This window comes from Cynocephalus volans, chromosome 4 (genome assembly GCF_027409185.1).
Source record: "Cynocephalus volans isolate mCynVol1 chromosome 4, mCynVol1.pri, whole genome shotgun sequence".
Classification (NCBI taxonomy): Eukaryota; Metazoa; Chordata; class Mammalia; order Dermoptera; family Cynocephalidae; genus Cynocephalus; species Cynocephalus volans.
Window position 1 is genome coordinate 105,897,148 of NC_084463.1, and position 72,089 is coordinate 105,969,236.

The 72,089-nt window shown below is 35.0% G+C and overlaps 3 protein-coding genes across 3 annotated transcripts; 1 reads left to right on the top strand and 2 right to left on the bottom strand.

Annotated features, from left to right (window-relative positions):
• The first annotated feature begins 8,508 nt into the window (after positions 1-8,508).
• LOC134376365 (putative olfactory receptor 56B2) lies at positions 8,509-9,468 on the top strand. Its single transcript, XM_063094946.1, has one exon. The coding sequence runs from the start codon at positions 8,509-8,511 to the stop codon at positions 9,466-9,468; it is 960 nt and encodes a 319-aa protein (XP_062951016.1).
• A 29,622-nt stretch (positions 9,469-39,090) lies between these two features.
• LOC134375756 (olfactory receptor 52N5) lies at positions 39,091-40,044 on the bottom strand. Its single transcript, XM_063094442.1, has one exon. It carries the CDS (start codon positions 40,042-40,044, stop codon positions 39,091-39,093), a length of 954 nt encoding a protein of 317 aa, XP_062950512.1.
• A 27,318-nt stretch (positions 40,045-67,362) lies between these two features.
• On the bottom strand, positions 67,363-67,914 carry LOC134376889 (olfactory receptor 52N1-like). The gene has a single exon (XM_063095463.1). The coding sequence runs from the start codon at positions 67,912-67,914 to the stop codon at positions 67,363-67,365; it is 552 nt and encodes a 183-aa protein (XP_062951533.1).
• Positions 67,915-72,089: the final 4,175 nt, after the last annotated feature.

Here is a 72,089-nt window from a genome sequence, read left to right on the forward strand (position 1 = left end):
GTTAACACTATATTACTTGGTATCAGCATGGGTCTTTAACTGAGAACCAAATTCCTTATGCTCCAATAAATCCAGTTTTAGAAATTAAAACAACAAGTATAAAGAGGAAACAGGATAATCATAAACAGGACATTTAATCTCATTAATAAATGGGAGTTATATTCTTTGGAATACAGCATAAGTCATTTCCGAGATACATTTCCTATCCTCAGTGTACGGGCGTCCATGTTTCCCCCAATTTCTCTACTTGCTTCCACTGCAAGGACATGTAGAGTTGAGAGCTGACTGCTCAAATACATTGAGAAAAAGAAACGAGTAATGATTCTATTTATCTCAACAGTTTGTGATATTTTGGTATATACTGGTCAAATTTTTTACCAAAAATCCATTTTGAAATCTTAGTTATTTTCACAATTATCAATTACATAATTATATATGCATGCCTTTAAATATATATATATATCCCCATATGGATAAAATTTCAAAGCTTTGCTTTTTTAATGATAAAATTTGGGAGAAATTTCTAAAATATTACATATATAAACATAAATTATAACTTTCCAAGCCTGACAGAAAAAAACTTCATGACACTTTGGTATACACAAAAACACCTCTATTATCAGCCTATATTACTTTATTTGTTTATAACGTAAATTACAGAGCTTTTGTTTGCTTTAAACTTACTAGTGTAAACCCACATGTGTTGTTAAATAGGAAACTTAGTTTCAGCTAATAAGTTGATTAATTTGGGTGTATATCCCATTTTCAAATTTCCATTCTGTACTCATACAGTGAGAAAAATAATTTCAGTGTTTTCTATTATTTTGCTTGATGCAAACTATGTCAAACATGGAGATGAAATAATTTGGTACAATCAGCTTTAATTGCACAATGTCATGCATTACACCTGTCCCTCAAAAGTTATCTTCATTCACCATTTACTTTCTTTAGTTTCAACTTTAATTAACAATGGAGTTTCTTCCCATATTTTAAGGTATGTTTTTAGTATGATTGTTTTTTGTTTCACAAAAATTCTTTGTACATCCATTGTGTATGGTTTTCTTTGTACATCTTTTTACTTTGTACATATGTGTGTGTATATATGTAGTCAGTGTGAAATATGATCAATCTGTAGTGTAGTACATAAAATTGACTTTTGCTGGCTAATTATGACGTAGACATTTTAGTGTTGTTCTGTCTTATGATTCCTATCTGGTTTCAAAGAAATAATATTTAGACATTAGACTAAAAATTCTTGAAGTCTACTGAAAATGTCACTTATTCATTTATTAATGTGTTTATTCACTTACTCAAACACATTTATTAACATATAATATATGCAGAGCGTTTTGCAAAATATTGCGATTTAAGTATAAATATAGTATGTCCAAATATTAAGTGTTGTATTATATTGTGGGTCATTCCAAAATATAAATATAATTTTATACATTGTTATATCATAATGTTAAAATAAGAAAAGAGATTAATTTCATCAACAAATAAATTCCCTAACTGCAAGCCTGTCACTTTTCTAATTCCATCATATGAAGAGGATTTAGAGTGTGGCCTTCCAACATCTGCAAGAGACAGTCAAATAATCCTGAAGAAGATGATATTTGAATTTAAATTTGGTGGGGTTGGATGTGAGGGAACAGAATAAAACAGAAGATAACAAAATCACAAAGCTAGAAATATCAGTGTGAAGTGAGTAGTAAATGGCAAACAGCAACAGAAGAGAACTCTGGTCTGGCAGAATCCCGATCATGCTTCGGATCTAAGAACATTTGTCTTTCTATGAAAATTTTTCTGATCTCCTCCAATATTGTGCTTAGTTCTCATTTCTATCAACTCCTATATGACCAAGATTTTGTGATGACACAAATTGAGGTCTTTAAAGAGCACTCTTATAAACAGGCTCATATTATGTTGCTTTGTTATTTCCAGAAATTGCCTTTTGCAGTATGTATTCTATCATCTTTCAGTGTGAATACATATAGACAAAACAGGGTAGTAGATAGGAACACAGAATAAGGAAAGACTTTATAGCCGATTCATCCACTATCCTAAATAATATTTAACTATCCTCAGTAATGTCTGGAAGTTTATTCTGGGAAGAGCATTTAACAAATACTGTAAATACACATAGATCAGGTTTGTCAAAGGCCAAGTGTGAGGCATCCTGAAAAATGAGGATTGAATCCAATATTCATGCTGAAATGTGAGATTCCCAGTATCCTTCTTTTGCTCAACTCCTAGAACATTGGCAACCTGTCATACATGCCTCCAGCGTGTAGATTGATGGCATCTTTTCTAAAATAATTGAAAGTCCTGGAGGAAAGACCTATGAACTCTGATAAATAAGAATATCTGCAATGAGGGAAAGAGGTCCCTACAATCTCACTCTCAGTGAATCCTTCCAGTTGATCCTCAGAGTTGACTCACAGTTTCAAATCAGCTCTTTAAAGTTTCTTATTAAGTCTGAATTAGTACCCAAAGATTAAAAGGCATTTGAGAAATAGTTACAAAGTAAAAGATAAGAAACAATTTCTGGTAATGGGTATGCTGCAAGTATGAATCTGTCCCTCACATCATGCCATGAGGGGAGACAGTCAGCTTTGTAACTCAAGAATATTCATAATAATTTTTAAAAAGTTATGAAAAATATGTCATTAAATCTTGTAGTTATTGAAATATACACATAAAGCAGAATAAATAAATTTATCTAAATATACATCCATTAACTTGGCTCATTGTTATAAGTCTAATAGTTATAATTATACCATTATATGGGTTAAGATGAATGCATCTACCAGGTCTACATTAATATTGCCTCTTCTGTAGATTCCATAATATAAACCCACAATATTTTTAATATATTCTGCATCATTATCTTATATCTTTAATATTTGAAATACTGAAAGGAGAAAAAATAACTGGTACACATTTGAGAAGAATAGATTAGAATCATATTTTTCTGTTTTTATAAAAAAATAAATTTTCTATTTAAAATAACTATCTTAGATATAGGACTCACCAAATTCATTGGTTTATGTTTTACTGTGTTTTCTTTCTTTTCTTTTCACTTCTTTTGTATTGTTTATAGTTTGGTTGTTTCAGGGTCTCTAAAAACAAAAATATTTCAAAACAAGGAAAAGTTACTCAAAACCATAATCAACTGGATACATACAGCACCAGGATAACCAAAGCATGTTACTCTCTTGTATAGTTGCGTGGATATAGACAGTTCATTAGCACTTTTGAACATTGGTTTCTTCACTACGCAGTGGATACACTAACTTACCTCATACATTTTAATGAAAATATATGCATACCTCAGAGATAGTGCAGATATGGTTCCAGAACATGGCAATATGGTGAATATATTTTTATTATTATTAACATAATCATTATTACAAATCATGATGTTTCTTTATGCCTTTACATGACCTGACCCTCCCCAAACTCCTTCCTTCCTTCCCTACATCTCTGATATCATTAGGTTTGTTCTCTCCTGAAAGTTCAATGAACAGTTGTGTCCTTCCTTCCTTCCTTCCTTCCTTCCTCACCAAGTTGTAAGTAAGAACATGTGGTATTTCTCTTTGGGTACTTCCTAGAAATTTCCTAGAAATTCACTTAATGCAATTTTCTCCAGACTCATCCATGTTGCTGCAAATGGCAGAATTTCATTCTTTTTTAAGTCTGAGTAGTATTTCATTGTGTATAAATACCATATTTTCTATATCCAGTCATCCATTGATAGACAATTAGGTTGGTTCCATATTTTGGCTATTGTAAATAGAGCTGCAATGAACATAGGAGTGCAGGTATCCCTTTGACATGATGATTTTCATTCCTTTGGATATATACCCAGTGGTGGCATTGCTGGATCATAGGGTAGCTCTATCTGCAGTTGTTTGAGAAACCTCCATGCTGTTTTCCGTAATGACTATGCTAACTTACAGTCCCACCACCAGTGTAGAAGAGTTCCCCCTTCCCCACATCATAGCCAGCACTTGTTATTCTCAGTCATTTTAATAATGGCCAGTCCAACTCAGGTGAGATGATATCTCAGTGTGGTTTTGATTTGCATTTCCCTGATTACTTGTGATACTGAGCATTTTTTCATGTACCTATTGGCCATTTGTATGTCTTCCTTTGAAAAGTGTCTATTCATCTCCTTTGCTCATTTTTAATTGGATTATTTATTTACTTTATAGTTGTTTGAGTTCTTTGTATATTGTGCATATTAATCCCTTGTCAGATATATAGTTTGCATATAATTTCTCCCATACTGTAGGCTGTCTTTCTGCTCTGTTGATTGTTTCCCTTGCTGTGCAGAAGGTTTTTAGTTTGATATAATACCATTTATTTATTGTCTCTTTTGTTGCTTGTGCTTTTGGGGTCTTATTCATAGTCTTTGCCCAGTCCTGTTATCTGGAGTGTTTCCCCTATGTTTTCCTTTATTAATTTTATGATTTCAGGTCTTATATTTAAGTCTTTACTTTTTATTTTCTTCTTTTTTTAAATTGGTTATGAATATTCAGGAGATACAGAGCTGATTGTCACCTCTTGTGCCAAAGATGTGAAGGCCAGATTTATACTTCCACTTCTATTTAACATAGTACTGTAGGTACTAGCCAGAGAAATAAGACAAGAGAAAGAAGTAAAGGGAATTCAGACTGGAAAAGATGAAGTCAAACTGTCTCTATTTGCAGATGACATGATACTATATATGGAAAAACCTAAGGACTCTCTCAAAATACTCCTAGAGCTGGATAATAACTTCAGTCACATTGCAGGATATAAAATAAATGTCCCAAATCAGTTGCATTTATATAGCTAACTGATGAACTAACAGAAAAAGAAATAAAGAAAATAAGCCCATTTACAATTGTCATGAAAAAAATAAAATACCTAGGGATCAATTTAAACAAGGAGGTGAAAGACCTCTACAATGAGAAGTACAAAGCACTTCTGAAAGAAATTAAGGAAGACACAAAAAGATGGAAAGATATTCCACACTCTTGGATTGGAAGAATTAACATTGTGAAAATGTCCGTCCTACCCAAAGTGATCTACAGATGCAATGCAATCCCTATCAAAATACCAATGACATTCTTCACAGAAATGGAAAAAAAATCTTAACTTTCATATGGAACAACAAAAGACCTCGAATACCCAAAGCAATCCTGAGCAAAAAAACAATAATAATAATAAATAAAGCTGGAGGCATAAAACTACCATACTTCAAATTACTCTACAAAAGTATAGGAACAAAAACGGCATGGTACTGGCATAAAAATAGACACTCAGACAAGTGGAGCATAATTGAGAACCCCGAAATCACCCCTCAGGCTTACAGCCTTCTGATATTGGACAAGGGCAACAAAAATCTCCATTGGGGAAAAGGCTGCCTCTTATATTTAAGTCTTTAATCCATTTTGAGTTGATTTTGGTATATGGTGAGAGGTGCAGGTCCAGTTTAATTTTTCTGCATACGTATGTCCAATTTTCCCAGAAACATTTATTGAAGAGGCAGTTTTTTATCCAATGTATGTTCTTGCTGCCTTTGTAAAAGATCAGTTGGCTGTAAGTATGTGGGTTGATTTCTGGGTTTTCTATCCTGTTCTATCATCCAAGTATATGTTTTTAGGCCAGTACCATGCCGTTAGGGTTAGCTATTGTAACCAAAACGGCATGGTACTGGCATAAAATAAGGCAAATATAGCAATAAAATGGGTCACATGAATTTTTTGATTACCCAGTATGTAGAAAACTTATGTATACATTATGCTGTAGTTTATTGAGTTTGTTACCATTATGTCTAAAAAACAATGTACCTAACTTTACTATAAAAGGCTTTATTGCTACTCATGACCATCTGAGCCTTGTGAGTCATGATCTTTTTGCTGATGGAGGGTCTTGCCTCAGTGTTGATGGCTGCTGACTGATAAGGGTGGTGGTTGATGAAGTTAGAGGTGGCTGTGGAAACTTCTTAAAATAAGACAACAATAAAGTCTGCCTCTTCCTTTCCCAAAAGATCTCTTTGTAGCATGTGATGCTGTTTGATGGATTTTACCCACACTGGAACTTCTTTCAAAATTGGCAACAATTCTTTCAAACACTGCTGCAGCTTTATAGATGAAGGTATGTAGTATTCTAAATTTTATTGTCATTTCTACAGTGTTCACAGCATATTTGTTAAGAATAGATTCTATCTCAAGTCTATGCTCATCCATAAGAAGCAAGTCCTAATTTGTGATTTTTATCGTGAGATTATATCAGTTCGGTTACACCTTTAGTTTCCACTTTCAGTTCTACTTCTCTTCCTATTTCCACAGCATCGAAAATAATTTTATCCACTGAAATCTTCAATCCCTTGAAATCATTAGTGAGGGCTAGAATCAACTTCTTTCATACTCCTGCTAGCATTAGCATTTTTATCTCCTCCCATGAGTCATGCCTATTCTTAATAACATCTAAAATGTTGGATCCTTTTCAAAAAGTTTTCAATTAACTTTGCTAAGATCCATAAGGGAGATCACTCTGTATGGCAGCTATATACCCTTTGGAGTATATTCCTTAAATATGATCAAAGCCCAAATTAATCCTTGATCCATGAGCTGTAGGATATTGTGTTAGCAAGCATGAAAATAACATTAACCTCCTTGAACATCTCCATCAGAGATCGAAGACGACTAAATGCATTGTCAGTAAGTGGTAATATTTTGAAAGAAATCACTTTTTTTTTTTATGAGCAGTAGGTCTTAACAGATGACTTAAAATATTCAGTAAACCATACTGTAATCAGACGTAACGTCATCCAGGCTTTATGTTCCATTTATACAGCACAGGCAGAGTAGATTCGGTGTAATTGTGAATGGTCCTAGGATTTTCAGAAAGGTAAATGAGGATTGGCTTCAAAGTAAATTCAACAGATGCATTAGCCCCTAGCAAGAATGTCAGTATGTCCAATGAAGCTTTAAAGCCAGGGATTGACTTCTCTGTAGCTATGAAACTATTCGATTGCAACTTCCTCCAATATGAGGCTGTTTCTTCTACTCTGAACATCTGTTGATTGGTGCAGCCACCTACATCAAAGATCTGAGCTAGATCTTCTGGATCCTTTGATGCAGCTTCTACAGTAGCACTTGCTGTTTCACCTTGCGCTTTTATGTTCTGGAGATGGATTTTTCCCTTAAACATAATGAGCCAGCTCTGTTAGGTTCAACCTTTTCTTTTGCAGATTTCTCACCTCTCTCACCTTTCATGGAACTAAAGAGAGTTCAGACCTTGCTCTGGATCAGGCTGGCTTCAGGGAAAGTTCGGGGTGGTTTGATCTTCTAAGCGGAGCACTAAAATTTTCTTTCTTTTTTTTTTTTTTCATTGCTTTCTTATTCGTGTGTTCACTGGAGTGGCACTTTTAATTTCCTTAATGAACTTTTACTTTGTACTCACAACTTGGCCAAGTGGTGCAAGTGGCCTATCTTGGATTTTTACACACCTTCCTCACTACATTTAATTATTTCTATCTTTTGATTTAAAGTGAAAGACAGGTGACACTTCACTTGAACACTTACAGGCTGTCGTAAGGTAATTAATTGGCCTAATTTCAACTTCATTGTGTCTCAGGGATTAAGGAGACCAAAGGTGAGAGAGAGAAAGAGAGGCTGGTCAGTGGAGCATCAGAACACACACAACATTTATTAAGTTCACTTTCTTACATGGGTGTGGTCCACAAAACTTTTAACAGTAACATCAAATATCACTGATCAGAAATTACTATATCATATGTAATAATAAGGAAAATGTTTAAAATATTGGCATAATTACTAAAATGTGACACAGAGATGTGAAAAGAGCACAGGCTGTTTGAAAACTGTCTTGATAGACTTGGTCAATCCAAAGTTGCTGCCAAACTTCAATTTGGAAAGTGCAACATCTGTGAAGAGCAATAAAGCCAAGTACAGTAAAGCGAGGTACATCTGAAATTCAGAATCCTGAAGCCCCTGAGTAAAAAGTAGTCAATTTTGGTAGATTCTAAAACCTGATCTCTTACCTTAACAGTTGTCATTTATAAAAACCACTTCTCTGAGTCTATGCAATAGAAATTTAAAGTAACCAACTCTTTAGCAAAACCAAAGATAGGAAAAAGTCTGTTATATCACAAAGCTTTCATCTTGTCCTGATTCTTTAACTCACTACATGTAAGACGGTGAACAAGGTCTTTATTCCTCCAATGTGCCGTTCATAAGTTATGATACAAAGGGATAAAACGGTCTGTATTATAGAGTTTTAGGATTACTTACTGAATTAACAAATAGAATATGCCACCAATCACAGATCCCATTTCACAATAAATATCCAATATATGTAAGTAGCAGAAAAAGAATAATGAAGACACTGAATTATCCCTTAATTTTATGGCCCCGGATAAGTTAGTTTCCAGGACTGTCACAAAGGTGATTGAAAATAGCAACGTTGAATATTTTTTCTTCACAGTGAAGGATGTTCCCGGATCTCAGAGATTCCAACAGCTCTAAGTTCCAGGTCTCTGAGTTCATCCTCCTGGGATTCCCAGGCATTCACGGCTGGCAGCACTGGCTGTCCCTGCCCCTGGCTCTGCTCTACCTCTTAGCTCTCAGTGCAAACGTCCTCATCCTGATCACCATCAACCAAGAGACAATGCTACACCAGCCCATGTACCACTTCCTGGGCATCCTGGCTGTGGTGGACATGGGCCTGGCCACCACCATCGTGCCTAAGATTTTGGCTATCTTATGGTTCAATGCTAAGGCCATCAGTCTCCCTGAATGCTTTGCTCAGATGTATGCCATACATTGTTTCGTGGCCATGGAGTCAGGCATCTTTGTCTGCATGGCTATAAATAGATACGTAGCAATTTGCCGACCACTACACTATACCTCGATGATTACTGAATCTTTTGTGATCAAAGCAACTGTGTTCATGGTACTCAGAAATGGTCTTTGTCCCATATCAGTGCCTGTGTTGGCTGCTCAGAGACACTACTGCTCCCGGAATCAAATCGAGCACTGTCTGTGCTCTAACCTTGGAGTCACCAGCCTATCCTGTGATGACAGGACAATTAACAGTGTTAACCAGCTATTTCTGGGTTGGACACTCATGGGAGGTGACCTTGTGCTGATTATTTTATCATATGCTTTGATACTTCACTCTGTGCTGAAGCTGAGCTCAGTAGAAGCTGCATCCAAAGCCTTAAGTACCTGCACGTCACACCTCATCCTAATCCTTTTCTTCTACACAGCTGTCATTGTCATTTCTATCACTTATGGTGCAGGAATGAGAGTTCCCCTCATTCCTGTTCTACTCAATGTGCTACACAATGTTATTCCTCCTGCCCTCAACCCCATGGTTTATGCACTCAAGAACAAGGAGCTCAGGCAAAGCTTATTCAAGGTGCTTAGGCTGGGCACCAAGGGACACTAAAGCAGAGACAAGGTTGCTATTGTTAATTCCACATGCATTTGCCTGTTATATTCTCCAATTATTGTAAATGTCAAGAGAACTAAGAAACAGAGACTGTCATCATTTATTGTAGGATAAAAAATCAGTAGCAACAATTTAAACTTCAGAACAACAAGGTGGAACTAATATTTGAAATCCTGTGAGGTGGAGCAAGAAACCTAAATCATGAAGTGTATCATAGTGATTATCACTGCCTCAAGAAATTCTACAGAAAAAAAAGTAGAATATACCTTTTAATTTCTTACCTCGTTGCCTTCTCTACAACTTTCAGTCATTGTTGAAAGAGGTGGTCAGAGGGAGAGTCTATATTCTCTTCCTTTTAATTTGATAGTTTCATTCCTTTACATTTGATGTAATTTTGGTATGGTAGGACTTACTTCTGCCATTTTGCTATTTGCTTTCTAATGTGTCCTTTTCTATTTTTTTACTTGATGAAGTACTTAGAGATTTTTTTATAAAGGTATGCAAATGACCAACAGATTCATGAAAAGATACTCAACCTCATTAGTCATTTGTCAATAGGCAAATTCAAATCAAAACCTTAGTATGATATCACAATTTTCCATAAAACTCTTTCTAAAAAGGAAGTTGTAAATTTTGGAAAAGATGTAGATACATGGAAATCCTTTTACCCTGCTGTTGTAAATGTAAAATGGTGTGGCATCTATAGAAAAATTTGGCAATTACGGAAAAAGTTAAACAAAATTACCATATTGAAACAGGAGTTGCTCAGTTTCCCTGGACGAGGGTTTTAGGACATGTGTCTGAATTTCCATTCGCTCCCTGAGACCTCAAGCCTCCACCTCACAGCTCTCCCCTGGAGGAAATTTACTGTTTTCTGTTAGACTTATTTTTTGCACCAACACTGGGAAAATGATACCACAAGCGGCTGGCTTATGCAAACCCAGTGGCTGAGCATGCTCAATAGAGAGCATAGAACATTCTTGAATATGCCTGGTGCCTGTGAAAGGGTCTGACCAATGTACATGCTCCAGGACGAGACTGACAGAACATGTGCAAGACTAAATGTTACATAACTGGGAACCACCCCATTTATTGAATATTCATTAGACAGAGAAAGTATAAAATCCAATCTCCAGCAGAAGGCTGGGTTATTGCTCACTTTCCTGGAGGCAAGCCACACTTCACTGGCTGAGGTGTGTACGTTTTACTTTGTATCTAACTTTTTTAAGCAAGCACTTGCACATCCTTTTGAGTCAGCCTGAACTTTGTACTGATCTTTAAGTATATTTTTCTTTTTTTAATTGGTTATGAATATTCATGAGATACAAAGCTGTTTCTTACCCCTCGTGCCCATGATATAAGGGACAGATTCATACTGGCTGTATACCCATCACCACAAATTACATTTGTACCCCGTGAGTATGTTTTTCTTACTTTTGTGTTAGACTTCATGTCTGTACTGAACTTAATTTTGTGTTAAACATGGTGAGGGCCCTGCTCACTCTCGGGAGCTATGCTGCACTCTCTCTGTGGAACCTGTATTTCTTATCTGTTATATTAAACTTGTTCTCACTTTTCACTGGGACTCCGCCCTTGAATTTATTCCTGTGGTACAGTCTAGAACCTGGTAAGAAGACTGGGTGGGTTGACTGGTAAGAATGACTGTTGGGCCCCCAGACTGTACCTCTGACATCAATATGACTCAGCAATTCAAGACCTAGGTATACACTCAAATAATTGAAAAGAGGTGAGTTTTAAAACAAAAACTTATGGATAAATATTTATCGTGAATGATTAGCCAAAAAGTTGAAACATTATTAGCGGAAAAGTAGAAACAATCTATACATACATCAGTTGCAGAAAATATATCTATAAAAGGCATCATTTTCTGTCACAAACAGAAATGAAGTACTGGTGGATGCTGCAACATATAATTGAAGGAGTCAGACACAAAAGCTTGTCTGTTGTATGATTTTATTCATATTAGTTTACAGAATACGTAAGTCCATAGACACAGAAAGCAAATTAGTTGTTCCTGGGGCAGGGATTACAGGACAATAAGGAGAGACTGATTAATGATTATGGAGTTTCCTTTGGAGGTGATGGAAATGTTTTGGACTTAAATACTGATGAAGGTTGTGCAGCACTGTGAATGTACCTACAGGGATAAGCCAGGCACAGCAAGACAAATATGGCATGACCTCAGGTATATGTGAAATCTAAAAACGTTGATCTCATAGAAGTAGAGAGCAGAATAGTGGACACCAGAGGTTGGGAAGGATAGGGAGGATGTTGATCAGTGGGTACAAAATTATAGTTAGATAGGACAAATTAGTTCTAGTGCTCCATTGCACAGTAAGGTGACTAGACTTAACAGTAGAATATTGCATCTTGGGCCGAGCCCGTGGTGCACTCGGGAGAGTGCGGCCCTGGGAGCGCAGCGACGCTCCGGCCGCGGGTAAGGATCCTATATAGGAATGGCCGGTGCACTCACTGGCTGAGTGCCAGTCACGAAAAAGACAAAAAAAAAAAAAAAAAAAAAAAAAAAAAAAAAAAAAAAGAATATTGCATCTTTCCAAATGGCTTGAAGAGAAGATTTTGAGTGTTCTCACCACAAAGAAATGATAAATATCTCAGGTGATGGATATGCTAATTACCCTGACTTGATCTGTACACAATGAATACATGTGCTAGAAAATCACAGTGTACCCCGTAACAATGTACAATTATTATCCATCAATTAAAAGTGATAAATAAATAAATAATAAAATGATTAGAAGGGTTTGTTTTATGGCATGTAATTTCCAATTCAATAAAATAAAGTGAAAAAAACTGTACTAAAAGTGTTCTCTAATGTATATTAATTGCATCATTTCTTGTAAAATAAAAGTACTTAGATGTCAAAGAACATGATCATGGTTAAGAAAAATCTGGTAAATATGTAATGCAGTTTTCTTTGAGTATAAAAATACTAAATAATCATTTTAAAATATGTTAACATATGAACTGACAATGAAAGAACTTGTTTTAATATGATGTTATAAAAACTTTGTCTAAACATATATAGCAATAGTATATTGAAAATATATCATTAGTTACCACAGCATTACAGAGTTTAAGGGTTCTATTTGTCTTTTTCCAAATTTATTTTTATGTTTCCAATTAACAAAAGTATACAGGTAATACTTTATTATCTAATTAAAGGAATATAAACTTAGAATCATTCATTCTGTTTTATTATTGTGATTATCAATATCACCTTATATATCAACATTAAGACATCTAATTTTTCCTAATTTAATACTTATGTATATTAAGCCTGAACTTCTGATGAATTTCTGCCATGCTGTACTATCCACCATCAACCTTATCTAAAATTCAATTTCTTGAAAACCGAGACCTGTGTTATCTGATGGTTTCTTCATAGTTACTAGCCTGACTTGGGTATTACTAAATACCCATTTATGTTACTTAAGTGGAGATATGAAAACAAATGAATAAAGGAACAAATCACTACATTTGTGAGTGATTGAAACACTCTGTACTTTGGACTTGTGTCCTACAGTGCCTTACAGAGGGAAAAAAAAAACTCTGCAATAAGTTTTAGAAACATAACTTTCAGCAAACATAAAATAAATAAAAAATAGCTTCTGTTCAATCTCAATCCCCCCAAATATACATATTCACACAATATCATGTTTACACATACATCCATATGCAATAATTCTCATCATACATGTGGTAGGAATGAAAAGTTTCCTTTTTTTTTTTTTAAGATTATCTTGATTACTACACAGAATTTATGTCTTCAAAGCTCCAAAATAACTTCTTAGTATGTGTAGCTCACATTTCCTTTAAGTTTCAGTCCAATAGTACAAATATATTACGGGGTTTAGTGATTGAGGGACATAGATGTACTTATAGGACTGTGATGTTTTTTGACCAAGACCCTGACCACCTGGACCAGATTGCATTCAGCTCCCTGTTTTGACACCCAGAAATTAATTGGATGAAAATGAAAAAATAAAATAAATAAATAAAACAGAAGAGGGAGAGGGATAGTGACAGAATTTGTTTGTTGTTACAAGTAGAGAAATTGGACAGAGGCTTTGTTAAATTGTGCAGAGACTTTGAATATAAAAAAATTATTATATTCTTAGAAATACCAGTTCAATTCCATCCCCCTAGTTTGAAGGTAGAGTGTTGTAATAGACTCTTTTTTCTTGGGAAATGTTTACTTCCTCATTTCTTAGATTTCAATCCAGTGTAATTTTTCACAGTCATTATAAATATGTATGTTTTCCGTAACCAAACAGTCATCATTGGTGGTGGTGAAATTCAGGTTTGAATGACCCTCAATACAAGTAGAAATAGCTAAAAATAGTTTCTGATCATCATCAAAACACTATTTCTTCTTACTTGCCCTCCCCTTACTCCTCAAATTGAGAGTCTCTCTCTCTTTTTTTTTTTTAATTCATTTCCAGAGAGACTAAGTCATGACTGGGTTTCATTCGTTTTAGCAAACCTACTTACATGAGCCTACAGTCATATTAAGAGAAGAAACTAGATTGTAAGGATTGAGGATGGTCAAGTGAGGAAACGATCTTTTGGGGAGTGAGAATAGACAACAGATGATATTAAAGTTCTCCTTAATAAGTGGTGATATTCATGTGTTAATGCTACTTCTTCAATATACTTGCTCATATCAAGATAAACTAAGATATTAAGATACAATGTTTTTAAACTATTTAAATTTTGTTCTGGAAAAGGTTGTATTTACCTTGTTGTTAACATTGTATTATTAGTAGCAGCTTGACTCTTAAACTGAGAGTCTGTTAAATGTTTTGAAAATGAAAACTGAACACCTCCTGCAACATTAAAGCCAGTTTTTGTAACTAAAATTATAAACACAAACAGGGACATAGAGAAGATATTTATCTCATATTTAGGAAATGAGTTTTTTTGGAATAGAACACAGGTCATCTCACAGTTATACATTTTTTTTCTTTCTTCTTTTTCTTTGCTTTATAATTACAGATTTTTTCTTATTTATTTGTTTGTTTGTTTGTTTGTTTCTATTTTAACTTCTCAGTATACAGTGTAGTTGATTTTCATGTCCCTTTACCCATTCCTTTTTACCCCCTCAGTCCCCCCTCCCCTTGCATCTACATCATATCCGTTCACTTGTCTTAACAAGTTCAAGGAATTGTGATTGTTGCGTCTTCTTCTCCCCACTGCCATTTATTTGTTTCTATATTTGTTTATTTGTTTACTTTTAGCTCCCACAAATAAAGGAGAACATGTGGTATTTCTCTTTTTGTTCTCTATTGATGACCACCTCTACCTTCCCTAGTTTCTCTACTTGCCTCTTATTCATGGACACATAGAGTTAGGAGCTTCAACTGTGTTAAGAGGAAGGAACGAGTAATGATCTTATTTCCTCTACAGTTTGTGACAACTTGGCATAAACTAGTCAAATATTTATCAAAAATACACTTCAAAGTCTAGCTTATATCCACAGTAATCAATTATGTATGTTTGTGTGTGTTCAGGTAAATATATATACGAGTATAAGAATTGTTAGCTTTGTTTCTTTAATGATAAATTCAAAAAAGAAATGTGCAATATATATGTATACAAGCATTAAGTACTAATTTGCAAGACTTACAGAAAAAAGCCTTGATGAGAATTTTTATACTCAAAGGAACACATTCTTACATTGTCTACTCATACATTTTTGTACAGGATGTAAAAGTACAAGCCTTGTCTTAGCCTGACAATTATTAATGTTAAGTGTATAGCAGCAATGCTTAATAAGCAATTTAGGATTGTCTAATAAGCTGTGACTAAATGGATTCCCCATTTTAAAATTTTTTCCTGTGTTTTAAATAAAGTGAGAAAGGCAATTTCAGAATTTTCATCATCAAGCTTGTGAAAAATTGTCATATCTGGAAATGGTGCAATTTGGTACAATCAGTTTTAATTGCACTTTTTAAAGCATTTCATCTATTGCTTCTCAAAAGTAATCTTGATTCAACATTTAGTTTATTTGCTTTTTACTCTGATAATATTTTTTCTGAAATTTGGGGGCATGTTTGTATTGTTTTGTTTCCAAAAATGCTTTATGCATACTTTGTGTATGGTTTTCTTTGCACATCTCTTCATTGTATGTATATGGACCTATATATATGTAAACATACCCATGTAAACATATATATACACACATATATACAAATATATGCAAAATCATTGTAAAATTTGAGCAATATTTAGTAGACTTTAAATAATTTATCTTTGTTGACCAAACCAATTTATTTGTTTTGCCTGCCAGCTTATTTTTTCCCCTGCTCTTTTGAGATATTTATTTTTATTTATTAGAAATTTACATTTACCAATGATTTCAACAAAACATTTCACTTTTGTTCATTCTGTTTCTACTTTTTTATACTTTCTAAGAAATAATATTTAGAAAAGAATTTAGTAATTCTTAAGCTTTATTATGAAATTTTATTCATTTATTAATTCAATTTCTGTATACTCAAAAACATTTATTAACATATAATATTTACATAGTGTATTGCTAGATGTTGCAAAATATATATAAATACTATTTGTCCAAATAAAAGTTGTGGTATAGTTGGCTGATTTAAGAATATAAATATGGCTGGCTGGTTCTACCAGTTCATTAGAGTGTGGCATTGTGACACCAAGGTGTAAGGGTTTGGATCCCCATTGTGGCAAGTCACTGGAGGAAAAAGAAGAATATAGACAGATTTTTATAATTCCTCTATGTTAATATCATAAAAGAGATTGATTCCAATAACAAACATATTCCTTGCCTACAAATCTGCCAAGTTTTAAAAATATAATTTCTTTAAAGAGAGAATGTGCAGGTTAGACTGATGCTAACATCCGGTGTTTTGTTTTATTCTTTTTTTATTGAAAAACTATGTATTTATCTTATACAACAGGATGATTTGAAATATGTATACATTGTGAAATAACTAAACCAACATAATTAACAAATGTATTACCTCACATAGTTATTTTTTGTGTTCAGAACACAAAATCTACTCTCAACACTTTTCAAAAATATACTTTGTTAATATTTACAGTCACATTTTGTACAATAGATCTCAACTTATTCCTCTTATTAACTGAAATTTTAGAAACTTTTGCAACATTTGCCTCACCCCTTTCTTCTACCCAAGCCTGGCATTTTTCTAATTGTGTCATTGAAGACAATTTAGAGTGTGGCTGTCTATCTTCTCCAAGAAACAGCTGAGTCTTCCTGAAGAAGGTGATGACTGAGTTTAGGTTTGGTGGGGAGGAGTGTTTAAGAACAAAACAGAATAGAGGATAGCAAAATTGCAATGCTAAAAATGCCAGTGTGTTGTGAGTAGGAAATCGCAAACAGCAGCAGATGAGAACTCTGATCTGACAGAATCCAACGATGCTTCAGATCTAAGAATATTTGTCTTTTCCTCTTAGTAAATTTTTCTGATTTCCTTTAAAGTTGTGCTTAGTTGCCACTTCTATATACTTCTGCTTACTCTAAGATTGTTTGATGACACAAGAAGAGGTCTTTAAAAAGCACACATTATCATGTTCATTCTGTGTTCCTTTGCTATTTCTAGAGGTAGTTACCTTTTGCAGTAACTAATCTATCATCCATCAGTGCAAATGCATAATGGTAAAACAGAAAATTAGTCAAGAAAACTAAATATGAACAACATGATATCTCTGATTTATTCACTATCTTAAACAGTACTTATTATGCTCATATAATGACTGGAAGAGTGTACGGGAAAAAAAACTTTACAAAAACTTTAACAGATACTGCAAATGCATATACATCAAGTGTAACAAAGGGCAAGGATGGGGCATCCAAAAAGATGGATGATTGAATCCAATATTCATGTGGAAGTGTGAGATTCACAGTAACCTTCTGTTACTCAACTCCAAGGTAGCTGGCATCCAGTCCTATATTCCTTCAAGAGGTAGATTGGTGGATTATTTTCTGAAATAATTGAAAGTCCCTGAGAAAAGACCTATGAACACTTGTGATTGAGAATGTCTGTAATAAAGCAAAGAGGTCCATACAACATCGCTATATGCAAATTGTTCCAACTAATCCCCACTCATGACTTACAGTTATAATTTAGCTTTTATTTTTTTAACTGACTTTTTCTGAATTGTTAAAGTCAGAATTTTCTTTTTTTTATTTTATCAGTATACGATGTTGTTGATTTTCATGTCCCTTTACCAATTCCTTCATCCCCCCATCCCACCAATCAACATCATATCTGTTTACTTCTCTTAACAAGTCCAAGGAATGTTGAAAGCCTCTTTATTAAGTCTGAATGAAGAGTCAAAGATGAGCAGACATTTGAGAAGTAACACCAAGATAAAACATAAAAAAAAGTTATGAGTAACTGATTAAAACTTAGATGTTATGGAAATAATATATATGAGGAACAATAAATATATATTTCTAAATTAATATCTTCATTAATTTTCCTTGGCTCATTTTGCCATAAGAATAAATGAAGCCATTATTTGGGTTGAGATAAATATAAAATAATAATAATTTGGGTACAAAATTTTGAATGTTCACAACACAAGAGGTGACAAATGTTTGAGGTGATGGAAATGCTAAATACCCTGTTATTATAATTGCACACTGTCTAAATGTACCCAAATAGCACATTGTACTCCATAAATGTATACAATGACTGTGGTAAATTAAGAAAAAAATTTAAAAGAAAATGAACATTTCAGAGACGGAAGTAGATTAGAGGTTACCAGACATTGGGAGAGTGGGATAATGGGAAATTATTGCTTAACGGATACAGAGTTCATGTTTAGGATGACGAAAAATTTTGGAAATAGAGGTGATGGTCATAAAGCATTACACATGTAATTAATTCCTCATAATTGTAATTTTAAAAATGCCTAAAATGACAATCCTTATGTAATATGTATTTGCCACAAATAAGAAAAACAAATAAAATGGGTGTATAATGAAAATTACATAATACACATCAGTACTTCACCATGCTCAAATACATTAATCAAAAAAGTTTTATTCCACATGTTCTGTAATCTAATCTCTTACCTAAAACGTACCTCTGCATGAAATCCTCTACTTAGATTCTACACACTAGGTTTCTAAAGTAGTCAACTCATTAGCAAAGCCAAACCTTAAAAACAAATCTCTTGTATCAGATCACTTTAATCTTGTCCTTCTTCCACGACTTGCTACATAGAAGATCATGCACGTGATCATTACTTACTGTAATCTTGAATTTTTTAGTTATGATAGTGTGGAAAAAAATAAGCTATCATTTTGGAATTTTGATGATGATTAACCAAGTTAATTTTTATGCATAGTAAGCCTGATCTTTTGATGAATTTCTACAATGTCATAATATTCATCATCAGCCTCAATTAAAAATAAATTTCTTGAAAACCAGTGCCCATGTTATCTTTTGTTTTTTAAATAGTTCATATGCTGACTTGGAAAGTACTAAGCACTGAATGATGTTACTTAAATAAACACATGAAAACATAATGACTGCACATGGGTGAGTGATTGAAATATTCTACACTGAAATGCAGTCAACTTATGCCCCGCAAGGCCCTAAATAGATAAAAAGAACTTTGTCATAATGTTAAAATTATAAACCTGTGTTGAAAATAGCATGTGTTCATTCTCATTTCCCACCCACATATATGTGATGACACACAAGCACATGTATAGACATCTGTGTATAAATTTACTCACTTATTTCTGTATCATAGGCAGTGAGGATGAAAAGCTTTCACTCTTTTTCCTCCTCCCATATGTGTTACCTTGGTTCCTACACCAGCACCTGTGTCCCTAAAGCTCTGAAATACCTCCTAGGGGCATCTAACACATTTTCCTGTATAGGCTTTGTTCAATAGTACAGGTCTGCAGGGATTTAGAGTTTGTTGCCATGCGTGTACATACATTGTGGGATTGTGATGGATGTTGACCAAGACCTTGAACATCTGGACCAGATTGCATTCAACTTACCATTTGACATCCAGAAATTAGGTTTTAAAGGGCATAAATAGTGGAGAGGGGTAGTATGAGGATTTTTCTTGTTGGTAGTAGATCTATTAGAGAGAGTTTTGTTCAAGTGTACTGAGGCTTTGTGTGCATACTAATTAATTATTATATTCCCAGAAGCACCAGTTTGATTCTATCCGCCCAGTTTCAAGGCAGAAGTATGGTAAAAGACTGTGTTTTTGAAAATATTTATTTTCCCATTTGTCAGACTTGAATTCAGCATAACTTTTAATGACAATTATGAATATCTTTGTTTTTCCTAATTAAATCGGAGTCATTGAAAATGGTGAAGGTCAGGTATTATCACCCTGTGGCAAGAAGAAACAGATATAGAATAGTTCCTGATCATAGTCCAAACACTGTTGCTTCTTACTTTCCCTCCACTTCTTGTTCAGAATGAGAATCTAATTAACTTGCTTCAATTTGGAGAGTCTTAGTTATGTCTGTCATTCTTCCAGTTTAGATAGCAAAACCTACTTGGATGAGCCCATTGTCATATTGAGAGAAGAACTTGGGTTGTGACATTTGAGGACGGTAAAGTGAGAAAATGAAATTCTTTTTTTTTTTTCTTCTTTTTTTTAATTTTATTTTATTTTATTTTTAATTTTATTTTCTCGATATACATTGTGGCTGATTATTGCTCCCCATCACCAAAACCTCCCTCCCTTCTCCCTCCCCCCCTCGCCCCCAACAATGTCCTTTCTGTTTGCTTGTCGTATCAACTTCAAGTAATTGTGGTTGTTATATATTCTCCACCCCCCCGTTTTGTGTGTGTGTGTGTGTCTGTGTGTGTGTGTGTGTGTGAATTTATATATTAATTTTTAGCTCCCACCAATAAGTGAGAACATGTGGTATTTCTCTTTCTGTGCCTGACTTGTTTCACTTAATATAATTCTCTCAAGGTCCATCCATGTTGTTGCTGCAAATGGCAGTATTTCATTCGTTTTTATAGCTGAGTAGTATTCCATTGTGTAGATGTACCACATTTTCCGTATCCACTCATCTGATGATGGACATTTGGGCTGGTTCCAACTCTTGGCTATTGTAAAGAGTGCTGCGATGAACATTCGGGAACAGGTATACCTTCGACTTGATGATTTCCATTCCTCTGGGTATATTCCCAACAGTGGGATAGCTGGGTCGTATGGTAGATCTATCTGCAGTTGTTTGAGGAACCTCCATAACATTTTCCATAGAGGCTGCACCATTTTGCAGTCCCACCAACAATGTATGAGAGTTCCTTTTTCTCCGCAACCTCGCCAGCATTTATCGTTCATAGTCTTTTGGATTTTAGCCATCCTAACTGGGGTTAGATGGTATCTCAATGTGGTTTTGATTTGCATTTCCCGGATGCTGAGTGATGTTGAGCATTTTTTCATATGTCTGTTGGCCATTTGTATATCTTCCTTAGAGAAATGCCTACTTAGCTCTTTTGCCCATTTTTTAAATGGGTTGCTTGTTTTCTTCTTGTAAAGTTGTTTGAGTTCCTTATATATTCTGGATATTAATCCTTTGTCAGATGTATATTTTGCAAATATTTTCTCCCACTCTGTTGGTTGTCTTTTAACTCTTTTAATTGTTTCTTTTGCTGTGCAGAAGCTTTTTAGTTTGATATAATCCCATTTGTTTATTTTTCCTTTGGTTGCCCGTGCTTTTGGGGTCGTATTCATGAAGTCTGTGCCCAGTCCTATTTCCTGAAGTGTTTCTCCTATGTTTTCTTTAAGAAGTTTTATTGTCTCAGGGTGTATATTTAAATCCTTAATCCATTTTGAGTTGATTTTAGTATACGGTGAGAAGTATGGATCTAGTTTCATTCTCCTGCATATCGATATCCAGTTATCCCAGCACCACTTGCTGAAGAGGCAGTCCCTTCCCCAGTGAATAGGCTTGGTGCCTTTGTCAAAGATCAGATGGCAGTAAGTGTGTGGGTTGATTTCTGGATTCTCTATTCTATTCCATTGGTCAGTGTGTCTGTTTTTATGCCAGTACCATACTGTTTTAGTTATTATAGCTTTGTAGTATAGCTTAAAGTCAGGTAGTGTTATGCCTCCAGCTTTATTTTTTTTGCTGAGCATTGCTTTGGCTATGCGTGGTCTTTTATTGTTCCATATAAATGTCTGAATAGTTTTTTCCATTTCTGAGAAAAATGTCTTTGGAATTTTGATGGGGATTGCATTGAATTTGTATATCACTTTGGGTAGTATGGACATTTTCACTATGTTGATTCTTCCAATCGAAGAGCATGGAATATCTTTCCATCTTCTTGTATCCTCTCTAATTTCTCTCAGCAGTGGTTTGTAGTTCTCATTATAGAGATTTTTCATATCCTTGGTTAACTCAATTCCTAAGTATTTTATTATTGCATTAAATGCTCACTTCAGAAGAATAGAAAGATGGCAAGTGAACAAACTAACACTTCACCTTAAAGAACTAGAAAAACAAGAACAATCCAAACCTAAAGTTAGCAGACGGAAAGAAATCATTAAGATCAGAGCAGAACTGAATGAAATTGAAAACCGAAAAACAATTCAAAAGTTCAATGAATCAAAAAGTTGGTTTTTTGAAAAGATAAATAAAATTGACAAACCATTAGCATGGCTAATAAAAAAAAGAAGAGAGAAGACTCAAATAACAAAATTTAGAAATGAAAAAGGCGATATTACAACTGATTCATCTGAAATACAAGGAATCATTCGAGACTACTATAAACAACTATACGCCAACAAATTTGAAAATCTGGAGGAAATGGATAAATTTCTGGACACACACAAGCTCCCAAAACTGAACCGTGAAGACGTAGAAAATTTGAACCGACCAATAACAATAAAGGAGATTGAAGCTGTTATCAGAAGGCTCCCAACAAAGAAAAGCCCAGGACCAGATGGATTCACAGCAGAATTTTACCAAACATTCAAACAGGAATTGACACCGATTCTTTACAAACTATTCCAAAAGATTGAAACGGACGCAAATCTCCCAAACTCATTCTATGAAGCAAACATCATCCTGATACCAAAACCAGATAAAGATATAACCAAAAAAGAAAACTACAGGCCGATATCCTTGATGAATATAGATGCAAAAATCCTCACTAAAATACTAGCAAACAGAATACAGCAACACATACGTAAAATTATTCATCACGATCAAGTGGGATTCATCCCAGGGATGCAAGGTTGGTTCAACATACGCAAATCAATAAATGTGATACACCATATTAATAAACTCAAACACAAGGACCATATGATCATCTCTATAGATGCTGAAAAAGCATTTGATAAAGTTCAGCACTCATTCATGACAAAGACCCTCTATAAGTTAGGTATAGAGGGAAAGTATCTCAACATAATTAAAGCCATATATGCCAAACCCACTGCCAATATCATCCTGAATGGGGAAAAGCTGAAAGCTTTTCCTTTAAGAACAGGAACTAGACAAGGATGCCCACTCTCACCACTCCTATTCAACATAGTGTTGGAAGTACTAGCCAGAGCAATCAGAGAAGAGAAGGAAATAAAGGGCATCCAGATTGGAAAAGATGAAGTCAAACTGTCCCTGTTTGCAGATGACATGATCCTATATATCGAACAGCCTAAAACCTCTACAAAAAAACTGTTGGAAGTAATAAATGATTTCAGCACAGTAGTAGGATACAAAATCAACACACAAAAATCAGTAGCATTTCTTTTCTCCAATAGTGAACATGCAGAAGGAGAAATCAAGAAAGCCTGCCCATTTACAATGGCCACCAAAAAGCTGTACTTTCTAAATGGTGATATTCTTGTGATAATGTTACTACTTCAAAGGGCCTGCTCAGTAACAGCATAATATGATTCTATTTTACTTGCAGAATAGAAGTATTAAAATTTTAAATTTTTGTTGGAAAAAGTATTATATAATTTGTTGTGAATGCTATATTACTTGGTATCAGATGGTATGTTTAACTAAGAGGCTTATAAATGTACTGAAAATGAGAATGAAATTCTTCAGTACCAATAAAGCCAGTTTTAGTAAATAAAATTATAACTATTAAAGGGAAACATGAGAAATATAAATAGAATATTTAATCTCACATTTAGGAAATATATTCTTAAGAGTACAGCACAGGCTATCTACTACGCTGGTTAATTTATGTGGGTTCCCCATTTTTAAACTTTCTGTTGTGTACTAATATAGTGAGGAAGATAATTGCAGTGTCTTATATCATATTTCTTGAGGCTACTCTGTCAAACACAGAGAGAAACAATTTGGTATAATCAGCTTTACTTGCACTGTGTCATGCATTTCACCTGTTTTTCTTTTTTATTGTCTTAATTTTTCTGAAATTCTGATTTTTTTTTCTAAAACATTTATTTAATTCACTTTTGATTATACATACTTATGGGGTACAGAGTTGACTATCAGTACAGTATGTGATGATAAAATCAATATCATTAGCATGTTACTCTTTTTGTACTTTACCAAATTACTCCCTATACTCCCACCCCCTTCCCGTTTCCCACATGTAGTAACTCTCCTTCTGAAAGTTCAACATTTTACTGTGGTCTTCTGTTTTTCTTTCTTTTTCTTTTTTTCTTTTCTCCCACCTATGAGTAAGGGCATATAGTATTTCTCTTTCTGTGCCTGGCTTATTTCACTCAACAAAATTTTCTCTAAGCTCATCCATGTTGCTGCAAGTAGCAGAATTTCATTCTTTTTTTAAGGCTGAGTAGTATTTCATTGTGTACATATACCACATTTTCCTTATCCTTTCATCCATCAATGGACATTTACGTTGGTTCCATGTCTTGGCTATTGTTAAAGCAGTGATGAACATGGGAGTGCAGGTATCTCTTCAACATGATGATTTCCATTCCTCTGGGTGTATACCCAGAAGTGGGATTGCTGGATCATATGGTAGATCTATCTGTAGTTGTTGGAGAAACCTCCATACTGTGTTCCATAAGGGCTGTGCTAATTTTCAGTCCCACCAACAGTGTAGGAGGGTTCTCCTTTCTGCACATCCTCTCCAGCGTTTGTTATTCTTGGTCTTTTTAACAACAACCAGTCTAACTGGGGTGAAATGATATCTCAATATGGTTTTGATTTCCATCTCCCTGATGATTAGTGCTGTTGTTTTTCAGGTCATCTTCATCCAACATTTACGTTATTTGTTTTTAACTTTGATTGACATGTATATTTCCTCCCAAATTTTGACATATGTTTTTAGTATTTTGTCTGGTTTTTGTTTACCAAAAATGCTTTGTATGTAAATTGTGTATGGTTTTCTTTGTATATCCTTTTTATGCATATTTCTCTCTCTCTCTCTCTCTCTCTCTCTCTCTCTCTCTCTCTCTCAATCCATACACACACACACATATACTCACCATGAAATATGATCAACCTGTACAGTGGTATCAATAATTGACCTTCACTGACCAAACTATATTTATTTTGCCTGCCACCTTATTTTTGTTGTTGTTTCTTGGGTTTTTCTTTCTTTTCTCTGTTTTATACTGTTAATTTTATTTAGAATGTTTAAATTTGGGGGTGATTTATGAGATGTTTTAGTATTGTGTTGTTGGAATATTTCTTTCATGCTTTCCAGCAAATAATTAGACAGCAGTGTAATAATTCTTCAAGTCTATTATGAAATTCCATTCATTAATTTATTAATGTGTTCATTCACTCATTCAAACATTTTTATCAACAATTATTATATGCATAGTGTTTTTCTGGATGTTGTAAATATAAATATAAATACAATGTGCTCAAACATTAAAGGCTGTGTTATATTGTAGAAAATTTAAGAATACAGATTTTTGTACAGTGTAAAACCATAAATTTAAAATAACGAAGGAGATTAATGTCATCAACAAATATATTTCCTAGCTACAAGCCTGTCACTTTTCAAATTACATCATATTAAGAGGATTTAGATCATGGCTTTCTATCCTCTCTTATGTACAGTTGGTTCTTCCTGAAGAAGGTGATGATTAAATCTACGTTCAGTAGGGTGGGGGATGAGAGTACAAAATAGAATAGAGGACAGCAAAATCACAATACTAAAAATATATGTGATATTCATAGGAATAACAAACAGCAGCAGAACAGGATACTGATCTCATGGAATACTAAACATTCTTCAGATATGAGCATTTATCCTTTCCTGATCTCCTCCAAGCTTTTCTTAGTTGCCATTTCTATCTACTCCTGTGTGATTCTAAGATTTAATGGTGACACAAGAAGAGATCCTTGAAGAGCACTCTTATTAACATTCTCATCTTATGTTGTTTTGCTATTTCCAGCAGCTGCCTTTTGCAGTATCTAATCTGTCATCCATCGGCAGGAATATACACAGATGAAACAGGGAAAAATAAGAAGCAACTTGACATTTCTTATTTATCCACTATCCTAAATGATATTAACTATCCCCATATAGTGACTGGAAGTTTATTCTGGAAAGAACCTTTAACAAATACTAAGAATGCATATACATCAGGTATGACAAAGGACAAGGATGAGGCATCCTAAAAAATAGAGGATTGAATCCAATATTCATGTTTGAATGGTGAGATTCTCAGTAACTTTCTGTCACTCAACTCTAAGATAGCTGGCATCTAGCTGTATATTGCTCCAGGATGTAGATTGGTGGATTCTTTTCCAAAATAATTGAAAGTTTTGGCAAAAAGATCTGTGAACCCTGGTAACTAAGTACCTCCACAATGAAGCAAAGAGGTTCTTACAACAGCACAGTAAGTAAATCATTCCAAGTGATCAGCTGGAGTTTTGATTGTGCTTTTAAAAATCTTCTTGTTTAGAACAAATTAGTAGTCAAAGATAAGCACTCATTTGAGAAAAAGTTCCAGAATAAATACTCCAGGAAGTAAGATTGGGCAAAGACTTTATGCATATCCTGTCTGATTCACATAGAGCTGTAGAATTATATCCAACTTCAGTTAAGGACTTGGACAACAAAGAGCAAGGACCATTATCAAACAAAGATCATGGGTTTCTATTAGACAAGAATGTTTCTTATATTGTATCCCCCAACATAGAAGAAAGGAATAATTTTAAAATGCAATGCAATAAAATCAAATATCTGAAACTTAAAAATTACATATGTCTAATATGATGGGGGTTGTCTATCTAATCTACGTATAAAATTAGGCATACCTTATTCCTTTCAGATTTTTATTTCTTTTTTTTAACTCTTGATAAAGACTTTTTAAATATGAATATTCATGAGATAGAAAGGTGATTGTCACTGCTCATGCCCATGCTATGAGGGCCAGATTCATACTGGCAGCATACCCATTACCAGAAACTCCTTTTGTACACCGTATCCCCAACCCAATTATCCCCAACTTCCCTCTCCTTCCCCCTTTCCCACCACTCCACTTTGTAGCCCAAGAAATGTTCTCTCCTTCTGCAAGACCAATGCCCTGCTGTGGTATTTCTTTCCTTGCTTCTTTCTCTCTTAGCTCCTACTTATGAGTGAGTACATGTGGTATTTATCCCTCTGGGCTTTGCTTATTTCACTCAACATAAGTTTCTCCAAGCTCATCCATGTTGTTGCAAATGGGAGTATTTCATTCTTTTTTATGGCAGAGTAGTATTCCATGGTGTATATATACTACAGTTTCCTTATCCATCATCCATCGATGGAAATTAAGTTTGGTTCCATGTCTTGGCTATCATAAACAGAGCTGTGATGAACACGGGAGTGCAGGTATCCCTTTGACATGATGATTTCCATTCCACTGGGTATATACCCAGAATTGGGATTGCTGGATCATATGGAAGATCGGTCTATTGTTGTTGGAGAAACTTCCATACTGTTTTCCATAGTGGTTGTACTAATTTACAGTCCCAGCAACAGTAGGAGTGTTTCCTTCTCTAAACACCCTTGCTAGCATTTGTTATTCACCATCTTTTTGATTATAGCCAATCAAATTGGAGTGAGGTGGTATCTCAGTGTAGTTTTAAAATGCATTTCCCTGATGACTATAGATGTTGAGCATTTTTCCATGTACTTGTTGGCCATTTGTATGTCTTCCTTCCAAAAGTGTCTATTCAGCTCCTTTCCCATTTTTTAATTGGGTCTTTTGTGTTTTTTTAATGTATAATTGCATGAGTTCTATTTATATTCTGGATGTTAATCCCTTGTCTCATGCATAGTTAGCAAAAATTTTCTCCCACTCTGTGGGTTGTAGTTTCACTCAGTTGATTGCTTTGCTGTGCAGAAGCTTTTTAGTATGATATAGTCCCATTTGTTTATTTTTTTCTTTTGCTGCTTGTACTTTCGGGCTCATGTTCATAAAGTCTATGCCCAGACCTAATTACTGAAGTGTTTCACCTATTTTTCCCTTAGTAATTTTACAATTTCAGGTCTTATACTTAAGTATTTAATCCATTTTGAGTTGATTTTAGTTTCTGGTGAGAGATGCGTGTCTAGTTTCATTCTTCTGCATATGGATATCCAATTTCCCCAGCACCACTTTTCCCCAATGTAGATTTTTGTTGCCTTTGTCCAGTATCAGATGGCTGTAAACCTGAGGGGTGATTTCTGTGTTCTCAATTCTGCTCCACTGGTCTGATTGTCTATTTTTGTACCAGTCACATGCTGTTTTTATTACAACAGCTATGTTGTGAAATTTGAATTGAGGTAATGTTATGCCTCTGGCTTTATTTTTCTTGCTCAGTATTGCTTTGGTTATTTCGGGTCTTTTATTGTTCCATATGAAAGTTAATATTGTTTTTCCATTCTGTGAAGAATGTCATTGGTATTTTGATGGGGATTGCATTGAATCTGTAGATCACTTTGGGTAGTACAGACATTTTGACAATGTAAATTCTTCCAATCCAAGAGCATGGACTATCTTTCCATCTTTTTTGTGTCTTTAATTCCCTTCAGAAGTCATTTGTAGTTCACATTGTAGAGGTCTTTCACCTCCTTGATTAAACTGATCCCTAGGAATATTTTTTGTGTGTGACAATTACAAATGGGCTTATTTTATTTCTCTTTCTGTTAATTCATTATTTGAGTATATAAATGCAATGGATTTCAGGGCATTTATTTTGTATCCTGCAATGTTATTAAGTTGTTAACCAGCTCTAGGAGTTTTTTGATTTTAGTCTTTTGGTTTTTCTATATATAGTCTCATGTCATCTACAAATAGAGAAAGTATGATTTGTCATTTCCAAAGTGGATTCATTTTCTTTCTTTCTCTTGCCTGATTGCTCTAGCTGGTTGCTCCACTACTATGTTAAATAAAAGTCATGAGAGTGGGCATCCTTCTCTTGTTCCTGTTCTTAAGGGAAAGGCCCTCAGATTTTCCCCATTCAGAATGATACTGGTGGTGGTCTTGTCATAAATGGTTTTTATTCTGTTGAGATATTTTCCTTCTATCCCTAATTTGTTGAGAGTCTTTTTCATGAATGGATGTTGAATTTTGTCAAATGCTTTTTGAGTATCTATTGAGGTAATCACATCATCTCTGTCCTTGAGTTTGTTGATGTGTGTATCACATCTATTGACTTTTGTAGGTTGAACCATCCTTGCATGCCTGGGATGAATCCCACTTGATCACAGTGTATAGTTTTTTAAATATGTTGCTGTATTCTGATGGCTAATATTTTGTTGAGGATTTTTGCATCTAGGTTCATCAAGGATATTGGCCTGCAATTATCTTTTTTTGTTTTCTCTTTATCTGGTTTTGGTATCAGAGTTATGTTGGCCTCATAGAATGAGTTTGGGAGAGTAGCTTCTGTTTCAATTGTTAGTAATAGTTTGAGGAGAATTGGTATTAACTTCTCTTTAAAAGTTTGACAGAATTCAGATGTAAAACCATCTGGATCTGGACTATTTTTTGTTGGAAAATTGCTAATTACTGCTTCAATCTCCTTGCTTGTTATTGGTCTGTTCAGGTTTTCTATCTCTTCTTGGTTCAGTCTTGGTAGTTTGTATGTGTCTAGAGACTTATCCATATCTTCCAGACATTCATATTTGTTGTCAAGCAGTTGTTTATAATAGTCTCTAATGATTCCTTGTATTTCAGGGGTATCAGTTGTAATCTCTCCCTCTTCATTTCTAATTTTTGTTATTTGGGTCTTCTCTCTTCTTTTTTTTTTTTTTTTTTTTTTTGTTAACCTAGTTTGTCTAGATTTGTGACCACATATGTGGACCATCCTGGAGAATGCTCCATGAGCTGATGTGAAGCAAGTATAACCTTAGTTGTTGGGTGAAATGTTCTGTGTATATCTGCTAGGTCCAGTTGATCTCAGTTGTAGATTAAATCCTGGGTCTCTTTGTTGACTTGCCACCTGGAAGATCTGTCTCATACTGAGATAGGGGTGTTTGGATCAACCGCTATTAATGTATTAGGTCCTATTTCTTTATTTAGGTCAAAGAGTATTTGCTTTATATATCTGGATTCTCCAGGATTGGGTACATACATGTTAATGATTGTTATGTCTTCTAGCTGGATAGATCCCTTTATCATTATACAGTGGCCTTCTTTGTCTCTTTTTTATGTTTTTTCATTGACAGTCTATTTTGTCCAATTTAAGAATAACTGCTCCTGCTCATGTTTGGTTTCCATTTGCATGGTATATCTTTTTCCATCCCTTTGCTTTTAGAGGAAGAATCAATTAAAGAACACAATGAAAGAAGAAAAAAATATCCAGAATATGAAGAAGGAAATCTGCAAAGAGATTAATTCCTTAAAAAAAAGAGTGCAGCAGAACTTCTAGAAATGAAAGATTCACTCAATGAAATAAAAAACACAACTGAGAGCTTGATCAGCAGGGTCAAGTAAAAAGAAGAATTTCAGAGATTGAATATGGTCTTCTTGAAATAACTCAGACAGGCCAAAAAAAAGGAAAAAAGAATTAAAAATAGTGAAGAAAATCTAAGAGAGATAGGAGACAACCTCAAGTGCTCTAACCTCCAAACCATGGGTATTCCAGAAGGGGAGTAGAAGGGAAAAGGTACCAAAAACCTATTCAAGGAAATTGTAACAGAAAACTTCCCAGGTTTAGGGTGAGAGACAGACCTTCAGATCCAGGAAACAAAAAGGTCCCCAAACAGGTTCAATCCAAAAACATCCTCCCCAAGACACATTATAGTAAAATTTTCAGAGCTCAAAGACAAAGAGAAAATTCTAAAAGCAGCAAGAGAAAAGGGTCAGGTCATTTATAGGGGAACCTCCAACAAACTAACAGCAGACTTCTCATCTGAAACCCTACACGCCAGAAGAAAGTGGAATGATATATCCAAAATACTAAAAGAAAAACATTGCCAGCCAAGAATTCCTTACCCAGTAAGGATCTCCTTCAGAAATGAGGGAGAAATAGTGTATTTCCCAGACAAACAAAAGTTGTGGAAGTTCACCACCACACAACCAGCCCTGCAAGAAATTCTCAAGAGAGTCATTCTTCTGGAATCTGAATAATGGTGACCACTACCACAAATACACAAGAAACAGTAAAAGCTACTGTTGAAATAAAAATGCCACCAAGAAAGAGAAAGAAGCTAAATCATCCCACCTTAAATTTGCAACTAACATTGACGAAGAGAAATTAAAGGGAAAGTAATGATCAAAAGATATTTAAACCATCTAAACAAGAAGCAATTAAATGACAGGAATTAAGAAACACTTGTCAATAACTACTCTAAATGTGAATGGACTAAATGCCCCATTCAAAAGACACAGACCGAATGATTGGATTAAAAAGCTAGGCCCAAGTACATGCTGTCTTGTTAAAGATTTGAACTTTTCTGTTAGTGGCAAGCTAGGGATCAACAGCTCTTTTTTCTTGCTAAAAGTTAATCTATATTTTTGGCAATAATAAGGTTGAATTTCAGGTCTTACCAGCAGTAGACGGAGATAAAAGGCCTCATATGCATTGACATAGAAACTATAACATGTCTCTAAAATTAATTTTGAAAAACTGTATGATATGTTTACATGATTATGTTTACCTATAAATTTGAATGTTTCCTTGGAAAAGACTATGAAATTTCCATAGATGTAAAGCTAGCACATTGTATAATGCTGACCACCTTTTAAATATATATTTTTGATTGATAGAATATGTTTTCACTATAAATCTATGCCACAGTTAATACATTACCTAGACTGTTGTTGCAAAAGACTAAAATTTTTGAGACTCAAATATTAAATTAACTTTAAAAAATCAAACACAGCTACTAAAATTTTAAGTAATATTTTAATTGAGGTATGACAAACACACAGAAGAGAACACAAATCGTGAGTGAATAGTTTGATGAATTTTTGTAAAGAGAACACACCTACATAATCTCAAACTAGGACAAAAAAAATTTTTTTTCCAGCATATGAATTACTCCACTCATGCCCCATTCTAGCCAATGCCTAAAAGTTACCACTCTCATGACTTCTATCAACACTGATTAGTTTTGCCTCTTTTGAATGGTATATAAATGCTACCTTGTTATTAACTAAGCAGCCAATATATAAATGTTTGTTAATTCTTAAACTCCTATAAACATTATTATCTATGATTCCTAAAATTACTATATGACTACTGTAGGCTTTGTGATTCTGTCTTTTCTGTTCTTTCCCTAGAAACAATTTAGAGAAATGTTGATGATTAAATTAATATTTCCCAATTACTCTTTGAACAAAACAATTTATGTGTTCATTGTCACCCTTCACAGCCAATAGCTGCTTGAGATAAAATAAAATACAGCACTGATTAAAAACTTAGGCTCTGGGATCAGAGCGACCAAGTTTAAAATTCTAACTTAACTTCCTACTATGACTTTAGAAATATTATTCAATATCATTGAACAACAAATTAAATAAATATTCAGAACATCTCTCTTTGGATAAGAGGTTTTCTCAAATTTATAATCCAACTTATAAAAAAGACCCTGTTCTATACTGAGTTGATCCAGGAATAGGCCTGAGGAAAAAAACACTGGCTGGAGAGGAAATAGGAGATAGAAGAAAACAAAGTTGACACAAAGGATGTAAATGCTCAGGTTACTGGCTGTAGGCACATGGACTAAATACAACTATGGATTTTTTTTTTTTTGGATAATATTATGGAATATTTATCAGCATTTTTCCACCCATGAAATGATTAAACTCAAGTATTTGCTCTCCACCTCTCAGTCATGGGACTTAGATGACTTAATTCCAGGTCACTTCTGGAATTCTTTCCCTGCTGACTGAAGAAACCTCTCAAGAACTGAGTCATAGCTTGCAATAAAACATTGTGTAAAAACTGTGAGTGTCAAGAGAGTATGGGAGGGCTACCAACAGTATCTGCTATATTTCACACATGCAAAATCCAGACCCAGTTGTGCCCTATATTAACTCTAGCCTTTCATGGCTTTTTAATGTTAGTGGCCAGTCACAATTTCATCAAAAACAAAACAAAACACACAATTACAACATGAGGATTATTGGGACAAAACACAGACCTACTGCTGTAGTTGGTCCTGAAGTATTCTACCTCCTATTACAGATTCCCCTCCTCCATGGCCAGAACTTCTGCTAGTTTAGGTTCCTTGTACAGTCAAGTATCGAACACCTTTTCCCTGAGGGCACTAACACCCTGGTTTCTGTGCTGTTTTTAGTATTTATAAGCTACACTTACCCACTGAAGTATGCATAAAACAAATGTACTTCACAGAGCCTGGTTTTCCAAAGCCTTGCAGTTTCAAATATCGACCTTGCAAAGGACAGGAAATTTTCCCCAGGCTATGTAGTCTCTGTTGTAAGATAAAGAACTGTAACACAGCAAGGTTGCTGGCTCAGAGACAGACAGGTTACTGATTGATATGTAAAGATACTGTGAAATTTCTGTAAGAAGAAAATGTTTGCTAAAATCAAGCTTTTGTTAGTGGATCAACTTAATTGCATTACAGAATGTCACCTTGCTTGTCTTACTGAATGTTACCAGCTTCTATTGTTAAACCTGTTACACTATACTTAGCAAAAGCCCCACATATGCTCTCTTCCTGTAACTTCCTGGTTTGGAGAATAAATGCAGGAAGAGAACCCAAATTCATGGTTAATTTCCCAAATGGAAGGAATACCTTGCTGTTGAGGGTTCCAGGAGATTAACCCCTTTTCAGGGCTTCTCACTGCTCAGAAGAGATGGGCTTTGAGTAATCTTTGGCAACTCCATCACCCAAGGGAAAAGGGGTGACAAATCCGCAGGAGGAAAAGTAACACACTGATAAGTACCAGGCATGGGAACACCAAGAGGTCTCTCACTGAAGCTCTTGAGTTCAGACAGTATCCTCCTGCTGCCATTATGTAGCAGCAACCATATCGCTTCGAAGCATCTCCACTAGAGTCACTTCTTTCTCTACTTTATACTCTATAGGCATGGTGAGACAAAAATGATCAAGTAACAGAGATAATTTTAGACACTCTGTCCCCCAGCAGAAGAGATCCCTTTTCTTGGAAATTAAGACCTAGTATCAGTAAAGTCTGGGAGCTACTAGGAGGGATAACAAGCCTTTTCCTACGTGTTCCCCTTGTCTTCTGAAAACTGTGTTTTAGTTACCAAGGGCACAGAACTGTGTGCTTATCATAGTTCAGATATCTACCACATCTTGAAGGAAAGCCCTTCAACTTCAATGAATGTCCTTCTTGAGTTAGTGCCTTAGTCACATCTTTAAAACACACACAAAAAAATCCCCTTGTAAAACCTTCTTACCGAGATGTCTCACAGTTTCACATGGTGTGCAGATGGTTGCAGTAAGTGTTAAAACCAGCTTAGCTGGATTGCAAGTGTGTTTCTAGTGTGTTTGGCTAGTAGGTGTTGACAGCCTTAACCAAGAATCAGTGTTAACATCACAATAATGAATAAACTGACATCATATGGCTTACTTGTGATGCACTGAAAAGGACAAAATATGTCTATGCAATATAAAATGCATAATCTGAATTTAATCATGAGGACTCTTCAGAAAAATCTAACATGAGAGGCATTTCATATAAAAATTCAAAAATTTCAATTTTATGAAATTCAAAGAAATTCAGAATAACTTTCAATTTTAAGCAGAATAACAATAATAAGCATAATTCATAATCTTGGATTTTATCTTAGATCAGGAAGCCAAAATTTCCTCATAGAACATTATAGGGAAAATTGAAAGAATTTGTATATGAACTATATATAAGATAAAATATTATGCAAATTTTAGATTTTCTGAATTTGACAATTGCACTAAACAAGAAAGATAGATGAGAGAGAAGGAGAAGGTATTTTCAATGACTGTATTCAACAATGAAATACAAACTGCAGTAAATTAGAAATTCTACAGAAAAGTGGGCAGACTTAACTGGCACTTTAGAAAATAGAATATCGAAATGGATGACATTCATATTAGATGGTATATGGATGGCATCAGTCATTCGGGACATGCCAATTAAATGACAACACGGCACCACTAACCACACAGAATATTTAAAATCGAAAGAGGTGACAATACCAATTATTGGCAATATGTGGAGCACATAAAACTTTTATATATTGCTGGAGAAAGTATAAATTGGTACAATCCCATTGGAAAACTGTTTGGTAGTATCAGTTATAGCTAAACACGCATATATTTTATGACCCATAAATTATGCTTTCAGATATATGTTCAAAAGAGAATGGGTGCTTATATCCACCAAGGGATATATACATGAATATTCAAGATAGTGTCATTAATATTACCCCCAAATTAAAAACAATGTTCATCAGGGCTGACCCCATGGCTCCCTCGGCTGATTGCAGAGCTGGGAGCCCTGAGGCCGCGGGTTCGGATCCTATATAGGAATGGCCGGTGCGCTCACTGGCTGAGCACGGTGCAGACGACACCAAGCCAAGGGTTACGATCCCCTTACCAGTCACAACAACAACAACAACAAAAAAAAAAAAAAAACAATGTCCATCAAATATAGAATAAAAGAATGTGTATACATATAGATAGGTAGATACATAAATAGAGTCATGCAATGTGATACTACACAGTAGAGAAAATGCATGAAGTCCAGCTATATAAAGCAAAATGGCTGAATCTCACAAACTTATTGTGAAGTAAGACAAGTCACACATAAAGAGTACATTCTACTAAATAAAGTTTAAAAAATCAAGAACATTTTTTATGCTGAAATTAAATAGCAGCTATATTTGAAGGCCAAGTGAAAGTCACTGGGGTGCTGGAAATGTTCCATTTGGGTCTGGATGTTGATAACATAAATATGTGCACATACAAAAAAAACACCCTGTTTACTTAATATTTTTGCACTTTATTTCTTATAAAATAAACCTTAATTTAAAGAGAAGGAATACAAGAAAGACCTCATGGAAATGTTCGACATTAAAACTAAATTTACTTCCAATATGTTAGATCAGCGATTCTCAGAATTAGTAGTCTTAGTATTTACTTCACCCTATTAAATTTTACTGAGTCCCCAAAAAGCTTTTGCTCTTGTGGCTTATATTTTTAAATATTAATGATATTAAAAATTAAAACAGATAATTTAAAAGCATTCATGTATTAATTTTCAAACAATAATAATTCTATTACATGTTACCATAAAAAACATTTTTACAAAAATTGACTATATTATTCAAAACAAACATTAGTGAGAGTAATGTTTTCTTACATTTTTGCAAGTGTTTCTTTTTCCTGACTCAATAGACAACGAATAGATTTTCATATCTGCTTCTGCATGCAATCTGTTGAAATACTTTGTTTTGTTTAATATTTATGAAGAAAATATGATCTCACACAGATATACAGATGGAAGAGAAAGGAGCTGAGTTTTAAAAACTTTTCCAGATAACTCTGCATATTCTCCTTGATATTATATCCCCAATCAACAAGAGAGAGTTTGCCAAAGATTAGTTGCAATGTAGACTATGAAACCATATCAATAAACTTTTGATACTCTGTTACATTAAAACTCATTGGTCTGTTTTGCACTTGAATTAATCTTTATTCATGCATCATTTTGTAAAATTGCACATTTTTCATTTGGAAATATTGACTCACTGAGGTATGCATATCACACAAATGTTTACATAGTTTATTACACAATATTATTACACATTATGTGGACTCTGGAAAAGTCCTCTATACATTAGTAAGAGAATAAAACTTAGAAAGACAAATAATGCCTTAGTATTAATATGAAAATTGTTGTGACTTCATACATCCCCCACATGGTATTGAGACCCTCAGGGGTCTATGGATAGCACTTCAACAACAGTTGTATTAGATATCACGGAGGTAAAAGTGGAGAAAGCTGGAGACAGATCACTGATGATCAGTGGGCCAGGAAAAAATATGATCGAATTGAGAGATTATAGTGGAAAGAGTACCTCCAAGACTTTTTCACATGCCTGGTAGTTGTGAGCATTATGTGTGTGCTATACCACCAGTATTTTTAAAAGGCAATTTTATTCAGTAGAGAAGTCCTGATATCAGTAAATAACAGATAAGAAATAACAGTATAAATGTTTTGAGTAATCTATTGCTTTTATTATTTTTGAGGGCTAATATGTTATATGTATTCTTTATTTCCTGATCAAATTGGTCTGCACAGATTTTTACGATATGATGTTTACTAAATGCCATTCTTTAAAAATCTGTGACTTGTTTTTACCTGTATATTATCAGCATAATTCTTTAATCATCAGTAAATAAATATCTATCTGCTTTTAATACCTGTTCTATTTGCTGATTTCTAAAATGTTTAAGAGACGAGGTATAAAAATCTCATTATAAAGGTACTTATAAATGGAATGCACCTGGTCTGAAGGGGTTATGCCACCAGGCAAGAAGAAGCCTTAACTCAAGAAAAAAATAAAACTGTCTCCCTGGTAAATATCTTTTTCTTATCATTTACATCTTGGTTTAAATAACATCGCTCTGAGACTTTCTAATTCTCTCAAGGCTAGAGAATAAATTTCTGTGCTCTTTCAGAACTTGTGAAAACTTTGTTATTTTGCTCTTCTATACGATAGTCTAATTGAGTGCATACTTGCTTGCTTGAGTGAGTAAATTTTCATTCAGTCTTTTATTCATCTCCTGCTAAGAAGACATTCCAGTAAACATACCTGCTCACTTTCCTTTCTAGTTTCAGTTGACAACTTTACTCTTCCCTAACTTCTGTAAGACTATTAGTATAGCACTCAGTTTAAATATTTTTATTGATATTTCAACTTGCAACTAGACTGTGAGCTTTTCTCTGACAAGGGGAATGAATGTCTACAGTGCTCCAATTGTTAGTACATAACATAAAGCCTAACTAATGTATACTCATCCATTTAATTAATATTTGTTGTATTTATGCCTTTTGATTTGAATTATGTTAGAACTTGGAATACAATGGAAAACATATATCCAGTGTTTTTGAAGGAAACATGCTATAGTATTAAATAAACAGATGTGTAAACAAATAAACTTATTATAGTTGTATTGTGATAATAAGGTGGTGTGGCAACCAACAAGAGGGAATGATAAGTTCCATTTTAGGCTTCAGTCTGAGCTGACAAAAATATTCATGAATATGGAAAATGAAAGAACAGACAAATAAAGCATGAATAAATGGATGAATTGATCAATCATTTTACCTATTAATTGGCACTCAACTGGGAAATGTACACCATATACCAAGTAGTTCCTGCACTGTGACTCCTGGAGTATACAAGCCTTCATGCAAGTAAGACTCGTGTGTTCATTCTAGGAACTGTGCTGACATTGGATACCTCCTAAATTGGATATACAGAGAAAAATGCTTGTTTAAAATAATAGAAGCAATGCTACCAACAATTAAGATATAAAGTCAATCCATTTGATTAATCATGGCTTTGTTTTCTTACTAGCCTATGACATGGTGAATTGCCCAAGCAGACTACATGACCTTCTAAATTGTTGTATAAGACCTAAAAAAATAAAATAATAAAATAAAGTAATTTTAGATTCAAAGGTTGTCCAACCTGGAAAAGGTTCTAAAAAGACATTTTATTTCTTATCTGTAGGGAGGGTTATTAACACAGGCAAGACACTTAAGTACTCTCAGAAGGTTAAGAAAATATCTTAGACAGATACACTAGAAGGAAATTGCTGTGACCATATACCAAGAATTTGTTTAAAATTGGTGATGGAAAAAATCATTCCACTCTACTTCTATGATATCAATTAGATTTAGCTTTCATGATGTGTGTGTGTGCATATACATATTTTAAAAACATCATATTGTACATGATAAACACATACAATTATATCTGTCAAGATTTTTTTTAAAATTAAATTAATTTAAATTTTAAAAATCTGGTGATAGAGAAAAAATGGGAAAGGCATTGAGATGTAAATCGAGAATTAGCTATAAATTTTTCCAATGTAGTTTCAGAAAACATACTCTGGGAAAGATTTTTTAAAATGTATGATACCACACATGAATAAATGCAAGATTCCACACAAGTTTCTTCTTTATTATGTTTCATTGGTCTCTCTTCCACCTAATTTTAATTGTCTTGGATCAACTTATACCTTTCTCACCGTGGAAAAGCTTTGTAACACTGTCTCGGATCTGTTTTGTCTTTACCCCATAAACAATGGGGTTTAGAGTCGGAGGAAGAAGAAGGTACAGGTTAGCCACAATAATGTGAAGAGAAGGGGGAATGATGTGTTCCCCAAAGCGGTGGGTAAAGAAAGTAAAGAATGCTGGAACATAGGTGATGATGATGGCAGATATATGAGCAGTGCAGGTGCTGAACGCCTTCTGCCGAGCATCTGCTGAGGAGAGGCTGACCACTGCCCGAAGGATCATAGTGTAAGACATAGATATACAACAAATGTCAAACACTCCAATCAGGAGGGCAGCCATCAGACCGTAGATGACATTGACCTTGGTGCTGGCACAGGATAACTTTACCACAGACATGTGGTCACAATATGTATGGGCGATGATATTGCTTCTGCAGAAGGGCAAACGCTTGACCAAGAATGGGAAAGGAATCATCAGCAGCACACCCCTCAGGAAGGTAGCAACCCCAGCTTTGGCAATGAGGGGTTTAGTGAGTATGGTAGCATACCGCAAGGGGTAGCAAATGGCCATGTAGCGGTCCAGAGCCATGAGCATGAGCACCCCAGACTCCACACCTGTGAACCCATGGACAAAGAACATCTGGACTAAGCAAGCATTGAAGTTAATTTCTTTGAGATTGAACCAGAAGATGCAGAGTGCATTGGGTAAGGTGGTGGTGCAGATAAGGAGGTCAATGAGGGAGAGCATGGCCAGAAAGAGATACATTGGACGATGTAAGGACTCTTCATAGTAAATGAGGTACACAAGGCCAAGGTTTCCCATAAGGGAGATGATATACATTGTGCATACTGGGAGCGAGAGCCATACATGTACTCTTTCCAGACCAGGAATTCCATTAAGAATAAAAGATTGGGGGGCCACATAGGAATTGTTGGAAATCAGCATAACTAATTCAATAGATGAACTCTCTTTTTCTAGAAGTCTCTACGCTGAGGAGAGGAAATTAAGAAACAGAAACTTGTTTCAGCTCTTCCTTGCAAATGCAAACTTAAATTTGGAATAAAATTGCATTTATAATAGTTGTGACAATTCTGAATAATAGTGACCATGAAAATATATAATTTATTGAATAATACTGTATTCCAGGTAATAGTTTAAAAATTGTTTAAGCAGTCTAAATGTAATTTAAAACCTATAACTACAAAATTGTAATTTTTTATCATCAAATATAAGTACAGACTGGGACACAAAGAAGTTGAATAATGTGGAATGTGACACAACTGGATTCAGGAGCAAAAATGATAATCATATTTGACTCCAACACTCATACAGTCTCATTACTGTGCTTCTTGGCTTGACAGAGTGCATACTGTACAATAACAAGCTGTAATTTCATGTAAAGAATTCCTGAAGTTTGTTCATTAAATTAATTTTGTGTGGCAATATGTAGTACAGCTATGGATCTTTCTGCGATAGCACTTTTTCACATTTCATGTCTCTCTTTGCCAGTTGTGTGACTTGGAGAGTTTTACATTTCTTTTGAAGTTTCAGTTGCTCATCTATAATGTGAGGCTAATGATACTACCAGAAAGAGTTCTGAAAAATAATCAGAAGTTTATTTTTACTCCTAGGTTAGTACTCTGGTGGATTGGATGTACTAATCATTAGAACTGCAGGTTTAGATACCATATGGATATAAAATACTGGGATAATGGCCCTGATGTTCAATCAGATTTGATTGTCCAAAAAAGAAGAATAGAAACCTCCCTGTCTCAAATACCATGTAATTTTCCAATATCATTGAAATTATTCACCTTCTTTAAAAGTCTTCTGTTTTTATATAATTCTTGAGAAGCATATATTCTGGACACTTTCTTTTTTTCTGTCTGGGAAATATTTTAACTCTGTGACCTCACATATAGCCAACATGAAGATAACTTCAGATAATTAATTTTATAAGTAGTCTATGTCATAATTTTTGAGTCCCTCCAAATGAATGCTGGATATTTCCATCATAAATTTCCATGGACGTTTTAAATTGCTATGTTCAAGGCTACACTCATCACTTCAACCTCTACCCATGCCAAAGATAGGCACTACCTCTCAGTTATGTCTCTTGAACAATAATGTCATTATTCACCATTTTATCTAAACTAATATCTTCGTGATCTTCTCTGGTATTTCTCCACATCATCTTGAGCATAATTTCTTTATAGCTCAATGTGTTCCAATTACCTCAGGGAGCCGCAACATGTCTGTTTTCTTCAGTCTCCTTGGACAAAAGAACTTTGATTTTTAATCCAGAAACATTTCTTTTTTTCTTTTTTTCAGGTCCATTATCTTTTTTTTTTTTTAATTTTATTTTGTCAATATACATTGTAGCTGATTATTGCTCCCCATCACCAAAACCTCCCTCCCTTCTCCCTCCCCCCCTCCCCCCCAACAATGTCCTTTCTGTTTGCTTGTTGTATCAACTTCAAATAATTGTGGTTGTTATATCTTCTTCCCCCCCCCCCCGGTTTGTCTGTGTGTGTGTGTATGTGTGTGTGTGAATTTATATATTAATTTTTAGCTCCCTCCAATAGTTGAGAACATGTGGTATTTCTCTTTCTGTGCCTGACTTGTTTCACTTAATATAATTCTCTCAAGGTCCATCCATGTTGTTGCTAATGGCAGTATTTCATTCGTTTTTATAGCTGAGTAGTATTCCATTGTGTAGATGTACCACATTTTCCGTATCCACTCATCTGATGATGGGCATTTGGGCTGGTTCCAACTCTTGGCTATTGTAAAGAGTGCTGCGATGAACATTGGGGAACAGGTATACCTTCGACTTGATGATTTCCATTCCTCTGGGTATATTCCCAACAGTGGGATGGCTGGGTCGTATGGTAGATCTATTTGCAATTGTTTAAGGAACCTCCATACCATTTTCCATAGAGGCTGCACCATTTTGCAGTCCCACCAACAATGTATGAGAGTTCCTTTTTCTCCGCAGCCTCGCCAGCATTTATCGTTCAGAGTCTTTTGGATTTTAGCCATCCTAACTGGGGTTAGATGGTATCTCAATGTGGTTTTGATTTGCATTTCCCGGATGCTGAGTGATGTTGAGCATTTTTTCATATGTCTGTTGGACATTTGTATATCTTCCTTAGAGAAATGCCTACTTAGCTCTTTTGCCCATTTTTTAATTGGGTTGCTTGTTTTCTTCTTGTAAAGTTGTTTGAGTTCCTTATATATTCTGGATATTAATCCTTTGTCAGATGTATATTTTGCAAATATTTTCTCCCACTCTGTTGGTTGTCTTTTAACTCTTTTAATTGTTTCTTTTGCTGTGCAGAAGCTTTTTAGTTTGATATAATCCCATTTGTTTATTTTGCCTTTGGTTGCCCGTGCTTTTGGGGTCGTATTCATGAAGTCTGTGCCCAGTCCTATTTCCTGAAGTGTTTCTCGTATGTTTTCTTTAAGAAGTTTTATTGTCTCAGGGTGTATATTTAAATCCTTAATCCATTTTGAGTTGATTTTAGTATACGGTGAGAGGTATGGATCTACTTTCATTCTCCTGCATATCGATATCCAGTTATCCCAGCACCACTTGCTGAAGAGGCAGTCCCTTCCCCAGTGAATAGGCTTGGTGCCTTTGTCAAAGATCAGATGGCAGTAAGTGTGTGGGTTGATTTCTGGATTCTCTATTCTATTCCATTGGTCAGTGTGTCTGTTTTTATGCCAGTACCATACTGTCTTGGTTATTACAGCTTTGTAGTATAGCTTAAAGTCAGGTAGTGTTATGCCTCCAGCTTTATTTTTTTTGCTGAGCATTGCTTTGGCTATTCGTGGTCTTTTATTGTTCCATATAAATGTCTGAATAGTTTTTTCCATTTCTGAGAAAAATGTCTTTGGAATTTTGATGGGGATTGCGTTGAATTTGTATATCACTTTGGGTAGTATGGACATTTTCACTATGTTGATTCTTCCAATACAAGAGCATGGAATATCTTTCCATCTTCTTGTATCCTCTCTAATTTCTCTCAGCAGTGTTTTGTAGTTCTCATTATAGAGATTTTTCACCTCCTTGGTTAACTCAATTCCTAAGTATTTTATTTTTTTGGTGGCTATTGTAAATGGGCAGGCTTTCTTGATTTCTCCTTCTGCATGTTCACTATTGGAGAAAAGAAATGCTACTGATTTTTGTGTGTTGATTTAGTATCCTGCTACTGTGCTGAAATCATTTATCAATTCCAACAGTTTTTTTGTAGAGGTTTTAGGCTGTTCGATATATAGGATCATGTCATCTGCAAACAGGGACAGTTTGACTTCATCTTTTCCAATCTGGATGCCCTTTATTTCCTTCTCTTCTCTGATTGCTCTGGCTAGTACTTCCAACACTATGTTGAATAGGAGTGGTGAGAGTGGGCATCCTTGTCTAGTGCCTGTTCTTAAAGGAAAAGTTTTCAGCTTTTCCCCATTCAGGATGATATTGGCAGTGGGTTTGTCATATATGGCTTTAATTATGTTGAGATACTTTCCCTCTATACCTAACTTATAGAGGGTCTTTGTCATGAATGAGTGCTGAACTTTATCAAATGCTTTTTCAGCATCTATAGAGATGATCATATGGTCCTTGTGTTTGAGTTTATTAATATGGTGTATCACATTTATTGATTTGCGTATGTTGAACCAACCTTGCATCCCTGGGATGAATCCCACTTGATCGTGATGAATAATTTTTCGTATGTGTTGCTGTATTCTGTTTGCTAGTATTTTAGTGAGGATTTTTGCATCTATATTCATCAAGGATATCAGCCTGTAGTTTTCTTTTTAGGTTATATCTTTACCTGGTTTTGGTATCAGGATGATGTTTGCTTCATAGAATGAGTTTGGGAGATTTGCGTCCATTTCAATCTTTTGGAATAGTTTGTAAAGAATCAGTGTCAATTCCTCTTTGAATGTTTGGTAAAATTCTGCTGTGAATCCATCTGGTCCTGGGCTTTTCTTTGTTGGGAGCCTTCTGATAACAGCTTCAATCTCCTTTATTGTTATTGGTCTGTTCAAATTTTCTACGTCTTCACGGTTCAGTTTTGGGAGCTTGTGTGTGTCTAGAAATTTATCCATTTCCTCCAGATTTTCAAATTTGTTGGCGTATAGTTGTTTATAGTAGTCTCGAATGATTCCTTGTATTTCAGATGAATCAGTTGTAATATAGCCTTTTTCATTTCTAATTTTTGTTATTTGAGTCTTCTCTCTTCTTTTTTTTGTTAGCCATGCTAATGGTTTGTCAATTTTATTTATCTTTTCAAAAAACCAACTTTTTGATTCGTTGATCTTTTGAATTGTTTTTTGGTTTTCAATTTCTTTCAGTTCTGCTCTGATCTTAATGATTTCTTTCCGTCTGCTAACTTTAGGATTGGATTGTTCTTGTTTTTCTAGTTCTTTAAGGTGAAGTGTTAGGTTGTTCACTTGCCATCTTTCTATTCTTCTGAAGTGAGCATTTAATGCAATAAATTTTCCCCTCAATACTGCTTTTGCAGTATCCCACAGGTTTTGGTATGATGTATCATTGTTTTCATTAGTTTCAATAAACTTTTTGATTTCCGGCTTGATTTCTTCTTGGACCCATATGTCATTAAGTAGAATGCTGTTTAATTTCCATGTGTTTGTATATTTTCCAGAGTTTCGTTTGTTATTAATTTCTAGTTTTAATCCATTGTGGTCTGAGAAGATACATGGGATAATTCCAATTTTTTTGAATTTATTGAGACTTGATTTGTGAACTAATATGTGATCTATCCTGGAGAATGATCCATGTGCTGATGAGAAGAATGAATATTCTGAGGTTTTTGGGTGGAATGTTCTGTAGATATCTGCCAATTCCAGTTGGTCTAGAGTCTTGTTTAGATCTTGTGTTTCTCTACTGATTCTTTGCCTAGATGATCTGTCTAATATTGACAGTGGAGTGTTCAGGTCCCCTGCTATTATGGTATTAGTGTCTATTTCCTTCTTTAGGTCTAATAGAGTTTGTTTTATAAATCTGGCTGCTCCAACATTGGGTGCGTACATATTTATGATTGTTATGTCTTCTTGACGGATCAGTCCTTTTATCATTAAGTAGTGTCCCTCATTGTCTCTTTTTATGGTTTTTAGTTTAAAGTCTATTTTGTCAGATATAAGAATAGCCACTCCAGCTCGTTTTTCTTTTCTGTTTGCATGGTAAATCTTTTTCCATCCTTTCACTCTTAGTCTGTGTGAATCTTTATGGGTGAGGTGGGTCTCTTGTAGGCAGCATATAGTTGGGTCCTGCTTTTTGATCCAGTCAGCCAGTCTGTGTCTTTTAATTGGGGAATTTAAGCCTTTTACATTAAGAGTTGTTATTGAAAGGTGTTGATTTATTCCTAGCATTTTATTGTTTGTTTGGTTGTCTTAGGTGTCTTTTGTTCCTTGCTTTCTGATTTACTGTTTGTTTTCTGTGTTTGTTGGTTCCTTAGGTTGTAGATAGTGTTTTTGTTAGCTTGTTTTCTCTTCATGAATGCCATTTTTATTATACTAGCGGGTTTAGATTTTTCTTGGGTTTTTATGGCAGTGGTAGTTATTTTTCAGGAACCAAACCCAGTACTCCCTTGAGGATTTCTTGTAAGGGTGGTCTTGTGGTAGTGAACTCCCGCAGTTTTTGTTTGTCTGAGAAATATACTATTTGCCCCTCATTTCGGAAGGATAGCCTTGCAGGGTATAGTATTCTTGGCTGGCAACCTTTGTCTTTTAGTATTTTGAAAATATCATCCCATTCCTTTCTAGCTTTTAGGGTTTGTGATGAAAAGTCTGATGTTAACCTGATTGGGGCTCCCTTATAGGTGATTTGACGCTTCTCTCTTGCAGCTTTTAAGATTCTCTCTTTATCTCTGAGTTTTGCCAATTTGACTATGACATGTCTTGGAGAAGGCCTTTTTGGGTTGAATACGTTTGGAGATCGTTGAGCTTCCTGGATCTGAAGATCTGTGATTTTTCCTATACCTGGGAAGTTTTCTGCCACTATTTTGTTGAATATGTTTTCAATGGAATCTCCATTTTCCTCCCCTTCTGGAATACCCATGACTCAGATATTTGAGCGCTTGAGGTTGTCTGATATCTCTCTCAGATTTTCTTCCATGTCCTTGATTCTTTTTTCTTTCTTTTTGTCTGCTTGTATTATTTCAAACAGCCCATCTTCAAGTTCAGAGGTTCTCTCTTCAACTTCGACAAGCCTGCTGGTTAAACTCTCCGTTGTGTTTTTTATTTCGCTGAATAACTTCTTCAGTTCAGCAAGTTCTGCTACATTTTTTTTCAGGACATTGATTTCCTTGTATATTTCCTCTTTCAGATCCTGTATACTTTTCCTCATTTCATCATGATGTCTAGCTGAGTTTTCTTGTATCTCATTCAGTTTCCTTAGAATTATCACTCGAAATTCCTTGTCAGTTATTTCAAGGGCTTCTTGTTCTATAGGATCTAGAGTATGAGATTTATTAACTTTTGGTGGTGTACTTTCTTGATTTTTTGTATTTCTGGTGTCTTTTTTTTGGTGTTTATTCATTGTGGCAGGGGGTTTCACAGTCCACCGGTTTGAGACTAATGACTAACTAGGATGTTGCTGTGGTTGCCAATTTGGTATGGCTCCCGCCGTGACTGCTCAGTTGGCCTCTAGTGTCTTGTGTGTGTGGTTGCCTCAGGTCTTGGGCTTCTCCGGGGATCCACCTTTCTGGTCAGCTTGTACTCTGCTGGGCTGGTGGATCACGTACCACAGGGTGTGTGATCTCTGTTGAGCTTTCACTTCCTGTGCAGGACTTCTCCCTGTTCCGTGTGCTCTGGCCCAGGCTGTTAGATCGTGCCGTGGCGACCCCACCGGGTGTGTGGTTTCTGTCGAGTCTCCGCCTCCCTGGCCGCACGTCTCCCCCCTCTGTGCACACTGTGCTGGGCTGGGGTGTGTCTTCTGCACCCCTCGTCTATCAGCTGGGCCCTCAAGACCCTGCTCAGCACCGCCTCGCCCAGGAAGTCTACCAGGTTTCTGCTAGGCACAGATGACCAGTCTCTCTGGGTGCCTTTGTAGTACTGTGTAGATCTTTCTCGGGTCTTGTTCACCTTTGTATCCCCCCGGTATAAACCGAGTCTAGTGCCCGCCTGCAGCCTGCTCTCCGGCAGGTTCAAGCGGACCTGGGAACTCTCCTACCACACTATTCCCAACCAGAAATTCGTTAGGCTTTTTTCCAAACTGGTGGTCGCAGAGATGGTATCTGCCTCCCAGTAACAGGAAGTTTACCGGGGCGGAGTCCAGGGTGTGGTGGAGTGACAGTCGGCCCGCCCGTACTTCCTAACCCTCCCAACACTGGTCGGGACGCCCCACACCCCCAGCCCCGCCAGAGAACTGCGGAGGGAGTGGGAGAGGAGGCCGGCCCGCAGGGTCCAGAAAGCCCCGCGCCAGGCCAAGCAAATGGGCTCAGTGATGGCCGAGCAGGGCGGAGCTGCCCGCACCTGGGAAAATGGAGGCAGCACCGGGGCAGTGAGTGGCCTGGTGGTGCAGGCCGGAGCTGCGTGGGCATCCACCCCCCGAACAGAGCTGTGCCAGGGATCACTCACAGTGCTGTGCCAGGTCGGGCGCTCGCTCTGTCTCTGGTTTGTTGCCTTCCGTGTTCTCGGCGCTGCCGCCTCAGGCTGTTCAGTCGCGGCGCCGCTCGTGCACTCCCAGGAATCTTCTTTAATGCCGGCCTGAAACCTCAAATCCTGAATAGGGCAGCTGGCCGCCTTCAGTGCGGCCCCAGCCTCCGGGATCCTGGCTGCATCCACAGCAGCCCTGGCTCCATTTTCCCTGTTTCAAGACTCGCTTTTGCAGCTAAGAATCAGTTCTTTTCCTGCTCCACACTTCAAAGCTGTTGCCTGTAAATGAGGCAGCCTCTCCTGCCGGGGGCAAAGTGGCGTTGAGCCCCCACGACTGGCCAGCAGCAGCAGTCCTCCCTTAAGAGATGGCCAGAGGAAGGTCCACAAGTTTCCCGGCTGCCTGAGGCCCAGTGGCCACCTTTTCCACCTCAGCTACTCCACGCCAGCCGCCGCAGCCGCCGCCATCTTGAAACTCCTTTATTGCATTTTATTTCATCAAGTGAAATAAACTTTGGGTCTACCAAGTTACTTTTATGTTTGCTAATCTAATTTTTGTTTTCATAGTATAAAATACCCCTAATATCAAGTGTTACATAAATATCCAGTTTTCTTATGTTCTCAATTTCCCATCATTTTTTATAGTGAAGACATTGACATTAGCATATCCAAATGCCATGAATTTTTTATAACTATGTAGATATAAACCTACATGGCATTTTTAGAATAGTGTTATTATATGCACTTATATATGACACTTTAAAATGAATAATTACACCAAAAAACATCTTTAAAAGATTTGTTGAAAGGTTTGTTTCAAAATTTCAGTTATTATAGATGTAATGTTATTACAAATTTCAAAATCTAAAGGCATAGTAACAAGTATTTATTAAGAACTCTGATAAATCAGAAAAGCATAAAACTGATTTTTTCATATTATAGAATATATTTATGATGCCTACAGTACACAAATTGAGATCATTGTATCTGAAGGTAGACTGCCTGAGTAATCACAGGTCTCCTCCCTGGTTACCTTTGTGATCTTGGAAAAAAATTTTAATCTCTCTGAGCTTTATTTTCTCACCCATAAAATGGGATTAACAATTCTGCCAACAGAATTATTGCAGAGTTATTTCTTAGATTACAAGAATAAATACATATATGCATAATGCCTAGAATATTATCTGACTCATAATGGGATTTAAGTAAATATTGCTTATTGGATTATAATGGCAAATGTTCTATTTGCTTTAGAACAGCAGCAAACTTGCAACTAAATTTATATCATTTTAATAATCAATTCTTCCTCTCCATCATCACTCTGTTCGCTTTAAAGACCACCTAGCCATGTCCATTTATTTTTTTGATTTGCCTCTTGTATTTTTCATATCAAATTTGTCCTACAGTACGATTTTGAAGATGTTTTAATACACTGTCCCATAAATATGTATAATCAATTATGTTTTAAGTGTAAAAAAAAAAAGTGAATTTCAATAAATGTAGGAAAGGATTTTAAGAAAGTACGGCCCCACCTGACCAGGTCTGAGTAAGTCATAAAATGGTTATGGCCAGTTTCCATATATGCAATAAAAATTTTGGATATTTCAGAAAATAATAATAATAATAATTTTCAATATCTCTCCATTACTTTGATGGTAGAGTTCAAATTCCTTGGCATGGCATTCAATAAAGTAAAATTTAGGTGTTATCCTTTCTTTCCCATTTTATTTCCTTCTATTCCCTAACCACCCAAAAGTGTTCTGGTTTGGACAATAAGTTATATGACCAATGTATCTTAGCACTTTATGCTTAAGCATTGCTGCACTACTCTCTACACCCAAAATACTACATATACTTTGGCTCTATGTTGACTTTGCTCAATTTTTGAAAATAATTTGTAAATCTCTTGCAAAATTAGAAGGAAGGAAATAATAAAGATCAGAGCAGAAATAAATGAAATAGAGACTAGAAAAGCAAATGAATAGTTCAACAGCACTAAGAATTGCTTTTTGAAAAGATAAACAAAATTGACAAACCCTTAGCCAGACAAAAGAAAGAGAGAAGACTCAAATAAAACCAAAAATGAAAAATGAGATATTAAAAATGATACAACAGAAATACAAAGGATCAGAAGAGACTATTATGAACAATTACACAATAATAAATTGGATAACTCAGAAAAATGGTTAAATTCCTTAGTCATGAAAAGTTACCAAGCTGAATTATAAAGAAATAGAAAATCTTAGATCAATATGAGGAAGGAAATAAATCAGAAATAAAAGTCTTCTATCAAAGAAATCCCAGGACTTGATGGCTTCACTGCTGAATTCTATTAAACATTTAAAGAAGATTAACATTAAACATTTAATGCCAATTTTCAAATTCTTCTGAAAAATTCAATGGGAAAGATACTTAAAAAGTCATTTTATAAGGCCAGAATCACCCTGATCTCAAAGCCAGACAAGAACTCTGTAAAAAAAGAAAACTGCGAGTCACCTACAGGGGAGCCTCTGTCAGACTAACAGCAGACTTCTCAAAAGAAACTCTATAGGCCAGAAGAAAATGGGATGGTATATCCAAAATACTAAAACAAAAAACCTGCCAGCCAAGAATACTATACCCAGCAAAGCCATCACTCAGAAATGAGGGAAAAGTAGTGTATTTTCCAAACAAACAAACGCTGTGGGAGGTCACCACCACACCACCAGCCCTACAAGAAATCCTCAAGGGAGTCCTGCACCTGAAATCCAAAAACTGATAATCACTACCATGAGTACACAAGAAAGAACAAAACCCACTGGTAGAACAGAAATGCAGACAGGGAATAGGAAGAAACTAAATCTTACCAACACAAAAAGCCATAGTGACAATGTAATAATGTCCTACTTTACTTCTGATCTTTGTAATTTTGCTCTTCTCTCTTTTTTTCTTGGTCAGTCTACATAAAGGTTTGCAAACTTTGCTGATCTTTTTAAAGAATCAACTTTTGGCTTTGTTGATTTTCTCTATTGTTTTTAATTCTCTATTTCATATATTTCTGTTGTAATCTTTGTTATTTTCTTATATTTGCTTTGGTTTAGTTTACTCTTTTTCTGTTTTCTTAAGGTAGAAGTTTACATTACTGATTGGGGATTTTTCTTATTTTTAGTATAGGTTTTTACAAGTATAAATTTTCCTCTAAGCACTGCATGAGCCCTGTATCCTGTAAATTTTGGTACATTGCACTTACATCTTTACCTCAAAGTACTTTCTAATTTCCCTGGGATTTTTCTTTTTACCCATTGTTTATTTAGGGGAGTTTGTTTAATTTCCACACATTGTGCATTTTCTAAATTTCCTTCTGTTATTGTGGACAGAGAACACATTTTCTATGATCTAAATCTTTAAAAAAATAATTAAACAAAAAAAGTTCATGGAAAGATTTCCATTATCTTTCAATTCTATTTTTCCATGAATATTTTGAAGTGCCCTTGTGTTTTTATTGTTTTACTGACTTTTTATGCAATTTATGCAACTTAGATATTTAATTTTTGTACTTGATTTCTTCTTATTAAGAGGACTTGATATATGCTTAGAAATTAATTTACCTTGAAAAGTTAATTCATCTTCTTCTGTTGAAATTAGTTTGATATTTGCCTGCATTTGAAAGACTTTAGAGAACTGTTTTACATATTTGTTGAGGTTATAAAATGAAATATGTAAATTTTAATGTTTTACATCACCAGATTTTGTGAAAATTAGAAACCCTACATTCTATAGAGTATTTTGTTATTCATTTGATATTAAGTTTATGTATTTGTTATTTGAAAAAGTAAATGTACATATCCTTGTTATATTAAAATAAATAAATAAATTTAATACAAAGCATTTCCAACAACGACAAAAACTACAGGCCAATATTCCTAATGAACGTATACCAAAAATGTAAAGAAAATACTAACAAACTGAATTCATCAGCACATTATTTTTTTAAATTATTTTTATTTATACATATTTATGGGGTATAGAGTAGACCATCAGTATTTGTGCACAATATGTGATGATCAAATCAACATTATTAGCATATCATTAGCAAATCATCATTATGAATCATAATTACTTTTTGTGTCCCTTACCCAGGTACTGCTTATCCCCCTCCTCCTTCCCCTTCACACCTATGGTAACTGTAGGTCCTTTCTTTCCTCCTGAAAGTTCAATGTTTTATTATGATCTTTCTTTCTTTCCTTTTTTCTTAGCTCCCACTTATGAGTGAGGACATGCAGCATTTCGCTTTTTGTGCCTGGCTTATTTAACTTAACATAATTTTCTCCAAGCTCATCTATGTTGCTGTGAATGGCAGATTTTCACTCTTATTTATGGCTGAGTAGTATTCCATTGTGTGTGTATATATACCACATCTTCCTTATCCAGTTATCTGTTGATGGACATTTAGTCTGGTTTCATATCTTGGCTATGGTAAATAGTTTCAATGAATGTGGAGGGCGGGTATCACTTCGACATGATGATTTCCATTCCTTTGGGTATACATCCAGAAGTCGGATTGCTGGATCATACAGTAGTTCTATCTGTAGCTGTTTGAGAAACCTCCATACTATTTTCCATAATGGCTTTACTAATTTACACTCCCACCAAAAATATTGAAGAGTTTCCTGTTCTCCACATCCTCACCGGCATTTTTTATTCTCAGCATTTTTCATAATAGCCAGTCTAACTAGTGTGAAATGATATCTCAATGCAGTTCTGATTTGCATTTCCTTGATGACTAGTGATGTTGAGTACTTTTTCATGTACCTGCTGGACATTTGTATGTCTTCCTTTGAAAAAAAAGTCTATTTAGCTCCATTGCACATTTTTTAATTGGATTATTTGGGTTTTTTACTGAAAAATTGTTTGAGTTCCTTGTATTCCGGATATTAATCCTTTGTCAGATGTATGGTTTTCAAATACTCTCTCGCATTCAGTATGCTGTTTTTTCACTCTGTTGATTGTTTTATTTGCTGTGCAGAAGCTTTCTAGTTTGATATAATCCCATTTGTTTAATTTTTCTTTTGTTGCCTGTAATTTTGGGATCTTATTCATAAAGTCTTTTCCCTATGTTCTGGATTGTTTCCCATAGGTTTTCTTCTAGGAGTTTTATAGTTTCAGGTTTTATGCTTAAGTCTTCAATCCATTTGGAGTTGATTTGGTATATGGTGAGATGTCTGGGTCTAGTTTCATTATTTTACATATGGGTATCCAATTTTTCCAGCACTATTTACTGCTCATTACAAAAAAAAAAAAAAAAAAAAAAAAAACCATTCACCATGGTCAAGTGGGATGATCACAGGGATGAAAGGATGGTTCAACATAATTAATAAAGGTGATACATCACATTAACAGAATAAAGAACAAAATCCTTATGATAATTTCAACAGATGCAGAAAAAAATATTTAACAAAATTCAATCTTCTTTTGTGATAAAAACTCTCAAATAAAGTACAGAAGGAATGCACCCTTACAGAGAAAGCCATATTTGTTATGACAAATACACAGCTAACATCATACACAATGGGAAAAAGTTGAACGTTTTTCAACTAATATCCAGAACAAACAAGGATGCCCACTCTTGTCACTTCTATTCAATATAGTACTGGAGGTCCTAGCCAAAGCAATTAGGCAAGACAAAGAAATAAAAGGAATCAAATTGGAAAGAAAGAAGTTAAATTGTCCCTGTTTGCAAATAAAATGATCTTATATACAATAAACTCTAAAGCCTCCACCAAAAAACTGTTATAACTGATACACAAATTCAGTAAAATGGCAAAATACAAAATCAACATACAAAAGTTAGTACCATTTCTGCACATTAACAGCAAAGTGTCTGAAAAGGTATTCAAGAAAAGAACCTCATTTACAATAGCTGCAAAATAAAATACTTAAGAATAAATTTAACCAAGGAGGTGAAAGATCTTTACCAGGACAACTATAAAAAAAATGATGAAAGAAATTAAAGAAGACACACAAAAACAATGGACAGAAACCTCATGTTCATGGATTGTAATAATTAATACTACCCCAATATTAAAATATTCATACTACCTGAAGCAATCTATAGATTCTACACAGTCACCATCAAAATACCAATGACATTCTTCACAGAAATAGAAAACAAAAATTCTAAAATTCATATGGGACAACAAAAGACCCCAGATAGCCAAAGCAATCTTGAGCAGGAACAGCAAAGCTGGAGGCCTCACAATACCTGACTTATACTACATAAGTATAAGTCATGAAAACAACATGGTATTGGCCTAAAAACAGACACAAAGACCAATGGAACATAACACGGAAAGGAGAAATAAATCTAGGCATTTATAGCCAACTGATTTTCAACAAAGACAGCAAGAACACACAATGGGGAAAAGAGAAACTCTTCAATAAATGGTGCTGGGAAAACTGGATAACCATGTGCAGAAGAATATAATTACACCCTTATCTCACACTATATACAAGAATAAATTCAAAATCAATTAAAGACAAGCACCATATGCTCATCTTTACAAATCTTCTTTGAACATTGAGACAGAATGTCACCTTCTTTAAAGAGGACCATGATTTCTAGAGTCCAGGGTAAGCTATTGTCATTAAATTCCCTGATTTAGATACAGGATATGTAATTTTCTTGCCCAACACTGATAGTGATTAATTCAGTACAAAATCCAGATTTTTCTTAGTTCAGAATTTACATATGTTCCATAAAAACAAATTGTTATGAAGGCAACTAATGCAGAAGTTGTGGACTAACAAGCAGTGAATCAATTATTTATTATCTAAGTTATTGGATTTTGTGGCTTATTTGATTTCTTGTTTGTTTTCTCTGAAGATGAGGCTTCATGTTTCTAACATGGGATCTCTAAAGATCCTTCTTCTTACAATATCTCTCTCACCTAGTGTTCCAGTAATCTTCCAGGTAAATAGCAAGAGTATTGTATAAGACAACTTATATTTTTTCTTTCAAAGGGTAAATAATTTGGTTATAAATACCATTCAGACATACCTTAAGGCTCCCAACTAACTTATTTTTGCCTATGGTTCTGGGAAAGTAAAAAGGAGATAGAATATAGACAAGCACTGGAAGTATAATACTGACAACAAAGCAACATATCACCACAACATACACTGCACCATACCAACTAATGTCAATCACAGAATCTCTTCTCTCTTTGACAGTAGGTTCCAGTACCTGATCTAGGTGTTTGTGTTCCCATGATCTTGTGGAAAGTGCAGTGATTGATGCTGTCACTGCTGCTACTTCTGCTATTTCCTCATTATCCCACACTGGGCAGCCACTTGACACAAATTGCATGCAGCACCCATGGTTGCCTCTGGCTGTTTGAAACAGAAAACAGGCTCGTTGGATTATCACTTGATCCCAGCCTCCAGAAAAATATAGGAAAATCAGGTACTGCTAAGAAGCTAAAAAAGCCAAGAAGACTTACCTTTTTACTTAATTTTCACTTCTACGCTATGCTTCTCTAATGATGATTAAAAATGATGCTTTTTTTTGAAGGAATTTAGGAAGTGGGACAAAGAACAAATTTTTATCAGGCATCTGAACAACAATCTCCCCAATACTCAGGATAAGAATATCAGCAAAATGCTACATGCAGATAAGAGACTTCTACATTCTGTGATACTACTTCTTCTTTGCTGTTGTTCTGAAATATCTTTTCTGAAATGTCAAATCCAACTTTTTATTGACACAAAGTGCTATTTCGAGACTGAATGTCTCAAGTGTATAAACACTAAATTAAATTAATCAGATTTCATTTGTTAAACTCTTAATAAATCCACTAAACATCCACCGTGTGTGTGTGTCAAAGTACCCTTTGCCCCTTAGCAAAATTTGGCACATTTTCATATCAACTCAAATATCTATTCACATGCATAGGGGAAAAATAATAGTAGTACTGTTTGTATATACTTATCTATTTGATATATTTACTACTTTACTATTTAAACTAATTTGTAAGTTTATTTACATTATTACACTTAATCTACCAATTCAGTATTATCCTAACCATTTTATCTAAGCAAGAATCAGTATGTTTTTCAAAGATACAGAATTTTGTGCTTTCTACACTAAATACTGCAGCAGCACATTACCCTTTTTCTTAAGTCAAACCAGATTTATTATTTGAAATTTATTTTTCTTCCTTTCTTCCACCCTCATATTTTATCTATATTTTTTGTGATGTGACAACCTGGGAAACTGTGCTAGAACAATTTATATTTATGCTATCCCTTTACTGACCTCTGAGCTGTCTTAGTGTATGGGCCAAATCTGCCACCTGTTTTATCCCATGAATAAGGACAGTACCTGGACTGAAAAAGAATGCTCAGTAAATTGGAGTTGTATTGGCTGATTGCAAGTTGTGAATTTAAGAAAAGAAAGGGGGTAGAAAGGGGTAGGCTAGTGACTTGGAGGGAAAAGCATGTACTTTTTTATCTTTTCCAGATTTAATAGATCTTGGGGTTATTGTCTAATTCTCTGTCTCTGGCATTTCAGCAGATATTTCAAAAAGTGAATAAATATAAGGATTTTCCTTGTACTTTAATAGTATTCTTTCCTATACTCTAAATGAGATTTGGAGAGCAAATAATCTTTGATTTGCCCACCAAGAACTCACATTCCTTACCAGTACTATCCCTGCTTTGAATGTGGAATGAACACTTTCTTCCTGATTTTCTCAGGCTGAGAAATCAACAACATCCTCTGTTAAGTTAATGCCTTTGGTCCCTATAATTGCACAGACAGACTCGGACAAGACTAGGCTATGTCATACAGTAAATCTAGGATTGGAATGTCTGAAAGGCACAAGTCATCCCTTACCTACAATATAGCTCTAGATAAGAAGGAATGTGAAAGGTGCTCATCCCAGGGAGAGGGCCCGGGAACAGATGTGATAGCAGCACCCTGGATTCACCATATAGGCTTTGGAGTAGGAGTGTTTAGTCCAGCTGAATTCTCACAGGAAACAAGCATTATCTTCCATGTCCTCAGGATTCCCAAGTCTCAATGTAAAACAGGGTGTAAGAGCCTCCTGAGACTACATAGCCCTAAGGGAAAGCATGATACAAAGCATCATATATTTGTGGGATGGGGTAACAGAAAACAAAAACAAACTTCCCTAACCATAACTGGGTCCCAAAAGAGGGCAGTCCAGAAAGTAACTTCCATGCCTCAGATATCCCTCTATTAGGACTAGGACTAGAAGTTATTAATTCTTGTGTAAGGCAATTACAAATAAAGTAAATGTGTCTATGTGTGTGTGATACCATTCGTGTTTAGTTATTTATTACTTTGAATTCAAAAACAGTAAGTGCCCATTAAATGAAAAAAAACTATAAAGACTTTTTTTTTTTTTTTTTTTTTGTCTTTTTCGTGACCAGTACTCAGCCAGTGAGCCCACGGGCCAGTCCTATGTAGGATCCAACCCGCGGCGGGAGCGTCGCTGCGCTCCCAGCGCCGCACTCTCCGGAGTGCACCACGGGGTCAGCTCTAAAGACATTTTTAAATAACACTTATTTCTGACAATCAGAAATGTCTGCTATTAGGAGTCTGTGTGTCTTTATTTCCATGTATGTATAATTTTTTCTGAAAATCATGATTATAATTCACAGGCTATTTGATCACTGCTTCCTTCCATTTAAAAATATATTATGAACATTTCTCTCATTAATAGCTCCTCTACAACATGTTTCACAAAGTCACCATAATAGTCTACTTAATGGCTATAAATTTTTTTAAAATATTTCTCTAATTAAAAAAAATTTGAGTTTATTTTCAGTATGTTACATTATAGATTTATAATGAAAGTCAACACACTCATGATTAATTTTATTGGAAAATTCAGAGAGCAAATAGAAACTAAGTAAAAAATACACTAATTTTATTTTTATTTTTTAATCAATCATAATTGACTATACATACTTACGGTGTACAGAGTTGACTATCAGTATTTGTGTACAATACATGATAATCAAATCAATATTATTAGCATGTTTGTTATTACACATTCTAATCACTCTTTGTGTTCCTTGCCCAATTTGTCCCTAACCCCCCTTTCCCAAATCTAGTAACCATATGTCTGTTCTCTCCATCTGAAAGATCGACGTGCTATTGTGATCTTTCTTCCTCTTCCTTTTTCTTTCCTTCTTTCCTTCTTTCCTTCCTTCCTTCCTTCCTTCTCTCTCTCTCTCTCTCTCTCTCTCTCTCTCTCTCTCTCTCTCTCTCTCTCTCTCTCTCTTTCTTTCTTTCCTTGTTCCCATTTATAAGTGAGGACGTGTTATTTCTCTTTCTGAGCCTGGGTTATTTCACTTAACATAATTTTCTCCAAGCTCATCCATGCTACAGAATTTGTGAATGGCTGAATTTCATTTACTTTTATGGCTGAGTAGTATTCCATTGTGTATATATATATACCACATTTTCCTAATCCAGTCGTTATTTTAAAGAACTTATAATGCCAAACTTTCCCCCAGAAAGTTTGCACCAAAACTCTACTCCACGCTATTAAGAACAATGGTAAGTATACACATCACCTGGTTCAGTGAGTTTCTCTGTGTGTAACTGGTCTCCTCCAACATCAGGTGCCAGGTAATAGGAAGTCTAGTGGAGTTGGTCATAAATAGTTGCAAGTGGGACCAAACTTACCCACAGTCAAAATTGATGATCATCATTACATTGGATTCCTTAGTGTGCAAAAATTATTACTTCACTTTCCAGTGAATTATCTTTCTGAGCTTGAAGGTTTTCAACTTGAATTCCATTAATTTAATAGTCATTGTATTTTCTTGGTCTCCACTACTCAAATAAGAACAAATAAATTCTCAGTCACTTCAATTTAAGTTGGTTTATACAAATCACTTTTTCAAATTAATTATGAAAGATAATCTCTGTCAAGAAAATGGAAATAAACATGTGGTTATTATTAAAAATAAAGGAGACACAACAAAAAAAAGAAAATTACAAGCCAATATCCTTGATGAACCTAGGTGCTAAAATCCTCAACAAAATATTAGCAATTAGAATACACCAACATATTAAAAAAATTGTACACTATAATCAAGTGGGATTCATCCCAGCGATGCAAGGATGGTTCAACGTACGAAAATCAATAAATGTGATACATACCATCAACAAGCTCAAGGACAAAGACCATATGATTATCTCAATAGATGCTGAAAAAGCATTTGACAAAGCTCAAAATTCCTTCATGATAAAGACTCTCAACAAATTAGGTATAGAAGGAAAATATCTTAACACAATAAAAGCCATTCATGAAAAGCCCACTGCCAGTATTATTCTGAATGGGGAAAAAGTGAAGGCCTTCCCCTTAAGGACAGGAACAAGACAAGGGTGTCCACTCTCACCACTTCTTCTTTTTTTTGACTGGTAAGGGGACTGAAACCACTGGCTTGGCATTGTCTGCACCACACTCAGTCAGTGAGCACACCAGCCATCCCCATATAGGATCCAAACCCGTGGCCTCAGCGCTACCAGTGCTACACTCTCCCAAGTGAGCCATGGGGCCGGCCCAACTCTCACCACTTCTATTCAATATAGTGCTGGAGGTACTAGCTAGAGCACTCTGGCAAGAGAAGGAAATAAAGGGAATCCAGATTGGAAATGATGAAGTCAAACTTTCTCTATTTGTAGATGACATGATACTATATATAGAAAAACCTAAAGACTCTATCAAAAAACTCCTAGAGCTGGTTAATGACTTCAGTAACATTGCAGGATACAAGACAAATGCCCCCAAATCAGTAGCATTTATATACTCAAATAATGAATTAATGGAAAGAGAAATAAAATAAGCCCATTTACAATGTCACCAAAAAATATGATACCTAGGGATCAATTTAACCAAGGAGGTAAAAGACCTCTACAATGAGAATTACAAACCACTTCTGAAAGAAATTAAGAAAGACACAAAAAGATGGAAAGATATTCCATGCTCCTGGATTGGAAGAATTAACATTGTGAAAATGTCTATACTACCCAAAACAATCTACAGATTCAATGCAATCCCCATCAAAATGCCAATGACATTCTTCACAGAAATGGAAAAAACAATCGTACCATTCATATGAAAAAACAAAAGACCCTGAATAGCCAAAGCAATAGTGAGCCAAAAAAAAAAAAATGAGTCATAATTCTACCTGACTTCAAATTATACTACAAAGCTGTTGTAACCAAAACAACATGGCACTGATATAAAAATAGACATTCAGACCAGTGGAGTAGAATAGAGAACCCAGAAATCATTCCTCAGGCTTATAGCCATCTGATATTAGACAAAGGCAACAAAAATCTCTATTGGTGAAAACATTGCATCTTCAACAAGTGGTGCTGAGGAAACTTGATATCCATATACAGAAGAATGAAACTTGATATGCATCTCTCACCATACACTAAAATCAACTCAAAATGTATTAAAGACCTAGGTATAAGACCTGAAACCATAAAATTAATAAGGGAAAACATAGGTGATATACCTCAGTAGTTAGGTCATGGCACAGGCTTTATGAACATGAGCCCAAAAGCACAAGCAGCAAAAGAAAAAATAAGCAAATGGGACTATATCAAATGAAAAAGTTTCTGCACAGCAGAAGAAACGATCAACAGAGTGAAAAGACAACCTACAGAATGGGAAAAAAATAATAATAAAATAAAGGAGAGAGCTGTATTCCTCCTGTCAAGTATTCATCAATGGATGAACAGATAAAGGAAACATGGTACTTATATTTAGTGATGTGCTCAGATTTGAGTCTTCCATTAACAATTTTTCAGTTATTTTGGCATTTCTAGGTATTTCTTAAAATAGAAATTTTAAATTTGATTATGGAAGATATTATTTTATAATATTTTAGATAAATTCTGCTCTTTGTTTTAATAATTTTCATTTTTATTTTTCAATTTTAACTTCTCAATATACACTGTAGTTGATTTCTGTGTCACTTTACCCATTCTTCTTTCCCCCGTCCCTCTCTCCCTTCCTCCCCACTACATCATATCTGTTCACTTGTCTCAACAACTTCAAGGAATTGTTGTGATTGTTGTGTCTTCTTCCCCCCCCACACACACACCCTTTATTTGTTTGTATATTTATTTATTAATTTATTTTTAGCTCCCACAGATAAGTGAGATCATGTGGTATTTCTGTTTCAGTGTCTGACTTGTTTCATTTAATACAATTTTCTCTAAGTCCACCCATGTTCTTGCAAATGGTGGTATTTCATTTTTTTTTATAGCAGAGTAGCATTCTATTGTGCAGATATACCACAGTCTCCTTATCCACTCATCTGATGATGGACATTTTGGCTGGTTCCAACTCTTGGCTGTTGTAAGTAGTGCTGCAATAAATATTGGAGTATAGGTATCCTTTCAGTATGATGATTTCCATTTCTCAGTATATTTCCAGAAGTGGAATAGCTGGGTCATAACTTAGATCTATATGTAACTGTTTGAGGAATCTCCATACCATTTTCCATAAAGGCTGAACCATTTTGCAGTCCCACCAACAGTGTATGAAAGTTCTCTTTTCTCTGCAACCTCTCCAGCATTTATCATTTCCAATCTTTTGGATATTAGCCATCCTAACTGCAGTGAGTATCTCAAAGTGGTTTTGATTTTCAATTTCAGAATGCTGAGTGGTGCTGAGAATTTTTTAATGTGTCTATTAGCCATTCATATATCTGACAAATACCTATTCAGCTCCCTTGCCCATTTTTTAATTGTGTTATTTGGTTTTTTGCTGTAAAGTTGTTTGAGTTCCTTGTGTATTCTTGATAATCCTTTGTCAGATGTATATTTTGCAAATATTTTCTCCCACTCTGTTGGTTGTCTTTTCACTCTGTTGACTGTTTCTTTTGTTGTGCAGAAGCTTTTTACTTTGACATAATCTCAGTTGCTTATTTTTCCTTTGGTTGCCACTGCTTTGGGGGTCATATGCATGAAGTCTGTACTCATTCCTACTTCATGGAGTATTTCTCTTATGTTTTCTTTAAGGAGTTTTAGGGTTTCAGGATGTATATTTAATTCTTTAATCCATTCTGAGTTGATTTTGGTATATGGTGAGAGGTATAGATCTAGTTTCATTCTCCAACATATGAATATCCAGTTTTCCCAGCACCACTGGCTGAAGAGGCAGTCTTTTCCTCAGTGTATAGACTTGGTGCCTTTGTCAAATATCAGATGGCTGTAGTTGTATAGGTTGATTTCTGGGTTCTCTATTCTATTTCACTGATCCGTATGACTGTTTTTCTGCCAGTATGATGCTGTTTTGATTATTATGGTTTTGTAGGATAGTTTAAAGTCAATTAGTGTTGTCTTTGACTTTCTTGTTTTTTTTCCTCAGGATTGCTTTGGCTATGCATGGTCTTTTGCCATTCCATATGAATGCTAGAATTTTTTTTTTCCATTTGGAAAAAAAATGCCATTGGAATTTGGATGGTATTGGTTTGAATCTGGACATTTTCACAATGTTAATTCTTCCAATTCGAGAGCTTGAGATATTGTTCCATCTTCTTGTGTCCTCTCTAACTTCTCTCAACAATGGTTTGTAGTTCTCTTCATAGAGATTTTTCACATCCTTGGTTAATTTTATTACGAAGTATTTTATTTTTTTGGTGGCTATTGTAAATGGGCAAGCTTTCTTGATTTCTTTTTCTGCATGTTCACTGTTGGAATCTAGAAATGCTTCTGATTTTTGTGTGTTGATTTTGTATCCTGCAACTTTGCTGAAGTCATTTATCAGTTCTAGAGGGGTTTTATTGTTTTTGTTTTTGTTTTTGTTTTTGAGGCTTTAGGCTGCTCAATATATAGGATCATATCATCTGCAACCAGGGACAGTTTGACTTCAACTTTTCAAATCTGGATGCCCTTTAATTCCTTCTCTTCTCTGGTTGCTCTGGCTAGTACTTCCAGTACTATGTTGAATAGGAGTGTTGAGAGTGGGCAACCTTGTCTAGTTCCTGTTCTTAAAGGAAAAGCTTTCAACTTTTCCCCATTCAGAATGATATTTGCAGTGGGCTTATTATATATGGCTTTAATTGTGTTGTGATACTTTCCAACTATACCTAACTTGTAAAGAGTCTTTATCATGAATGAATGTTGAATTTTGTCAAATGCTTTTTCAGCATCTATAGACATGATCATATGGTTTTTGTCTTTGCTTTTTTTGATGTGGCATATCACATTTATTGATTTACATATGTTGAACCAACCTTGCATCCCTGGGATGTATCCCACTTGATCATGGTGTGTAATTTTGTGTATGTGTTGCTGTATTCTGCTAGCTAGTATTTTATTGAGGATTTTTCTGCATCTATATTCATCAAGGATATTGGACAGTAGTTTTCAATTTTTTATGTATCTTTGTCTGGTTTTGGTATTAGGGTGATGTTTGCCTCTGAGAATGAGTTTGGGAGAATGGCTTCTGTTTCAAACTTTTGGAATAGTTTCTAGGGAATTCGTATCAATTCCTCTTTAATAGTTTGGTAGAACTCTGCAGTGAACCCATCCGGTCCTGGGCTTTTCTTTGTTGTGAGGTTTCTGATAACAGCTTCAAATTCTTTTATTGTTATTCATCTGTTCAGATTTTTCATATCTTCTTGGCTCAGTTTTGGTAGTTAGTATGTATCCAGAAACTTATCCATTTCCTCCAGATTTTCAAATTTGTTGGCATATAGTTGTTTACAGTAGTATCTAATGATTCCTTGTATTTCTGAGGTATCACTTGTAATATCACCTTTTTCATTTCAAATTTTTGTTATTTGGGTCTTCTCTCTTCTTTTCTCAGTTAGCCTTGCTAGAGGTTTGTCAATTTTATTTATCTTTTCATAAAACCAACTTGTTGTTTCGTTGGTCTTTTTTTATCATTTTTCAGGTTTCTCTTTCATTTAGTTCTGCTCTGATCTTAATTTTTTTTTTTTTCATCTAAACTTTGGGTTTGGCTTGTTCTTGTTTTTCTAGTTCTTTAAGGTGAAGTGTTAGGTTGTTTATTTGCTATCTTTCCACTTTTCTGAAGTAAGTATTTAATGCAATAAATTTCCCCCTTAGTACTCCTTTTGCAGTATCCCACAGGTTTTGGTATGTTGTATCATTATTATCATTAGTTTCAAGACATTTTTTGATTTCCTGTTTAAGTTATTCTTGGACCCATTTGTCATTAAGTGGAAAGTTATTTAATTTCCATGTGGTTGTATAGTTTCCAGAGTTTCATTTGTTACTGATTTCTAATTTTAATCCATTGTGACTGGTAAAAATACATGGAATAATTCCAATTTTTTTGAATTTGTTGAGACTTGCTTTGTGACCTAACATGTGATCTATCCTGGAGAATGTTTCATGTGCTGATGAGAAGAATGGATATTCTGAGGTTGTTGGATGGAATGGTCTGTAGATATCTGCCAAGTCCAATTGGTCTAAAGTGTTGTTTAGATCTTGTGTTTCTTTATTTATTTTTCCACTAGATGATCTGTCCAATGTTGAGAGTGGGGTGTTCAGGTCCCCCACTTACGGTGTTAGTGTCTATTTCATTCTTTACATCTAATAGTGTTTGCTTTATAAATCTGACTGCTCCAACTTTGGGTGCATATGTATTTATGATTGTTATGTCTTCTTGATAAATAAATCCTTTCATCATTATATAGTTGCCTTCTTTATCTCTTTTTATGGTTTCTGGTTTAAAGTCTATTTTATCTGATATAAGAATAACTATTGTAGCTCGTTTTTAATTTCTATTTGCATGGTATATCTCTTTTCCCATCCTTGCACTCTTAGTCTATGTGTGTCTTTACAGGTGAGGTGAGTTTCTTGAAGGCAGCACATTGTTGGGTCCATCTTTTTAATCCAGTCAGTCAGTCTGTGTCTTTTGAGTGGAGAATTTAATCATTTTACATTTAGAGTTATTATTGAGAGGTGTTGATTTACTCTTAACATTTTATTGATTTTTGTTTAGAGGTCTTAATTATCTTTTGTTCCTTTCATTCTGATTGTCTGTCTTCTGTGTTTGTTGGTTTCTTGGGGTGGTAGATAAACTATTTTTTCTCTTTATTGTTAGCATTTTTGTTTCACTGGTAAGTTTTGTTCTTTCTTGAGTATTCATGGCAGTGATGGTTGTTTTTCAGGTATCAAACCCAGAACTTCCTTGAGAATTTCTTGTAAGGCTGGTCATGTGGTAGTGAACTCACACAGTTTTTGTTTGCCTGAGATATATACTATTTGCCCTTCTTTTCAGAAGGATAGCCTTGCTGGGTAAAGTATTCTTGGCTGGCAATTTTTGTACTTTAGTATTTTGAATATATCATCCATTCTTTTCTGGCTTTTAGGATTTGTGATGAAAAGTCTGATTCTTGTCTGATCAGGGCTCACTTATAGGTGACTTGCTGCTTCTCTCTTGCAGCTTTTAAGATTCTCTCTTTGTCTTTGAGTTTTGTCAGTTTGACTATAACATGTCTTGGAGAGGACCTTTTGTATTGAATATGTTCAATGCCATTTCCTTTTTCCTCCCCTTCTGGATTACTCATGATTCAGATATTTGAATGCTTCAGGATGTCTGTTATCTCTCATAGATTTTCTTCAAATTTTTTAATTCTTTTTTTCTTTTTTCTGGTCCGCCTGTGTTAATTCAAACAGTCTGTCTTCGAGGTCAGAAATTCTCTCTTCTCTTTGTTATAGCCTGCTTGTTAGACTTTCTGTTGTGTTTTTTATTTCATTGAATGATTCCTTCAGCTCCACAAGCTCTGCGACACTATTTTTCAGGGCATTGATTTCTTTGTACATTTCTTCTTTCAGGTCCTGTATATTTTTTCTCATTTCATTGTGTTGTCTTACTGAGTTTACTTGTAACTCATTTAGTTTCCTTAGAATTGTTGCCCGAAATTCCTTGTCAGTCATTTCAAGGACTTCCTGTTCTTAGGATCTAGAGCTTGAGAGTTATTATTTTCCTTTGGTGGTGATGTATTTTCTTGATTTTTCATATTTTCAGTTTCTTTCCTTTGGTGTTTAGTCTTGTGGCAGGGGGTACTAGCCTTGACTGGGCGTCCTGCAGTCCCTGCCTCTTCTGTCATGGCTGGTGTGGGGTGTGTGGGCCCAGCAGTAATGCATTCTCTTTTGGTTGCAGGGACTTGCCTGCCCCAGGAGTCCCACAGCATGTGGTGCCTGCCTGTTCTGGCACTGCTGTCTTGGGGCGTGTGGGCCCAGCAGCTCTCGGGCCTCTCTGGGTGGCAGGCACTGGCCTGTGCTGGAGGTCCAGTGGCTACTACCTGTTCCAGCATGGTTGACTTAGGCAATAGTTTTCTTTTAGTGGCAGTCCTAAGAGTCAAACATTTGCCATTCTGGATAGATGATCTATATCCCTTTACTTTTCTTTCATGTTTTATGTTGCCTTGCATTTTTCTTTTTTTCTGTGAGATTTTCACAAGTTCATTTTTCTTTTCTCAATTATTTTTGCCATCATTCATTTTTATCTATTATGAAAGTCATTGTATAATTGCCTGACTGCTTCTTTCCCAAGAAATACTTTCCTCATTTGATCAGTGTAATGCACTGATCAAATATTTCTAAAAAATATTGATGCTGGAAATATACTTCAAGAATAATAAAGATGATGATATTAAACCCATAGAAAAGGGAATATCATCCTGAATTGTCAGAAAAATGGTCAACAGTCATATTTAACTTTCATATTAATGTTAATATAATCATTTTAATTCAAATACTAGTTATTAGTTTTCAATTATTACAACCAAGTTATATACAAATATAGGAATATTTCTGGAATCACAGCAAGTAGTAATGATTCTAAGAACAGAAAACTAAAGAAGCAACTGACTAAGATTGATGTTCAAAGTAGTGAGGAAAGAAGAAAGTTGTACACATATATTTCATATATATATAAAATACAATAACACCCATATAAGAAATATATGAATATATATTTTACATATATAAAATATTTTAGGAAGAGGCAGGTGACAAATATAGTAATTGAGTAAATGCATATTGTGTATAACAGAGTAGTTGTAATCTAAAGTTCAAACATAGTATGGAGTAAAAGAAATAATGACTAAGAGAAGAACAGCAAAAGCACACATACATACACTGTATTTTTAAAAGGTCTCATTTCTTGCAAACAGGAACAATATGACTTTATTTTTCCAACTTGCCTGCCCTTAAAATAGAATAAAATTCTGCCATTTGCTTCAATGTAGATGAACATAGAGGAAATTGTTAAGTGAAATAAGACAGGCGCAGAAAGAGAAATCCCACATGTTCTCACTCATATGTGTGAGCTAAAGATAAATAAACAAACAAATAAATAAAAATAAAAAGAGTAAGAACAATTTGAACTTTGAGAAGGAGAGAATAGAACTGTGGTTACTAGAATTGGGAAGGAAGAGGTGGAAGGGGGGATTGTGAAATGTTGGTTAATGGACCCCAAATTACAGCTACTTAGGAAAAATGAGTTCTATTGTTGCACAGGTGAGTTAGACATCTATGGTTAACAATAATTTACTGCATGTTATCAAATGGTTAGAAGAGAGGAGATCAAATGTTCACATAACAAAGAAATGGCAAAGCTTGGTAATCAATTACTGGTCACAGTAGGTGTGTGGGATGACATTGTCCCTGCAGTATGGCAGGCGCTTGGTGAGGAAAGTGAAAGGGAAAACAAGCATCACACCTTGAAGGAAAGTGAGGAGCCTGGCCTTGGCAATGACTGAATTAGTGAGGACAGTGACATAGCGCAGTGGGTAGCAGATGGCCACATAGCGGTCCAGGGCCATGAGCATGAGCACCCCAGACTCCATCCCTGTGAAGGTGTGCACAAAGAACATCTGGGCTAAGCAGGCTTTGAAATCGATCTCCTTGAGGTTGAACCACAATATGCAGAGGGTGTTGGGCAGGGTGCCGGTGCACATGAGCACATCCGTGAAGGAAAGAAGGCCTAGGAAGACGTACATAGGTCTGTGTAAGGCCTCTTCAGAGTAGATGAGATAGATAAGGCCAAAGTTCCCTGTAACAGCAATGCTGTACATGGTACACAACGGGAAGGAGATCCACAGATGAACTTCTTCCAGACCAGGGATGCCATTTAGGATGAATGAAGCTGGACTTAGGCTGGTGCCATTTAGAAATGACATAATGACTGTTGGAAGTTCATGGTATAGCAGTTACAGAATTGGCTCTGTAAGACAAAAAAAAAAAAAAAATAAGCAAAGTTTACTTCCTCATAATGGCTAAATTTTCTTTCTTTTAGATCAATAACCATATCTGTTCTCTTATGTTTAATATGCGATATAAACTCTATTTGAGTCCATGCCTTAAGCAATAGATGTTAAGATGAGCTGATTGAGTCTAGTCAATGTGTCTGGTTCAGGATGTGTCTAGGGTCCTTTTATATCATGAACTCCATTCTCCAGGCTGAAGTTGGCCACTACTGAACAACTGGATGATCAAGGATTGTCTACATATTTGCTTTATTTAGGTACTCATTATCTTACAGATGTCTGTTCTGTTCTGAAATGTTAACAAACTTTACGCGTTCTTGTGGGCTCACCTTTCAAAGTTCATCGGTGGACATATTATACAGACATACTTAACTAATGGACATCCTGAAAATTATTTCAATCTAGTTTTAGCCCAAACTCCCTACTTTGGGTTTGCAGGAAGTTTAAATGCAAAAAAAAAAAAATGTAAATCCTCTCCTTGTACCAATAGCTTTCTTTAAGCAAAATGAAGGAATAATCTTAAAGGAAAATCACTATTATCATCAGGCACTTTCTAATAAAATCAAAAGACCATCTGTTTGATTAGTACCACAATAAATACATGATGAAGAATCACTGGAAATGCAATACCTTATGAGAATCCAATACATTTATAAGATTACAGTCTATTGAGCTCCAGAGTGCTGTTCAATGAGAATAAAGATGTTCACCATTTCAAACTAAATCAATCAGCATTCCCTTTAGAACATATTTTCCACTCATATCTCAACTTTATAGAATCATCGAATCAAATATTTCTCGGGTTATGTAACCCCCAAAGCTAAATGTTTCTAGTGTAAAGGAGATGCTCAATACATTTTTTGAAGTTCATAGAAGAGGATGTGGTAGAACAAGGACTGACAAAACACTTAAAAGTAGTAAGGGGAAGGATAGTGGTGTGAGAGGATGTTGTGAGTAAATAAGAGCAAAGTTCTGACGACAGGTTGGATGCAAACAGGATGCACAAATCTGAAGAAGTGGATGACGTTCACCTGGAATGTGCTGATTACAGAAGAAAAGAAATTAGTACTGTGACAACAGAAGTAGTCCCGCATAGGGAGAATTTGGAGGGAAAATAAATAGGCTTTCTGATTAAAAAATATCAGTGTTTAAATTTATAGTACCCATGTGAGATATGGGATTCACTCACCAATCGCTTCAGGGGTGTATGTGCTGGAAATCTAAGGTTCTATAAAATTGGCTCTCCTTTCTTTATATGTGTCTTTTATGAAATATTTAATAATATTCTTGAAAATGTTAAATTTATTTAATTAGGTCTACTTTGACCTCTCTCTTAGTAATGTTTAGGTTTTTATTATAAAGATCTTGCAAATATTTTGTTAGATATACGCCTAAGTATTTCATCATTTTTGAAACTATGGTAAATCATTTGATTGTACTTAGAATTTCAGCTTTGTACTGTTTATTGCTAGTATACATAAAGTTAATTTTAGTCTTATTAAGTACTTCCCATATTTGGGGTTTTATTTAATCCTTTTTTTTTTTAGAATTAAAGATAAAACTTCAGATAATTTATTTTAAATAATATTAAAAGTGTTTAAATGTGCACATTTCTCTCTAAGCAATGCTCTACTATATCAGACAAATTTTGATATATTGAAGTATGCTAAGTTTCCTTGTGTGTTCTTTTACCCATGGTTATTTAGAAGTTTAATTTATAAATATCTGGGAATTATTTGAGTATTTTACTGTTTTTGACTTCTAATTTAATTATTTTCAATAAGAGATCATATCCCCTGTGATTCCTGTGCTTTTAAATTTATTCACCCTTGTTTTATGACCCATATGCTCTTGAAAGAAAGTGTGTTGTTTTGGGGGTAGAACAAGAACAAGAAGGAATGGACCATCACCTCTCAATCTGTCTTTAGACGCACATGACCCTGATGACCTTCAGAGGATGATGCTGTTCCTTTACTTCTGCTTTCCAAATCTCACGCAAATTCCTCTTTTGGCCAACTCTAACTCACCAACATGCAAGAAGAAAGTCCCAGAAATGTATTTCCAACTTATCCATAGTAACACGGTACAAATCACAACTGGATTATTTTCTCTCCTAGCAAAACAAACAGGATTCAAAAGTTATTTCTTCATGTAATAGGGCTGTGTGGCTATTAAATCATAAGAAAAAGAAAAATATTTGATCCATCTTCAGATTCATATGCATCTACACCCAAGAAACTGAGTGAAAGCAATATGTCTTCTTCAGGGAAAGATATTTTTTAAAGGCTTCCTGCATTTGCTACTACTTTGATAGAAATTTAATTTTTCTCCTGCCTATAGGCATTTTCTTTAAATCATGAGTTAGAAGGTTTGAGTTGCTTGTTTTCATTATATAAAGAGAATTATTATCAGGGTAATGTGATGTATTTTTCTGACTGATTTTTTAAATAATTGTTTTATTTTCAATCATAAGGGAAAAGTTGTATAGTACAGTCAGCATAAATCCTTTAATATAGAGTTACTGATTCCTTCTCCAAATGTCTTAACAAAAATTTTTCAAACATACACAAAAGTGCAGAAGTGATAATGAACCTATATCTAAATGTCACCCAGCTTCAAATATTATGAGCATCTTGCAATTCTTGTTCTATTTATTGAGCCCTTCCCCTGTTTATCATGGAATATTTGAAAACAAATTTTAGGCATTAGACCATGCATATTATAAGTATTTCAGTATCTAAGTCTTTTTCTCAATATTAAGCCACAGCTTATTGAGTTTTATTTTTATTCCAGGTTTATAAATCAATGGATGTCCCAGAAGGAAAAAGTTTTTAAAATTTGAGGATTTTTCCACCCATTCTCAAATATATTCTAAATATAGATTTAGTTTTAACAAAGCTACATTTACCTCCTCTCTGTCAGAGACCCGTGGGACATCTATCTGTGAAGCCCCAAACAAATCTTGTTGTTTTGCTTGGGTATCTCCAGAGAAGATGTTAAGCTTATTATATAGTGTTCTTCATTAATGCAGTGCAATTGTTTCTGAGTAATATCAGTCATGAATGGGGATTTGAAAACATCCATCATCAGGGTAAGTTTGGCTAATTCGGGAGAAAACAAATATATAAGATGCATGGAAAATTTGCTACTGAAAAGAAGGAATTTGAGTCAGAGAGTGATTCAACAAGGAAGATTCTGAATTATCTCATGCTTTAGAATTCTGAAATAAAAGAGATTTGCAAATTGCCTTAAGGAGAAAGAAAAAGTGGGGAAAAAGTAAATGTAGTTTAGGCACTGGAGGAAGGAGACTCCATGATGCTGATGTGACAAGGACCAAAGAGATAAAGTCACAGGCAGGCATATTTCCGTACAATAATAGAAAAACTTCTCTGCTCTCTGTAGATGGAAAAGTCTTCCTTAGAAGGTGGTAGAACCTCCACCAATAGGAATGAATTAGTTCAAGAGTTAGAAGGAATTCCAGTGATCATGTAGTCAAACTTCTTGACAGTAATATTCATAACACATGCCATTTACCCTTTGTTTGAATAAATCTGATTCTCATCTTTTAGAAAATTTTGGCTGCACAAATGAACAACATTTATGAACCCAAATTTACTTCCCCATAACTTTTTCTTTTCATCATAATGTATGTCCTCAGGGTATGCAAAATAATACAAAAGGCAGTTACATGCATTTGCTACATGTCCTCTCCCCAATTCCACCTCCAATTTAATTTGTTTTAAGAAATCTTTAAGATTAAAGGCATTTTCAAATCATGTTTGTCTTCTTCCAGATGCATGTTTACTTTCCAATGTTTACCTTAACTCTAATTTGTCAGGCTATTTATGTAGGAGGCTACTTCAAGAAGTTCATGGAACAATTTGTTTTATATTTCAATTCTATTTTTAACAAACTTTTTGATGTACCCTTGTACAAGTATGAGGACCAATCAAAAAGGAGGTTTTGGAATTTATTCATTCATTAATAATATGACTTTTTTCTTGTGCTAAGATATACCAATGAGCAAAATAGACAGCAGTCCCTGTGCACATAGATTTTACATTCTAATGAGGGACAACAGACAATAA

Excerpts from the sequence above, each read along its gene's own strand:
- LOC134376365 (XM_063094946.1), top strand. The coding sequence starts at position 8,509 with ATGTTCCCGGATCTCAGAGATTCCAACAGCTCTAAGTTCCAGGTCTCT.
- LOC134375756 (XM_063094442.1), bottom strand. The coding sequence starts at position 40,044 with ATGCTGATTTCCAACAATTCCTATGTGGCCCCCCAATCTTTTATTCTT.
- LOC134376889 (XM_063095463.1), bottom strand. The coding sequence starts at position 67,914 with ATGTCATTTCTAAATGGCACCAGCCTAAGTCCAGCTTCATTCATCCTA.